General features: G+C 37.6%; 1 protein-coding gene across 5 annotated transcripts; it reads left to right on the plus strand.

Annotated features, from left to right (window-relative positions):
- Positions 1-4,571: 4,571 nt before the first annotated feature.
- HNRNPR (heterogeneous nuclear ribonucleoprotein R) lies at positions 4,572-41,332 on the plus strand. 5 transcript variants are annotated; one of them, XM_081086910.1, is made up of 11 exons: positions 4,596-4,722; positions 7,933-8,098; positions 10,403-10,521; positions 11,355-11,462; positions 16,603-16,716; positions 26,895-27,071; positions 29,044-29,179; positions 32,481-32,686; positions 37,213-37,362; positions 39,779-39,900; positions 40,039-41,332. In XM_081086910.1, the coding sequence occupies exons 2-11, from the start codon at positions 7,942-7,944 to the stop codon at positions 40,649-40,651; spliced, it is 1,902 nt and encodes a 633-aa protein (XP_080943036.1). In that variant the 5' UTR covers positions 4,596-4,722; positions 7,933-7,941; the 3' UTR covers positions 40,652-41,332. The 5 variants fall into 5 exon arrangements, with proteins under 5 accessions (XP_080943038.1, XP_080943040.1, XP_080943036.1 ...); XM_081086911.1 differs by having other exon boundaries at positions 4,598-4,722; positions 7,930-8,098; XM_081086913.1 differs by lacking the exon at positions 7,933-8,098 and adding an exon at positions 11,089-11,246 and having other exon boundaries at positions 4,627-4,722.
- The last annotated feature ends 30,757 nt before the right edge of the window (positions 41,333-72,089 follow it).

Raw genomic sequence — 72,089 nt, forward strand, 5'->3', positions numbered from 1 at the left:
GGCATGTAACCTTGACCAGAATCGAACTTGGGACCCTTCAGTCCACAGGCTGATGCTCTATCCACTGAGCCAAACTGGCTAGGGCTCATTTTTATTATACAGTGGGGCCTTGACTTACGAGTTTAATTCGTTCCGTGACAGAGCTCCTAACTCAAATTACTCGTATGTCAAATCAAAAAGTGAACAAGTGAGACACGTGATGCTGGGCTGATGTGGCGTTCACTGTGAGGTTCACTGCGCCAACTAGCAGTGGGGTATCTGAAGCTGGCTTGTAACCCGAATTTTAGCTCGCAACTCAAAGCAAAAAATCAGCCGAGAGATAGCTCGTATCTCGAAAAACTCGTTAGTTGGGACACTCGTAAGTCAAGGCCCCACTGTATTTATTTGTATACTTTGCTTGCCTTGTCTGCTCAAATGTAAGCTCTTTGAGGGCAGAGATTATGTTTTATTCAGTTTATAGTTCCTATTTTTTTTTGTAAGGTTTTTTTTTTTAAATATATTTTATTGATTTTTTACAGAGAGGAAGGGAGAGAGATAGAGAGTTAGAAACATCGATGAGAGAGAAACATTGATCAGCTGCCTCCTGCACATCTCCTCCTGGGGATGTGCCTGCAATGCAGGTATATGCCCTTGACTGGAATCGAACCTGGGACCTTTCAGTCCGCAGGCCGACGCTCTATCCACTGAGCCAAACCGGTTTCAGCATATAGTTCCCATTTTTAACAGTGATTTGTATGTAGAGGGCATGTGATAAACATTTGTGGAATATTGAATTCATGAACACACACACACACACACACACACACACACAGTTTTCTTTTGGAAATGCAAAGCTCAGGTGACCATGTTTTCCAAATAAAGATATCAAGATATATGGTCTAAAATGGTGGAGTATACTTAGAAGGACTGTATGGCTACATACTCGAAATATTACATCAGAAACTGTTGGATGATAGAATTGCTTTGATTACCAAAGGGTTCTTAGCTTGTGGCCACTGTAGCCTTAAAAGAGCCTTTGAATGAAATTCAACAATCTTTTGACTGAGATGGAAAGAAATAACATCTTTATTTTCACTAACGTCCAACTAAAATTTAGCATTTTCCTCCATTGTGAATGCAGGCAACAAACCACAATAGAATTAGCAGTACCTTTCACTGTCAATAGAAATTCCAGACATTTTCTTTCTTTCTTTCTTTTTTTGTTTTGTTAATCCTCACCAGATGATTTTTTTCATTGACTTTTTTAGAGAGTGGAAGGGAGGGGGTGAGACAGCAAGAAAGAAACATCAATGTGAGAGAGGCACATTGATTGGTCGCCTCATGGGTCTGGGGATCTAACCTGCAACTGAGGTATGTGCCATCCAGCAGAATTGAACCTGAGACTCTTCAGTTCTTGAGCAGATGCTCTAACCACTGAGAAACCAGCCAGGGCGAAATCCAGATATTTTCATATCACATTTTATTATGGATTTCTTGAAATATCTTCTAGTTGCTTTAAAATTTCAGTAGTTATTTGACCCACTGCAAGATCTTGACATTTCATGTGTTAATAAAGAAAAACATTAATATATCACAAGTTTTTTAAAAGTATTTTTATTGATTTCAGAGAGGAAGGGAGAGGGAGAGATAGAAACATCAATGATGAGAGAACCATTAATTGGCTGCCTCCTGCACACCTCCCACTGGGATCGAGTCCACAACCTGGGCATGTGCCCTGACCAGGAATCAAACCCAGAATCCTTCAGTCCGCAGGCTGACGCTCTACCCATTGAGCCAAGCCAACTAGGGCCATAGCTTTTTAAAAATATATATATTTTGCCCTAGCCGGTTTGGCTCAGTAGATAGAGTGTCGGCTTGCGGACTCAAGGTTCCGGGGTTCGATTCCAGTCAAGGGCATGTACCTTTGGTTGCGGGCACATCCCCGGTGGGAGGTGTGCAGGAAGCAACTGATCGATGTTTCTAACTCTATTCCTTTCCCTTCCTCTCTGTAAAAGAGCAATAAAATATATTTAAAAAAAAATAAAAATAAAAAAATACATATTTTATTGATTTTTTTACAGAGAGGAAGGGAGAGGGAGAATCAGAAACATCGATGAGAGAGAAACATCGATCAGCTGCCTCCTGCACACCCCCTACTGGGGATGTGCCCGCAACCAAGGTACATGCCCTTGACCGGAATCGAACCCGGGCTTCTTCAGTCCGCAGGCTGACGCTCTATCCACTGAACCAAACCGGTTAGGGGGGGCCATAGCTTTTTAAAAAATATATTTTTTTATTCACAGAGGAAGAGGGAGAGAGAGGTAGAAACATCAATGATGAGGGAGAATCATTGATCTGCTGCATGCCCCACACTGGGGATGGAGCCCGCAACCCAGGCATATGCCCTGTCCAGGAATCAAACCACAACCTCCTGGTTCATAGGTTGATGCTCAACCACTGAGCCACACAAGCTGGGCGAGATCCACAGCTTTCACCAGACTGGTCAAATAGCAAAAAATAGGTTAAGAATCCTTGAGCTAGAGGCTAATAAATTTTAAGCTTCAAGGTCTTTTCCTTTTACCATGTCTTTCCTAGACTCTGTTTCTAAATTTGTATTCATCATTTTATATCATTTTTCTTAAAGATCCCAGCATTTGTCTGTGTTTCACATCTCACAACACAAAACCTGGATTCACCGAGACAGCTCAGAACTGGGCACATAGTAGATTTTCAATAATTAATTTTTGTTTGGTAGGGTCTGAGAAATTTATTATTTTAAAATATTTTTATTGATTTCAGAGAGGAAGGGAGAGGGAGAGATAGAAACATCAATGGTGAGAGAGAATCATTAATCTGCTGCCTCCTGAAGGCCCCCTACTGGGGATTGAGCCTGCAACCTGGGCATGTGCCCTTGACTGGAATCGAACCTGGGACCTTTCAGTCCGCAGGCCAACACTCTATCCACAGAGCCAAACCAGCTAGGGCAGAAATTTATTTTTTATTATTTATTTTTAAATATATTTTTATTGATTTCAGATTGGAAGGGAGAGGGGAGAGAGAAAGAAATATCAATGATGAGAATCATGGATGGGCTGCCTCCTGCACGCCCCCTACTGGGGACCAAGCCCACAAATCCAGGCATGTGCTCTTGACCAGAATCGGACAGGGACCCTCCAATCAGCAGGCCCAGGCTCTATCCATTGAGCCAAACCAGCTAGGGCGGGTCTGAGACATTTAACTGATACTAGAGAGTGTCTGGAAATGCTGCAGACCCCTGCTGAACCTTCTCCACTCCCTGAGGGCGTGGGGCCTTGGAGGCTGGGCTCAGGATAGGGAAGGAAGGACTGGCTCTCCCTAAGTGAGCTTGGAGGTCTGGGGGATGAACCGGTTTTGGACTAAGGCGAAGCTAGGGAACCAAGCTAGGAGGGCGGGGGAAGGTGAGAAACAGGTTTAGAGATCACGGGAATTAGTCTCCTTTGGGAATCAGCCCTTTTCCCAGCAAGAAAAAGGCTTCACGGAGGCACATATCTGCCCTACTTTATCGATACTAATCGACTCCAAGCCCTGTGGGGAAGAAGTCCCTGCTCTATCATTTGTGGGTAGCATTGCTTTTGAGCGTTGCCCACTTGATTTCTCTCACATTCTGAGCTGCTCCCAACGATGTGTGGAAGGGAGCCAGCAAGACAGAGGGGAGGGGCGGTGTTCCGACCGGCCGACGGCACGATTTTCTACCCTGAATTCCCCACACAACCGGGCAAAATCATCCCCAATCGCGGTCTAACCGGAGTCTCAAAGATGACCCAAAGCAGCGGTTCTCAACCTGTGGGTCGCAACCCCTTTGGGGGTCAAACGACCCTTTCACAGGGGTCACCTAAGACCATCGGAAAACACATATATGATTACGTATTGTTTTTGTGATTAATCACTATGCTTTAACTATGTTCAATTTGTAACAATGAAAATACATCCTGCATATCAGATATTTACATGACGATTCATAACAGTAGCAAAATTACAGTGATGAAGTAGCCACGAAAATAATTTTATGGTTGGGGGTCACCACAACATGAGGAACTGTATGAAAGGGTCGCGGTGTCAGGAAGGTTGAGAACCACTGACCTAAAGGGAGGCCCGACCGCGTGGCGGTGGGCGTGTCTGGTGCGAGCGGTGGCGGCGCCGCTAGCGGGGATTCAGGACGCGGCAGCCCTGGCGAAGGGGCGGGAGGGCCGCGACGGAGCGGGCCCGCGGGGACGGAGGGGGCGGGGTTCCGGAGACGGCCACGAGGCGAGAGGCCTAGGTTTTTGACCTCCGGTCAGCGGCAGGCTGGCTGGCAGGAGCCTCGGCCCTCAGGGCCTGGTGCCCCGCAGACTCGCCTCTAGCCCGGGCTTCACCACAGACCCCTTTGTGTTTCTGCCCCCGCCCCGGAGGCGCCACAGCCGGCGGCGCTGAGTTACCTCATTGGTTCAGCCGAGGGCTCTATCGATTGGCTACCGAGCGGTCCAGCGGGATACTCCTCTTCCTGCTCCCATTGGTCGCCGGAGCTGCTTCTCAGGCCATTGAGCGAGGTGATTGCCCGGCAACTCGGAGTCCCTGGAAGCAGTTCCGGGAAACCCCGCGTGCTGCCGGGATCGCATCTCTGTCCATGACGGGGGGAGGGGGTGGCGCGCGCGCCATTTCTAGTCGTTTTCAAAGCGCCTCGCGCTGATTCTCACGGGCCTGGCCGCCGGCCCCTGCTCTTCCCGGGTGAGTCTCGCCCAGGCCCGTGGGGGGAGGGGCCGGGAGCCCCGATTCGACGCGACCCGGGCTCGGCACCCGGTCCCCAGTTTTCGTTTATCGCACCGAGGCCCCGGGGTGGGGGTGGGGATGGGGATGGGTAGGGGGCGGCTTCTGTTTCGTCCCGCCGCACAGCTGAGGGCCTAGCCCCGCGAGGCGCGTCCTCGCCCTCCCTCATTCTCCCTCGGCCCCTCCGACCTCCCGCCCGCGGTCCGGCCCGCCGGGCGCCCTCCCGCGGCTTGTCGCGGTCGGCCGTGTTTTTCCCGCCTCCGCCCGCCGCTCCACGCGGCCGGGCCGCCTGGCCGGCGGCCTAAGGCGCTCGCAGCCCCGTCGCCTCTCCCTGCCGGAGCCGCCCCGCTCCCTCACCAGCCGCCCTCGCCAGGAGTGGGATGTGTTGATGGTCCGGACGGGCGTGAGGGGGTGGGGTGGGCAGAGGGCGGGATGCAAACCCCGGGCTATTTGAGCCGAGAAAAAACTTTCGTGGGAGTGGACGCCGAAGGCCGACGTGTGTAGGGAACCTCTTCCCCCTCCCCATGCTGCATGCGAGTCGAGATTTGAAGGAAAAAATGACTACTAGGGGCCGTGAAACAGGCGTCAAGCGGCGCCTGAAATATGTAATTCTAAGAATGTTTTAGGCGCCCTTCATAGGCACGGGGGTTCTCTCTCTGAGCATATTGCCAACATTTAAAACTTACAGCCACTGGGTTCTCGAAAGATCCGGTCCTCTCGCGCTGCCTGTTTGAGGTTCTGCCGTCTTCCAGAGGCTGAATGTATGTCTCATGAGTCAGTCGCAGGATAAGGGCTTGAGACTCTTAAACCCTGAGATAACCGTTAGTTTTCCTCTCGTTGGTTCTTTCACGACCCGTCTCTTCATGTGAAGAATGTGCACAGAGATGTTTAGCAAAAGCCAGGGAGGGGCTAGTGCTGACTTCCCAAATCTCCCAGCAGCCCTTTTAAATCTTAATGAAATTTTTGCTTTTTGCAAAAACGCTGAGATCAAATGACTACAGTTACATTAGTATATTTGCTGCATCAGAATTTGGCTGTGTGGCATTGTGTTGAATTGACATTAAGAGTTTTAGGTGTGGTCTCCTGTGACCTAAAAAAGTCTTTTTCTTTTTTTTTTTAATGAGCACATGGTATTTGGTTTGAAGAGAAAGGTGTTTCCGTGATCTGAAAGGTTTTATTTTCTAGAATCTACTTTACATTTTTTGGTTGAAGTTTACAATTTTTTGTTGTTGTCGGAAATTTCAACCATTTCTGGATCAACTTGCAGTGAGCCTTTGCAATAAAATAGTAGCCATAAATATTTCTGTCTTGTCCTTAATATGCAGCTTGTCTTTTTGCTTTACATATACTTTAAAAAACATGCCACCTTAACAGATGTTCATTGAACTTTTCTGTTAAAAATTTGCTTGCTTTCTGTGACTAATAGTATTTCCAGATGCAATACTGTAAGGGTCTTGTGATGCTGATGAGAACGTTTGAGTTCTGATCTTATTATGGTCGTATTTGGGGGTCGGGGAGCATGGGAAAATAGAACTATATATTCACAAAGAGACTTTGGACTTTAGGATGCATCTTCATGGAAATAGGTTGTTACTAATCAGTAAACGTATTCATCTTACACTATAAGTCATTTTGTGTGGTCAAAAGTGTGCCAGTTTTGAGTGTTAACAAAAACATTTAAAAAAGTGTGCCAGTTCATCAGAATTTGAGGCTTGCCTTGAGAAACATTTATCAACCCAGAGTTTAACCACCAAGTCTGTGCCTGTATAAACATTAGTGGGCTCTCAAGTCTTAATAATGATCTGTAATCATAAGTCATGATATTATCTCATTTCATTGTAACCCTTTCTTACTATCTAGTACCTCCTTCCTCTCAATCTTCCTCACTTTTTCTTTAACTTCAACTAAGTATTAGTGAACTTTGAAATGAAAAAGTTGCTTTAAGTCAGAAAACGGGCACCCGGTGCCTTTGCATAGTCTTTGATAAGCAATCTGGAAGTGTGGTTATCTTAGGAGTTTTAGTGCTTTTAGGAAAATTGTATTTTCTTTATAGATGACTAGGTATCTTGAGTTTCATCAGTAAAAGTAGGTTTTTTTTCTTGAGATCCACCTTCATGCCCTTTATTTCAGTATTTGTTGCAATTTCTATATTCTGATGCTTATTATCTTCATTACATTGTAATTTCACCACAGACAAACTTTAATTTTCTGTCTTGAGGCAGTATAGAGGCTGGCTTTGTATGGTTTTACGATTTAATCTCTCTCTTAGGGAGTTGGTTCATTTCAACATTACATACAGGTTGAATATGCAAAATGATTTGGGTAGGTTAATCTGAGACAGCTGACCTAAGTTTATCCTAGTGAAGTAATGTTTTTTGAAATTATTTGGAAGAAATTAGTTGTCCATTCTTTATTATGTTTTTGCAGCTTTATTTTACTGATGTGAAAAATTCAATATGTACTCATGATTTTTTTAATATGAAGCAACCTCAATTACAGCTCACTTTTATTTTATGTGGCCTTAAACAATCTTTTAGCTTTTAAACTTGGTCATTTTTTCTTTTAAATCTGTGAATGGGAATAGTAAATTAATTTTAGAACAAAAAATAATGTCAAGTTGTGTGTTTTTTTGTTTTGTTTTATGTGAGGCGGAGAAACCAAACTACCAGTGTGTTGAATCAGAGACAGCAGGGCATTTATTTCATACTATCTTGGATTTGAAGTAGAGCTAGGAAAATTTGAATGTTCTTAAACCTTGCTAAAGTGGTGTGTGGGTGTTCATTATGTTTTTAAACCAAACTTTAAAAAACGGTATAAGAATTGAGTGCTGAGGGGCTTTTTAGGATTTTCTGGTGATTTGTTGATATACTCGTCAGGACACAACAGCTGCTTTTGTTAATCAGCGATTCTACCTAAGTAAATGTAAGCCTTTATTTAACTTAGTGTACATGAAGTTCCTTAAAGATCTAATGCTTCCATGTACATTTTCTATGGTTTTACAGGATTGTTATTGCAAATTTAGGTCAGATACATCACAAAAGGCATAAAATATTATTTTGATAGAGGTTATTAGCAGCATGTATACAAATTAGTTTAGATAAATCATGCATTGTCCTACAAACTAGTTATTTTTGGCTTAATGTAATATAGCTCCTGAATTTTTTCCAGCAGCATAATAAAATGGCTAATCAGGTGAATGGTAATGCGGTACAGTTAAAAGAAGAGGAAGAACCAATGGATACTTCCAGTGTAACTCACACAGAACACTACAAGACACTGATAGAGGCAGGCCTCCCACAGAAGGTGGCAGAAAGACTTGATGAAATATTTCAGACAGGTATAATATGCATTTCTTGTTTCTGACTGGTTATGAAAGTGAGGGCAACCACTTTGAATTTATAGATTTTGTTAAGGTTAAATAATACTTATTGTTTCTGATCTATGTAGAGCTGAATGTTTGTTACTTTCCCTTCATTGAGGGCATATTGGGTTTGACTTTGATATTCTTATCTCATTATTTTGAAGCCTTCTTAGTGTTGAATATGCAGTCTTAGTTGTTTCAGAACAGTGCATCAATTTGTCTTAGATTTACCACCAAGTAAAATGTATGTTTCAGCATATCAAATTTTACTTTTTCCCTTAATTTAAATCAGTCATCATTTTGCTTTTACTTTTCTACTTTTAGCTTCTTAAAGTGATTGTTAAATCAGCTTAGGTCTGATTAGGTGGCATAATAAGAGGATTGGTTAGACTGTATTGTCTGAAATGATAATAAATGTCAGATTCCTTGAGAGTTTGTGCTTGTCTAGTTTCTATTAAATAGAAACACACATCTCTCAGTAATATGGAAGTGTTTGGTTTGTAACAGCTGCTTTTTTAAATCTAGAAGTCCCCTGGTTAAGTACTTAAGCAAATTTGAACATCTTAATATGGTTGGTTGTAAGTGGTTTGAAGTTCTAAAGAGGGAGAGAAATATTTACCCTTAGAGAGTGTTGTTCAAAATAAACGTATCTTCCCCCTTTGAGGCCATGGATGGAAACTTCCTTCCTCAGTGTTTTGTGTGCCTATCCAGATTTTGGGAGAGAGAATTGAATTGTCTCAATAATGTGTCTTAAGTACCATAGTAACTTGTAGTGGTGTGGGGTTTTTTTGTCCTTAAAATTTATTTTAAATATGAAAAGCTAAGGATAATTTCAGACATTAAAATGACATCTAAAAATTATTCCTGAGTGATGGTCCCATTTGAAAATCAGTCCTCAGGAACTTTCTGTGACGTTCTGCCATAGAGAATTGGCAGTGGTCTGCTTAGAGATGCTCTCTTGGCAGAGTGCTTTGTTATTGATAAAAGGCTGATTGTTTTAAGTGTAGGGTTGGATTGATAGAATGGATTGCTGGGTGTCCTGAGGTGTGGCTCTGGGTGGTGATATGGAATATTTAAGTAAGGAAACTCCAATTATTTAGAGTTGCTCATTTTGAGCTTTTAAAATAAATCCTGGCAACGTTTTCTAAAGGTACCTTTGCAAGTGGCATTACATTTATTTAAAATATATTTGCTGTATGGAATAAAGTTCTTTTTGGTTTTACCAAATGGAGTCACTTCTGATGTTAGTTCATATGGACTTAGGGTTTTAATCTGCCAAATATTTCTATTTTACATAGGATCAATTCTGAAATATATTCCTTATACATATATGGAGAGGAAATATAACACTTAACAGGCTTAAGTGATTATATTTGAAACTTAGTGGATGTTCTGTGTGCAGTTAAATATACTACATATACAGAATGCAGTGTATATTTTCTGTATAGTTTACTTGTAAGTCCTTAATGCCATTTGAAAAAAATTGTCATTGTTGACAGTGTTGTGAATGCCACAGCATCTTTTAAATCTCAGCTTGACACTTCAGAAGAAAAAAAAAATGCCTTAAAATGCGACTTTCAGATTTGACTGATCAAGCTGCACTTGAATTCGTAGAAGAGTTTAAAATTATGCCTTTCCACATTCTGACTGCAGCAAAGTAGATGCTTAGATAAACGAATGTGTTTCATGTTATCTTTGGTGCTGAGGAGGAAAAGCCTTTGATACTTTTTGGAGAGCGGAATAAATTATTTAGTAAAAGTGGTTCTTTCTTATCCCCCTCCCCTCACCCCCCCACCTCTTGTGTGGTTAGCAACAACTACAACAGTCCATATAAGTTGAAGATTGATCCTTGGGAAATACAGTATGTTGTTACCACTCTTAACATAAACCAGAATTTGTTATATTAATGCTTAATCTGTATGTGTGTACATCAGATTTAACTTCCAAGACTTAAACCTCTGACCAGTGGGAAATGGGGTTAAGATTTTTATGTTTTTTATGGGATATATTTACACCCCTATATGAAAAGCTAAGGATAATTTCAGACATGATTAAAATTCATGTTTGTAGTTACTGACATTTTATCTTTTATTTTCATATTTGAACTCTTGACCTTTCTATATAGTATTTGTATAGCTGCCCGTATGCATATAGTTAAATGAAAATGTAGTGTGTTAGTGATAGTATTGAATAGAACTGTTCTTGATTAAACATTGATAGCACAGATTAGAGTATCCCTTTTGTTGCAATAATGTTACCCCCTTTCAATTTGATTTATAGGATTGGTAGCTTATGTGGATCTTGATGAAAGAGCAATTGATGCTCTCAGGGAATTTAATGAAGAAGGAGCTCTGTCTGTACTACAACAGTTCAAGGAAAGCGACTTATCACATGTTCAGGTAAGGCTATTACTCAGAAACGTCTTTGAATAACTAATAACCTGAAGTTATTTTACTATTACGTTTTTCCTGTGGAGTAGTAGTATTTTTTTGTTTGTGATTACCTTTGCTTTTATTTATTTATTTATTTATTTATTTTAAATTGATTTCAGAGAAGAAGGGAGAGAGAGATAGAAACATCAGTGATGAGAGAGAATCATTTGATTAATTGGCTGCCGTCTGCACACTCCACAGTGGGGATGGAGCCTACAAACCCGACATGTCCCCTGACCCAGAATCAAACCGTGACCTCCTGGTTCATAGGTGATACTCCATCACTAAGCCATGCCAGTTAGGCTGCCTTTGCTTCTTTTAAAAAATCAGTTTAAGGGAGGAAAAATCTGTTTATGGTAAAGAGTTTTCAGAAACAGTATAAAGTAAAAAAATGTCCCTCCTCTCCTTTATTTGTAGTAAGTTACTTTAAAAACTTAAAATCAAAGTTTGCTAATTGTTACTGGTTTTTTATTGTTTACATTGCTCAGATTTTAAACATTTTGGATCATTTGATCCTGTTTTATTTTCTTCAAGGGAAGTAATGAAGGTGGGAGAAATAGTTTTCGAACATGTGGCAAAGATAGTCCAGATGCATTTAAATATCAACAAATGAAAGACTGTCTTGCTGTTTTCTGCACCATTCGCTGGCACATAATAACCACTCAGCAAATACTTATTGAGTGAATAAATGAGTAAATATTTTGTTTAACTTCTGGTCTTCTGAAATTAAATTTCATATGTATTTGACCCTTCAACGATTCCTGGTAATTCTTTTTCATTGAATTACTTGCCTGTTCTAGAACAAAAGTGCATTTTTATGTGGAGTTATGAAGACCTACAGGCAAAGGGAGAAACAAGGAAGCAAGGTGCAAGAGTCTACAAAGGGACCTGATGAAGCAAAGATCAAGGTAAAACTTGACTTGATAATGAAATCAAATTAATGATGAGATTGAATACTTAAAAAAATATATATATTCTACACTAATAAAAGAGAAAGATGCAAATTGACTGTCACTTCACAATGCCCACCAGCCAACAGGAGTGAGCATGCAAATTAACCCAACAAAGATGGTGGGTTAATTTGCATACACAGGCACTGAGCGGCTGACGGTGGGGCAGCTGCTTGCCGGCACACCGGCGCCAAGTGGCCTGCATCCCGGGAACAGGTGTCCTCGGGAGCCAGGTTGCTCTGAGCCTGTAGGCCTGGAGCAACTGGGGTCCCAGAATGCCTCCAGCCACTCTGGGCCTACACACGCAGGCGCTGAGCGGCCGGGGGCGTGGCAGGAACATCCTGGGGACTCAGGCACTTTGAGCCGGCGTGCGTGCGCAAGCAGCTGGGGATGGGGTGGGAATGTCCTCCGCAGCGAGCAAGCAGACAGCAGACTGCGGGGGAGCAGACAGCAGGGCCCTGCTTGCCCCTGGCCCCAGTGGCGAAGGGCAAGCAGGCCCCCATAGAGAGCAGACACCAGGGCCTGCGGTGGCATCAAGCAGGCAGGTCCGCAGAGATCAGAGAACCACAGGGAGCAGGCCTAAGCTGTCAGTAGGACATCCCCTGAGGGCTCCCACATTGGAAAGGGTGCAGGTCAGGTTGAGGGATCCACTCCTCCCCCTCTGTCCCCCCCCAAAACCCCCCCCCCCCCATGCATGAATTTCATGCACCGGGCCCCTAGTATATATATTTTTATTGATTTCAGAGAGGGAGAGGGAGATAGAAACATCAGTGACAAGAGAGAATCATCCATCAGCTGCCTCTTGCTCACCCCCTGTTGGGGATCGAGCTTGCAACCCAGGCATGTGCTTTGACTGGGAATCAAACCGTGACCTCCTGGTTCATAGGTCAGTGCTCAACCGCTGAGCCATGCTGGTTGACATTACTGTTCCAGTTTTTAAAAATATTAGTGTTTAGAAATGAAATAACTTAGGGAAAATTACATAAGAATTTTGGAGGCGAAGATTAATCGTATGTTTGGTGAAGAACTCTGATTCAAGACTCTCCCTCATTCCTTGTTCTTTGGGCTATGAGTGATATATATTTATTGATGTTTCCTATAACAGTTTTTTGGATTGATCCAGTCATGTTTCTGGTTCATTTTATTTCCAAGCACTTTGTTTGTTTCTTTTAAAAAACATACATTTTTATTGATTTCAGAGAGGAAGGGAGAAGGAGAGAGAGATAAAAACATCATTGATGAGAGAGAATCACCGGTTGGCTGCCTCCTGCACGCCCCCTACTGGGGATCGAGACCGCAACCTGAGCATGTATGGTTGACCAGAATTGAACCCAGGACCCTTCAGTCAGCAGGCCGATGCTCTATCCACTGAGCCAAATCAGCTAGAGCCACTTTGTTTCTTTTCTCTTGGTAAAAGTGTTTTTATAACTGCTTTTCTCATTTTTGAGTTTTATTTACCTCAGTTTACTTATAAACTGGGAATAGTAATCATGCCTACCTCACAGAGTTGTAAGAATTAAAGGAATTAAGATATTGAAACTGCTTAGAATAATACCTGGAATGTAGCAAAAACATATAACTATGAGTCATTTTTTTTATATATATATATTTTATTGATTCTTCACAGAGAGGAAGAGAGAGGGATAAAGAGCTAGAAACATCGATGAGAGAGAAACATCGATCAGCCGCTTCCTGCACACTCCCCACTGGGGATGCGCCCGCAACCAAGACACATGCCCTTGACCGGAATCGAACCCGGGACCCTTGAGTCGGCAGGCCAACACTCCATCCACCAAGCCAAACTGGTCAGGGCTATGAGTCATTTTTTAAAAATATATTTTTATTGATTTCAGAGAGGAAGGGAGAGGGAGAGAGAGAGAAACATCGATGAGCGAGAATCATTGAATGATTGCCTCTTGCACGCCCTCTAATGGGAATCAAGCCCGAAACCTGGGCATGTGCCCTTGACCGGAATTGAACCTGGAACTTTTAGTCTGCAGGCCAACGCTCTATCCACTGAGCCAAACTTGCTATGGCTATGTTATTACTATTATTTTATTTTTTAAATATTTTATTGATTTTTTACAGAGAGGAAAGGAGAGGGATAGAGAGTTAGAAACATTGATGAGAAATATTGATCAGCTGCCTTCTGCACACCCCCAACTGGGGATGTGCCTGCAACCCAGGTACATGCCCTTGACTGGATTCGAACCTGGGACCTTTCAGTCCACAGGCCGACGCTCTATCCACTGAGCCAAACCAGTTAGGGCTATTACTATTATTTTATATACTAGTAGATGAACTGCTATGAAAGCTAAATATAGGGCATTTAGTGAAAGACCAGTGAACCTTAAACAAATGGATGTTGTTTAGTTATTTAATGTTGAAGTTGTTTGTACAGTTTTAGGTAGGTAGGAAATATAAATTGTAGTTTCTGCCATATAATTAGCTTACCTAAGTGCTCCTTTGTACCTCTTTTCCCTCATCTGTAAAAGGGCATAACCCCATTTTTCTTTTTAAAAAAATATATTTTTATTAATTGCAGAGAGAAGAAGGGAGAGAGAGAGAGAGAGAGAGAATATCAATGATGAGAGAGAATCATTGATTGGCTGCCTCCTGCATACCCCTACGGGGGATTGAACTGGCATCCTTGGCATGAGTCCCAACCTGAATTTGAATCAGCACCTCTTGGTAACTCAGCCAACTGAGCCACACCAGCCAAGCTTAATATTTTAAAAATAATTATGTGAAAACTAGAGGCACAGTGCCTGGATTTGTGCAGTGGGGTCCCTCAGCCTGGCCTGCGGGGATTGGACCAAAATCGCCTGGTGCATGGATTCGTCCAAGGCGTGTCCTGCCTGTCTCACCCAGTACCTATTCGCCAGACCACAGCAGCAAGCTAACCTACTAGTTGGAGCGTCTGCCCCCTGGTGGTCAGTGCACATCATAGCTACTGGTCGGGTGGTTGCTTAGGCTTTTATATATATAGATTTGATGTAATAATTGTTTTTTTAAAACTTACTACTGTTCATTGAATAAGCCTATATTATTTCCCTAAAGCTATTTGCTCTTGATAAGTTGTATGTTTTATATATATAATGTGTATATTACATTATGCAAGTACCATCATGTGTTAATATGTAATATACATATTATGCATGTATTATGTAATATATTTCATGTATTTCTATGTTTAAAAGTAGAGCAGCTCTATTTGAGTCAAAGGTAAAAGAATGGAAGGTCTAAGGAAACTGGTATCCTAGGGTTTTTCCAAAGGTATTTTTGAAAACCACTGAACTTGTTGATGTCTAATATCTCTTATTGCCCTGACATTGTATAATTTTAAAACCATGAAGTGTAAAACTCCCCTTTCTAGATAGATTGCATTTCTTTTTTTCTCATTGTGTCTTCGTTCTGTAGGCCTTTCATATAAGCACAACCTTTAGGGCACGGACATTATTTTCTTTTTTATGATTTCCCTTAAATACCTAATATAATGTTGTGAGGAAGGTTGGGAATTAGGAAACATGAGGTTTCCTTTGTTTTTTGAAACCTGAGTATATTCATTTGGTAATTGCCAAATATTTTGAATCTATGCTCTATGAGAAATTGCCTGGTTCTTCTTTTTTTTTTTTTTTTAAATATATTTGATTGATTTTTTACAGAGAGGAAGGGAGAGGGATAGAGAGTTAGAAACATTGATGAGAGAGAAACATCGACCGGCTACCTCCTGCACACCTACTGGGGATGTGCCCGCAACCAGGGTACATGCCCTTGACCGGAATCGAACCTGGGACCTTTCAGTCCGCAGGCCGACGCTGTATCCACTGAGCCAAACCGGTTTGGCACTTTTTTTTTTTTTTGGTACAGTGAGCTTTATTGATGGTGCACAACAAGGTAGGGCTACCTAAGCCCCTCCCCTTCTTCAGGGGGTCTGGGATGGAAACTCTGGTCAGGAGATTCTCAGTGTATTGGAAGATTGATCTGGGGCAAGGGCTCCCCAGCAGCTGACGGCCTCTTCCTCTTGCTGGGGCTGGTAGTCCAGGGGGCTCTTATTCCTTGGAGACCATAAGGCCCACCACCCTGGAGAAATTGTCTGGTTCTTAAAGAGCTTGTGGTGTAACAGGAATACAAAACAAAAGACCAAATAAAACAGGTTAAATTATTTGAGTACAATAGAAAGAGTGAAGATGTCAGAAATAGTAAATGGGATAAGCTGCATGGTAGGACTTTTGATTTTCAATATATATATATTTATATTTATTGATTTTTGGAGAGGAGGGGAGAGGGAGAGAGATATGGGATCATTGGTTGGCTGCCTCCTACACGTCCCTACTGGGAATTGAGTCTGCAACCTGGCATGTGCCCTGACTGGGAATCGAACCGTGAGCTCCTGGTTCCTAGGTCGGCACTCATCCACTGCGCCACACCAGTTGGACAGGACTTTTGATTTTTTTAAGGATAGAGAACACGTTATTTGAAAAGAATCACTGGTGGAGGGAACAAGTAAGGAAGTCTAATTGAAGTAGAGGGGGTGCAAAATGAGAAATACTGTGGTATGAAGTACGAATTGGTAGTCTCAGGTCAGCTTACATAGAATTTTTAATAATCCTTTCCCCCTATTTCTAGTCTCCTAACAAAAAAGTGGCGAGTCCTTAGAGCAGGGGTGGGCAAACTTTTTGACTGGGTTCTTAAACTGGACCGGAGGGCCGGAACAAAAGCATGGATGGAGTGTTTGTGTGAACTAATATAAATTCAAAGTAAACATCATTACATAAAAGGGTACGGTCTTTTTTTTCAATAGTTTTATTCATTTCAAATGGGCCAGATCCGGCCCGCGGGCCGTAGTTTGCCCACGGCTGCCTTAGAGACTTAATTTGCCTATAACTTTCCATAAATGTATGGAAAGGAGAAGTAAAATAAAGTGGGAGCAGCATGTATGAGAGGAACCAATGTGAATTTAGTCTCTTTTATTTTTATTTTTTCCTAATTATAAAATACATAGTCTAACAGGTTGGAGTACCTTTTGGGAAATAATATACTGATTTATGTGTGATATTTAATATTCAAGTATAAACAGATGTATAATTACCTTTAGGCCTTGCTTGAGAGGACTGGTTATACTCTGGATGTAACCACAGGACAGAGGAAGTATGGTGGTCCTCCACCAGACAGTGTGTACTCTGGCATGCAACCTGGAATTGGAACAGAAGTAAGTGTTCTTCAGCTGTTTGCCAAAATCTTTATAGTTTATAGATTATTCTATCTATTGTGCACGTAGGAAAAATACTTGATTCTTTTCAAGGTTAGCTATTGTTTCTTCGGATGTTCATCTGTATTTTGCTGCCATCATAAGCAAAATAATTGTAACTATTAGATACCCAGATACTTTGTAAAGGAATGTAGAATTCTTGGATCCAGTTGCTAAAACTATGTAACTAGCAACACACCATTTTAGGTGCTTGGGTGAGGTTATTAAGGAGAAATAATTGCTATATTCTGTTTTTGGTTTTGCTTTATGTCTAATTTTGAACAGTGTTTGTCCTCCCTCCTTGACCCTTTTTCTCTCCATCACATAGACAGTATTTAATATTTACTGAGAGATTTATTGATGGGAATGGTTGCACAAGTGAAGGATGTGGAAAGGTTGAGCACATTGTTTATACTTGAACAAAGAAGTAATTTGTCCTCCATCTGTGCCTTGCTAAAAGTTTCTTCATATTGGTTTATGCTAATTCTTTAAAAGGAGAAAAAAATGGAAAAAATATCCTCTGGTGAGGATTAACAAAAACAAAAAACCCTAAATTACTCCCCTGGCTGGGTAGTTCAGTTGACTGGAGTGTCATCCTGATGCAGCAAGGTTGCAGGCTTGATTCCTGATTGAGATCCATATAGGAATCAACCAATGAATGTATGAGGAGGTGGAACAAAGAATTGATGTCTCTCTCTCTCCCTCTCTCCCCCTCTCCCCCTTCCCTCCTTCCCTCCTTCCCTCCCTCCCTCCCTCCCTCTCTTCCCCCCTCTCTGCCTTCCCTCTCCCTCCTACTCTCTTTCTCTCTCAAAAATCAATAATAAAATTTAAAAAAACTAAATAACTTAATGTTATATAATTATTGATAGAATTGGAATTGGTACTCAACCATCTACATTCCTTATAGGAGCAAGTGTCGTTGAAACATAGTGTACAACTAAATAGTAATTTGGCCTTTTTTTCACTTTTGTACTCCCATAACCCCTTTGGTATCCTTTATCTTTAATGTGCTACTTATGTAGTAGACCCTTTCAAATTTAAATTTTATTTTATTTTATTTTTTTAATATATTTTATTGATTTTTTACAGAGAGGAAGGGAGAGAGATAGAGAGTTAGAAACATCGATGAGAGAGAAACATCGATCAGCTGCCTCCTGCACATCTCCCACTGGGGATATGCCCGCAACCCAGATACATGCCCCTGACCGGAATCGAACCCGGGACCCTTCAGTCCGCAGGCCGACGCTCCATCCACTGAGCCAAACCGGTTTCGGCTAAATTTTATTTTTAAACAATATAGAAATACAGTTCAACTTTCTTACTTGGACTTCTGCATTGTATGTATTTTTTTTCTAATGGTTTTTTAATTTTGTTCTTTTATCAGGGTATTTTTTTATTACCTTAGTCACTCATAAAATTGTTAAGTGGCTTCTTTGTCTTTTCTTTGTTCTTGAGGCAGCCTGGAACACCTCCAAGAGGGGAATATAGCTTGAAAAAGTTATCTATAGTATATGCCATTCAGCATGTGATACCTATGTTAGTATTTACCAACTACATTTTACTTTGATCTTAGTCATATTTTTTAGGAATAAAATCCTTAGGAATAAAAATTAAGTCTATATAATACTGTTATGTTTTTCACAGCACACAATACAGCCTGATATAAATTTAATTGGTTGTATATATTTCATAATTATAGTAATGAACTTTTTTGCCCATTAGATTGGTTTCATTCATGGAGACTTGTTTTTTTTTGTTTTTTTTTTTAATATATTTTATTGATTTTTTACAGAGAGGAAGGGAGAGAGATAGAGAGTTAGAAACATCAATGAGAGAGAAACATCGATCAGCTGTCTCCTGCACATCTCCTACTGGGGATGTGCCCGCAACCCAGGTATATGCCCTTGACCGGAATCGAACCTAAGACCTTTCAGTCCGCAGGCCGACGCTCTATCCACTGAGCCAAACCGGTTTTGGCCATGGAGACTTGTTTTATCTTTGCTTTACATAGATAAGGATTTTACTAGTACTCTAAGATTTCACTCAAAGCATTTGAATAATTTAATAGGAAACTATTTTAAGTATCCAATTACAAACAAATAATTGGTGTGCTAATTGAAAACATGTTTCATTCTCTTATATAGGAGAAATGCATTTTCCTACATGTTAGATATCATTACATACAGTAGATATTGTAGCAAAATCCCTATATGAGATCACCAGCCTGAACCCTTCCTGTCAAGGAATTTGTTACAACAAAATGGCAGTGTAAAATTTTGGATTCCTCCCATAAATTTAGATTTCATGAGATCTGACCTATACTTGTTCAAAATTAAAGTTTTGGAAAATTAGGAAAAGTGGTTTGTTTTTTCAATTACAGTTGACAGTCAATATTTTATATTAGTTTAGGTGTGCAGCAAGAAAAGTAAGTTTTTAATATAGATTTAATACATTGGTTTCAATTGGTCTCCCTGACGGGGCCGGGATGGAACCTGCAACTGGGATGGAGCCTATAATCTCGACCTTGACCAGAAATCAAACCCTCGACCCTTTAGTCCTCAAGCCAATGCTCTAACCTGGCCAGGGCTAATTGGTCTCATTTTTGATGCTGTGAGGGTTTCATGTTTTTGTTCTTTTATGTTTCATTAGAATCGTATTTTTAGCTCTTGATTGAGGAAGTTGAAATTAGGGTCAGTGCCTGAGATCGACAATATTAAAATTAAGTTATTCAAAGACTGTGAGGTTTTATCTTTGGATAAAGTCTGTAAATTAATCCTATAAATGAGCACTCATTAACAGACATTGTTACTAAGCATTTCCTGCGTTGAGAAATATACAAGAATGATAGGTATTCATTTCATAATGTATTTTTTAGTGTGCCTTGGCTCTCGGACCTAGTCTGGTTATGATATCTTTATATTCTTCAGTTGGTATTGTAAAACTTGGGAAGCAAGTTTTGTTTTAATTTGTTTCTATTGATAAAAATGTAATATCCATGGAGATTATGGCTATTTCTAATAATAAAAGCATAATATGCTAATTAGACCCAATGTCCTTCTGGATGAAGCCACTGCGGCGGGGGGGCCAAGGCAGAGGCAGCCGCCACTGCAGTGGGGAACAGAGCCCCTTGCACGAATTTTATGCATCAGGCCTCTAGTATATAATAAACTCTTACTTGTTTAAAGTGCATAAGCACTGATGTTCTATTTAGGAATTCAGAGGAAATGGCAGATTGAGATATAACTCTTTGATTTCTTACTAATGGAAATGTTACAGAACCAGTGACAGAGACCTAAAAGTATATGACTTTGTAGCACCTGAATTGAATTATATATGAAGAAAAGCTGCTGTGTTTGCAAAAGAGCAAATAGGAACTGGATAATGAATGAACTCCAGTAGATACTCAAAAGACTTTGTTGAGCTGCCTGTTTGCTTCTGTTGATTGTTTCCGGATCCTCAAAGGACTTCCTCTATTATTGTTGAAGTATTTGATGGATAGATAATAGACAGCCAGAGTTTTTTCCAAGCCTTGATGCCAAGTGAGTAAAGGAATAATTGTTATGGTGTTTGTCAGATTCTGTTGGTTCTGGATTGGGGTGGAGAATAACTTACACACAACTGAGTGATTACTCTGAACAGTTCATAGGGAGCCCAACCATTTAATAAAGGGAAAACATTTCTATTTCATTTTAGTTAATGAAAAATTGGAGTTTAAAAAACTTTAAAAGGTGTGATGCTTAATTTATTGTGTTTTTAAAAAATCCTCACCCAAGAGCCCTTGCCGGTTTGACTCAGTGGTAGAATTTCCACTTGGAGACCAAAGGGTCCTGGGTTTGATTCCAGTCAAGGGCACTTATCTTGGTTGCGGGCTCCTTCCAGGCCCGGGCCCTGGTCAAGGCTCATGTATGTGGGAGGCGACCAAGCAATGTGTTTCTCTCTTTTCTTTCCCTCTCTCTAAAAATCAATGGAAAAATATACTTGGGTGAGGAGTGACCAAAAAAATAAATTAATTAATTAATAAATTAATAAAATTATAATGAATCCTCACCCAAGGATACATTTTTATTGATTTTTAAAAGTGTTATTTTTTAAATATATTTTTGTTGATTTCAGAGAAGGGGGGAGAGCTAGAAACATCAATGATGAGAAAGAATCATTGATCAGCTGCCTTCTGCACGGCCCCTACTGGGGATTGAGCCCGCAACCTGGGTATGTGCCCTTGACCGGAATCGAACCCGGGACTCTTCAGTCCACAGGCCAGCCCTGCATCCACTGAGCCAAACCAGCTGGGGTTGTTTTTATTGATTTTAGAGAGGAAAGGAAAGAGAGAAAAAGAAAGATCATGCCTCCTGTATGGGCCCTGACTGGGGATAGAACCCGAAACCTAGGTTTGTGCCCTGACCGGGAATCGAACCTGCAACCCTTTGTTGTACAAGATGACACTCCAACCAGCAGAGCCACCCAACCAGAGCATGTTTTTGAATACTGTTTAGTTTTAGACTTTTTAAGTTCTTTTAATGTTCTAAGCTAAACTGATCTCGAAATGAAGCTACCTCCTATTTCTAAGATAAATCAGTATTTTTGGCCCCCAGTAAATATTATTATATTTATAATATTGGGTGCTTCGTTGATCACAGATTTGGAGATGTTTCTTCTAAAATAAATCAATATTCTCTTGGAAAATCTAACATTCAAATGATAGAGTACAATGAGCTCATTCTTTTGAATCTTTTCTGTAAAGTGATTAGATTACTTTTACTGAAAATACAGGTTTTTCTTTTTAATATATTATTATTGATTTCAGAGAGGGAGGGAGAGAGATAGAAACATCATCCATGAGAGAGAATCATGGATCTGCCGCCTCCTGCACGTCCCCTAGTGAGGATCAAGCCTGCGACCCAGGCATGTGCCTTTGATCAGAATCGAACCCGGGACCCTTTGGTCCACAGGCCAACACTCTATCCACTGAGCCAAACTGGCCAGGGCTGAAAATACAGATTTTTCATTTTAGGTATGCTTAATGAGGCAAACCCGTCTGGTTCTAAAAATATAGGCACATGTGTTACATAAGTAGTAGGATAGTCTGACATTTAGCTTCCTTCCTTAGTTGTGTGTCAGATATATTTTCATAGTGCCACTCCATGTGCTCTTTCTTTTCCATGTATTTGTAATGGGTAGGTGAAAAATTTGGATGATGAACAATGTAATTATGAAGCACCATTGCATTATGTTAATAGAAACAATATAAAGTAGAATTTACTAAGGACAGTTTTAAAATATTCAAATACAAATATTCTGGAATATAAAAATACTCTAACCAGAGTAGGCTAGAGAGCCTAGCCACATTAAACAATTGCATTTCAGCCTAGGCCAGATGACTCGGTTGGTTTTTGTGTTGTCCCATACACTAAAAGGTTGCGGGTTTGATTCCCGGTCAGGGCACATACCTAGGTTTCGGGTTCAATCCTCAGTTAACCTATATTTCTCTCACAAAAATGTTTCTCTTTCCCTTCCTCTCTCTCTAAAAATCAATAAAATAGATGAGAACTTTGTCAGTATAAGTTTTTTAATGCATTTCAAAATTAATATCAATCATCCTTATGTATTTCTTTTTTCCTTAATCCTCACCTGAGGATGTTTTCCCATTGATTTTTAGAGAGAGTGGAAGAGAGAGAGAGAGGGGGAAAGACAGAGAAACACATTGATTGGTTGCTTCCTGAACTCCCCCCAACCAGGGCCCAGGCCAGGGAGGAGCCTACAACCAAGGTACATGTCCTTGAATGGAATTGAACCCGGGACCCTTCAGTCTGCAGGCCGACACTATGCACTTATCTTAGGACACCTTTTATCACTAGCTTTTTTTTAGTGCTGTGCCCTGTTAATATTTATAGAGTTGATAATGCAGGTTGGTATAGCTGAAGTGGTCAGATTCTGGATATTTTGAAGGCAGATCTAACATTATTTATTGATAGGATGGATATGGGGATAGAGAAAGCAGGCAAGAATGACTTCAAGGCTTCTTACCTGAGCACCTGGAAGGATGGAATTGCCATTATTGAAATGAGAGGAAGGATGTATTGAAGAGCAAATTAGTAGGAGTGAAAGGTAGTAGTTCAATTCTGGGTATGTTATGAGTTAGATATCTCTTAGACCTCCAAGTATAGCTGTTGTTTGATCTGTTGCTTATATGAGTCTGGTGTTCAGGGGAGAAGTTTGGTTGCAGATTGTAAATGTGGGGAGACATAAGCATCTGTATGGTATTTAGAAACCATAAGTTTGGATGCAGTCACCAAGGAAATCATTTGTAGCTTAGAAGGTCTAAGATCTGATCTATGCAGCCCTTCAACATGTAGAGTTTGAGGAGATGAGGGGGAACTAACAAGGGACTGAGAAGAGCGAGCCAATGAGGTAAGAAGAACCAAGAGAGTGGTGTCTCAGAAGTAAAGTTTTCACAGAAGGAAGGTTGGTTAATTATATCAAACTTTCCAGGTAAGGTGAGGACTGTGAATCGACACTTGATTGTAGCAACGTGGATGTCATTAGTTGACTTTGACAGGAATCTGGTGGTAAAAGCCAGATTAGGAGAAGATTCAAGGGAGTGGAAGATGAGGAATTTGAGATAGCAAGAACTTACAGGCTTTTGTTGTTGTTTTGTTTGTTTTAGCAGTTTTGCTACAAAGGTAGCAAGAAATGGGACAATAACTGGAAGGTATTATAGTCAAGATATATTTTTGTTTAAATTTTAAGGAAGAAATTAAAATATATTTGTGTGCTGATGGAAATGATCCATTTATAAAAGGGGAAATTGATAAAATTGTTGCTGATCCATGCGTCCTTGAGTAGGAAAGGGGATGGGATCTATCCAGTTAGTGCAGAAGTTAACAGTATGAGGTAGATGCTCATTCATACGTCTATTCAAAGATGAGCAGCCACTGTGTCCAATGCTGGGAATAAAATGAGGAACAAGTTGTGAACTCTCCACTCACATGGAAATTGAACCCTCTTACTGGTGTTACTCCCAGATGGGGAAATGGAGATTCACTAATTAAGAAACTTGCTCAAGGTAACAAAAATGTAGATTTGAATTCCATATAATTTGAAACTCACTATTTTTTACATTTTTTCTACCTTCATAGCTTTACTTTACTTTGCCAAGCCACATCATCCCTTTGTGGGATTGCCCTGTTAACCTGACCAGTTAGCCTGTGTCTCTGTACACTCCATTTTCAACCCAGTTACCCAAATACGCCTTTTAGAACTTAAGTCATACCTAGTCAGTTGTCTGTTCAAAGTTCTCTGATGTCTTCCCAGCACAATTGGAATAAAATTCAAACTCCTAACCATGATTTAACTTAACCTGTTGTCTCATTCTCAATACTGTCTCCTGTGTAGATGTTGTATTCTAGTAACTGGCCTATTTTCTGTTCTTCAACCATGTCAGTTGTACTTTCATCTTTTTGTACTTGTTCCCTCATTTTGGAATGTTCTTTCCTCAGATTATTTACGTAATTTTCTCTCTTAGGTCTCAATTCAGATTTAACCTCGCTAAGGAGGCCCTCTAATTAAAATAGTCTCTTCCTCATAATTTTTATTCCTTTCTTGCCTTTATTTTTGTTAGCCTTTAACACCTCCTAAAATAATATTGTTTATATTTATATCTCTATAAGTAATATAAGCTTCATGAATACCTAGACCTTGTCTGGTGTTCAGTATATCCCTAGAACTTAGAAAAATACATGGCACATTAGTCCAAGGTATATGCATATGCATTTCCATGTCTCATGAAAGGTTTGTTTCATGAGAAGGAACCAGTTGTCTGTATAGGCTAGGCATTATGCATTGGAGCAACTTTAAGCTGATACTTAAAAGATTAATTGGACATAGATGAGAATGGGAGGGATTCAAAATATTTGAGTTTTTTTGTTTTGTTTATGGGAGTAATACTTCCTCAGTCATCTTGTTGGAGGAGCAGCAGAAATTATGTTCTTCCAAGAGAAATGATGAAAATTCAGAGGAGCTAGTTGGCAAGGGTGGGTTTTAGTCATTTTGACTTTTGAAAAAGGAAACATTTGTTACAAATGTATTCTATCTTTATTGTAGAATATTTAGAAATGTAATAAGGAAAAATACAATTAGAAAAGTTTTTTATGTATTATAACTACTATTATTCTGATAGTCATTCTTATCTATACATACATCTATATTCAAAAAACAAGTTGGCACTGCTAGACTTATTGATGACAATCAAGAGGAAATGTGTTTAATAGGCATTTGGAGACACAGAATTAGGTCTTGGGATGGGGAACTGGAAGATGACTATATAGTTGTAGGCTTTGGGCTTTAGTCTTTTATAAGTGAAGAAAATACAGTGAAGTATAGTAGAACCATAACTTTGGGAAACGTGGGTAGATTGAAGGATCACCTTGGAAAGGATAGAGAAATAATTAAAGGTAAGAAGACCAGGTTAGTGTAGGATTCCGAAGATTTAAGAGGATTTTCAGAAAGTAGTATCGCCAGTGTTGATGCTTGTTGAAGAGGCAAGAATGGTGAGTCTGAGGAAAGAAAATTTGGTCATTAGAAGTTCATTAGTGACATTTGGGCGTACAGTTTAGTGTTAGAGGAAGAAGTCAATTTTGGAGAGTTAAAGAGAGCATAGATGCCAAGTGCTTTTCAGACTGGATTTTTCATTAGAAAGATACTTCTGTAGGGATACCATTAAAATGATGCCTTAAATGTCTTTTTTTTTTTTTTATTTCTCTGTAGCTGCACCAGTACTAAGCATATAGTAGATATATTGAAAAGAAAAACTGTATGAGTAAAATAAAACATGGGGGATGTGTTCTAAGCATATAAAAGTAAAAGGAAAGATATATAAGCTAAAGTATTATTTGTTTATATTTTGTTTAGCTGTGGGAGATTTAGCATGTTTAAAGACAGGAAAGAACCAGTTGACAGGAGAGGAGGGTGTATTAAGCAAAAAATAGGAGAGTTGAAGAAATAAAGGCTTGTAATTATTTCCACAAGATGGTGAAAAGAAATGTGCTGTTTTATTAAGGTTAAGAAGTTAACCTTTGAAAGGAAGTAAATCTCTTTCTCTGAGGTATAAAGGAAAGAAGTGAAAATAGATGCTGAGAAAAGTTTTTAAGGTTGAGAGGAAAGAATATGAGGAACTTTCCCAGAAGACCTTAAAGTGACTGTGAACAGGGATTGGAGACTTTAAGAAGACAGAATTGGAATAGCTGTTGTATGAGAATCATGCTAGATTTTTCAGTAGAAGACCTCAGGTTTTACCCAACAGCAGTGAAGATGAATCCATTTTTTGGAAAGGATTGTGTTAGATTGCACAACTGTTATGGAGCTTAACATCAGAAATTTAATATCCAGTATAATTTTGACACCTTTTGGATTGCTGTTATTCATTAATCAGGTTATTTTTCAGAATATGATATGTTGATGTAGAAGTTTCACTAGAAAATTTATCTCATGCAAACACTGATTTACTCGTTAAGACTGGATTGCAAATACTTTAACATAAAGGATTATTTTTGATGTTACTGACATAGAAACTTGAAGACAATTGTGGTATGATTATTTAATTCTAATTTACCATTGTATATTATAATTTAATCCTATATAATTTTTTTAAAGATAGAATACTAAATCTTTATATGGTGAAGAATTTTTTATGGACCTTAAAATATAATATTCTGATAGAGAAAGGGATTGATTGAAGAAGCCCTGGAGCTTTAAATAATAAAAATTTTAGATTGAAAAAGCTTGAAGAAGACCACATTAATTTTTTATTCAATTTTGTTTTTATAAAAACACAGACATATTTCCATGAACATATGTGCTCTTTATTCATTTTTATGAGGAAAATAAATTATATTCAAATTTTAGTACTAATTTTGCACACTCTTATTAATCAGTTTCCATTTTTCAGTATAGAATACTGTTCTACGTTGATGACCCTAAAGTCATTATAATAAAAATTAGGGTCAGTATCACAAAATTCAAATTATCCCATTGCTCCTTAACCATCTTCCTGTCTCCACCCCCTTAAAGAAAAGACAGTTAGGCTTTATAGATCTAAAATCAAATGCTTACATTGGGATTCTAATACAGAGATTTTATTTCAGGTCTTTGTAGGTAAAATACCAAGAGATTTATATGAGGATGAGTTGGTACCCCTTTTTGAAAAGGCTGGTCCCATTTGGGATCTACGTCTTATGATGGATCCACTGTCTGGTCAGAACAGAGGGTATGCATTTATCACCTTCTGTGGAAAGGAAGCTGCACAGGAAGCTGTTAAACTGGTATGTGATTACAAAACAGATACCTACTATCTAGCAAGTCATTATTTGAGAGAATTACTTCAGTTTAAAATGTTTGCAGTTAACATTATTTTACTTTCTTTAGTTTTTGCTTTGAATGTTTTTATGTTGACTGAGTTGGTATGTGGCCTTTGCTCTCTGTTTTCTGATTATAAAAATAAAAAAGAAATGAGGATACCCAAGAATTAATGTGTTGGAGAAAGTGTCCCATAATTTTAAAAAGTTATTAATAGAGCACGGCTGGTGTGCCTCAATGGTTGAGTGTTGACCTGTGAACCAGGAGATCACAGTTCAATTCCCGGGCACATGCCCAGGTTGCAGGCTCAGTCCCCAGTGGGGAGCATGCAGGAAGCAGCCAATCAATGATTCTCTCTCATCATTGATGTTTCTGTCTCTCCCTCTCCTTTCCTCTCTGAAATCAATAAATATAAATATATTTTAAAAGTTATTAATTAGAGTGATTAGTATCTAAAATTCCATTTGAATATTGATAGAAAGGGTGTCAATTCTTGCTGTTAAACTTTATGATAGGATTCTTAAAGGGTAATGAAGGCTTAGGACACTGTAGCCAATTCAGGAAATGGTTCTGAATCTGTTTTGTTTTATTTTTGTCACAGCCTAATCATATAATTTATTTTCTAAGTATATTCTTCTTTTCTATATTTTCGTTTCCAGGTCGTTCAGTCTTCTCTGTCTTTAATCCAGCGGTTCTCAACCTGTGGGTCGCGACCCCTTTGGGGGTCGAACGACCCTTTCACAGGGGTCGCCTAAGACCATCCTGCATATCAGATATTTACATTACGATTCATAACAGTAACAACATTACAGTTATGAAGTAGCAACAAAAATAATTTTATGGTTGGGTCACAACATGAGGAACTGTATTTAAAGGGCCAGAAGGTTGAGAACCACTGCTTTAATCCTTCTCTTTTTTGCTATTTTATAACCAGTCTTCTATTAATTCCTTTTTATAGGGCCTTTTACTCTTTGTACTTACTTATGAGTAGCAGTAGTAACTAAGTTTTGCAAATTAAGTATATCTTCATTCCTACTGTATTAAAATACAACCATCTCAGTAACTTAACAATGTCATTATATTTTGGCATAATCTTTTGCCAGATATCTAAAGCCCTCAACCTAGTCTAGTCCTTCTAGAACAGTAATCTCTTTAACAAAGGCTTTTGTTTCATAAGTTTTCTCTAAATTAGTTCTACTTCTAGTTTGACCCAGATTTTAGTCTTTGTTATGGATTTTTTTTTTACAGTTTGTTTATTTAATATTAAGTTTTTAAATCTTTATTTCCATGTTTTGGCAATATATGGATGATTTAATTTATAATAACATGTCTTTTAGTAAATAAATGGGTAAGTAATGTTAAAACAAGCTAAAGTTAATCAAGGAATAAACTTTAGTGATTTAAATAACATTTTTTATATCTATCATTTTATATACTTTTGAAAATATTGTGTTTGATACACAGTTTAAAACTTTATATATTTAGAATTCTGTGGTTTGTGTAGAATATGAAGTTCTTCTAAATTTCTCTTGCATTGATTAAACATAGTTGTTACTCTTTATATATTATTATCTTGCCAATGGCTTGTCTGTATCTGATTTCATCTCCAAAGTACTTTTTCTGAAAAATCCATGGAAAAAAGTTTTTAGATAGATAAAATCTTAAATATGAAATAAGATAGTTTTAAAAATGAAATGTTAATAACTTTGAGTTATTTATAATATGGAGGAATAGTGAAAGTTAACAAAAGCAGATTAAATGAAAGACTGGCTGTAACAAGTTTAAAATACACATTTATATTATGGCAAGCCTGAGGGAACTTGGTGAGTTCCTGAAGCAGGGAGTGTTTGACCTTAAATTAATGAATATTTTAGATTGAGATCAGTTGTCCTGAGTTTGGGGTGGTTGTGGGGTGTCTGGTTCTTTTCTTCCTTGCAGTGTGACAGCTATGAAATTCGCCCTGGTAAACACCTTGGAGTGTGCATTTCCGTGGCAAACAACAGGCTTTTTGTTGGATCAATTCCAAAGAATAAGACTAAAGAAAACATTCTGGAAGAATTCAGTAAAGTCACAGGTAAAACAAAAATGTATTTAGAAGTTAATTTTGGGAAATCTGTGGTACTGTTTATAAGTGCAAAAAAAGGATGTGTGTATGAATCTAAGAGTTTAAATGTCTGTTCAGGTCTAAATTGCATCCCTTCTACTTTCATTATTTTATGGATTTTGCCAATATCATTTGAGTTTTTTTATGTTTATAGTGGTTTGGACTAAGCACATTTCCTCATATCCTTAATATCTTGGAATGTCCCCTTCACTTTACCTTAATTGAACCTTGGCTTTTGCCAGAGCTTTTGCCCTGTGGTCTTCAAGTGAAGGCTTTCCCCTTCTGACATTCAGTGTACTTTAGGTGCAAAGGGATTAGTATTCTTGTCTTCTTCCTGTTAGCTCATCTAGATCATATTTTTCAAAATTTGCAATTCTAAATGCATGGAATTGATTGAGAAGTACGTTTTATATTACAATGTATATGTTTATACATTGGTCTGTATACATTTATATGTAACTGAAACAAAATTTAATGAAACCAAATACTTTTACTATTTTACATGACTTAGTCTGATATTTCCTTTTCCATTTCCATTTTTTTTAAAATATATTTTATTGATTTTTTACAGAGAGGAAGGGAGAGAGATAGAGAGTTAGAAACATCGATGAGAGAGAAACATCGATCAGCTGCCTCCTGCACATCTCCTACTGGGGATGTGCCCGCAACCCAGGTACATGCCCTTGACCGGAATCGAACCTGGGACTCTTCAGTCCGCAGGCCGACACTCTATCCACCGAGCCAAACTGGTTTTGGCTTCCATTTCCATTTTTAAAATGCTAATAGAGAGCTACTAAATACTAGTTGTGGTTTAAAAACGCTTTTTTAGACGATTACCTTCCCTTTTAAAGAAAACCCCACTATTCCTTTACATTTTTGTCATCCAGATATACTATCCTTTCCCCTTCCTTCAAGCGGTCATCTATTGCTCTTCTGGTTTCAATTTGTCTTATTAATTGAAGGTTGCTTCTGGCTCACAGTCTTCCTCTTCTGTCCTAAATTGACTTACTCTTAGTACTTTTGCCGTAGAGGCATCATCCAGTACCCTAGCCTCCTAGTTTTGCGACCATCTCATCTTCAGTCCTTTACTTCAGCTCCCCCACATGCAGATCACATTCTGGATCTTGTTGCCACAAAATCTAGCCACTCTGGAATTTTTTACTTCTAGCATCCCACATTGTAACCACTGCCACTATCCTCCTACGTAATAAAGGCCTAATATGCAAATCGACTGAACGGTGGAATGACTGGTCGCTATGATGTGCACTGACCACCAGGGGGCAGATGCTCAACACAGGAGCTGTGGTCAGTGTGCTCCCATGGGGAGTGCCGCTCAGCCAGAAGCCAGGCTCACAGCTGGTGAGCGCAGCAGAGGTGGCAGGAGTGTCTCCCGCCTCTATGGTGGAACTAAGGATGTCCGACTGATGGCTTAGGGCCCCTTCCCAAGAGCTCCCGGATAGCAAGAGAGTACAGGCCAGGCTGAAGGACACATACACAGACACACACTGCATGATTTTCATGCACTGGGCCTCTAGTTTATCATAATTGTGTTGGTCAGATACCTCTAACTGTTGGCACAGTTCTTTAACCTCATTAGTTTATATTAGTTTATTACCTACCAAGTCCTTTCTGGCTTTATGTCCATGTATTCATTTTTTTTTCAGCAAGTGTTTATTCAGTGCCTATTAAGTGCTGGTATTGTACTATCTGCTGGGATACAGTGGTGAATAAGAGAGATCTAGTCTCTGCCCTGTAGAGCTTACATTCTGGGAAAGGATAGAAGATCCCCCCCCCCCCCCCAATTAAGGAAATATTTACACATTGTGGTAAGCACTGTAAAGAAGGAAATAAGGGATATTTAGGTAGAGAATAGCTACTATTGGGGATTTTATGGTTATGGAAGTCTTTTCTGATAAGGTGACATTTCATCCAAGACATGAAGAATGAGAAGAATGTAGCATACAAAGAGGCATTCCAAGAGAGCAACACATGTCTGTGTTCTAAGGCAAGAAAGAACTTGGTATATTAAAGTTAATAGAAGGCCAGCGTTTTTAAAAGGTAGAATTATATAAAATGAAGTAGGTAGGTCTTTTGAAGACCACGTAAGGAGTTTGGATTTTAGTGTATGTATAATGAGATGGTATTTGAAGGTCTTAAACAGGGAATGACATCTGTTTTATGTTTTCAGAATATTATTTTTATTGCTATATAGATAATGGCTTAGAAAGGGGTAAAGAGTAGAAGCTTTCATAATGTTCAAATAGAAGATTGAGCAGTGGAGATGCAAAAAGTAGATTGGCTTGGAATTGGATAGGGAAGATGAAGTAAAGGAGGAAATCAAGAATGAGTCTTTAATTTCTGGCTTGAGAAACCCAGGAGATAATACTGTTTATTAAGTAGGAAAGTCTAGAGAAGACAGATTTGGGGAGTGGTGGTGCAGTTTTGGACTGTTAAATTTGAAATGTCTAAGTCTGGGGTAGAAATAAAATCTAAGCATTCTTAAGGATATAGATAGTATTTAAGAGTAGGAACTAGCTGGTTTTTACCTAGAAAGAAGATTTATGGAAAGATGAGGGCACAGGACCAACCAGAGGGACACCAGTATTTAGCAATTATTTTTATTCTTAGTAAAAACTTTTTTAAAAAATATATTTTATTGATTTTTTACAGAGAGGAAGGGAGAGGGATAGAGAGTCAGAAACATCGATGAGAGAGAAACATCGATCAGCTGCCTCCTGCACACCTCCTACTGGGGATGTGCCCGCAACTAAGGTACATGCCCTTGACTGGAATCGAACCTGGGACCCTTCAGTCCTCAGGCCGACGCTCTATCCACTGAGCCAAACCGGTTAGGGCAAAACTAACTTTTAAGTTAGACCCGAGGATGGTTAGTTGTTGAATCTTAGTTCTCTTGGATTTATATCAATAATTTGATGTTTAAGTTCTTTGGTGTAGTATTTTTATAAATTGTAAGGTCATGTTACATCAAATCTTTAAAACATTGTAGAATGTTATATGTCAAAATGCAGTAGTTGTACCTGTTGTTTATGGCTGTATCTTTATGACCCCTAAAATTAAAAGGGCACATAAAAATATTGTCCCAAACCTCATATCTAATAATGCTGATTAAATTGTCTGTTAGGTAATTAGTGAATCATTTTGAGGCTTCTTCAGTTATTTTTTGCTTTTAGGCAAGTGGATTTAGGTCTGCCTAATCAGTAGATGTGTGGTGGATGCTTTTGGCTTATATATCTGGCTGTTGGTTTAACAGAGGGTTTGGTGGACGTTATTCTCTATCATCAACCCGATGACAAAAAGAAGAATCGGGGGTTCTGCTTCCTTGAATATGAGGATCACAAGTCAGCAGCACAAGCCAGACGCCGGCTGATGAGTGGAAAAGTAAAAGTATGGGGAAATGTAGTTACAGTTGAATGGGCTGACCCTGTGGAAGAACCAGATCCAGAAGTCATGGCTAAGGTAAATGCAATTTCTTGGGATGGAGGTGTGGTCATCATTTAAATTTTATACTCAGAATGAAACTCAAAATTTTTTGAGTTTAATATTATAGCTCTTGATTTTAACTATTTAGGCAAGAACCTGTTTTAACACCAAACTTAGCCTTTCTTGATATTCAGGAATTTCCAGTAACCATTCCTTTTCCTGCTGATTAAACGTGTAAAAGGAACTGAAATGAAATCCCTTCCATTAAGTATTTTTATACACACTGAGAATTTGTTTAGTGCTAGGCATTATAAGGAATACAGAGGTTTAAAAAGAAAAAAAGACAAGGTCTTACTCAGTAAAGAAAGAGGTAAAGTTTGAATTATAATCTTCATTGACCATATTATGACTTTTATTAAATGGCCAGGAATAATTTTGTTTATATTTATATCTAATTTTTTTCTCTTATTTTAAAAAGTTTTTCTTTTTTTAATTATCAAGCTTCATTTAGGGTATTGTCCCTGTGAAGAAAGGCAGAAGGTTTTCATGTTTGCTGTTATATGATAGTGGCAAAATATGCATGGCAAGTCCTGTAGAGGGACCTCATTTTTCTCTGTCCTGTCCGTGCCTTGCCAAGATCTCTGTCTGGTAACAGATGGTACCATGAATCCTCATTCTCAGGCTTTCTTTTGGCTGAGTCCTGGGATTGAAGGGACACATTAGAGTTGCATCTCTGTCCCTTTTAGTGACTTTTTGAGTATTTTGGTAAATGTCTTTTTCCTTCTCAGGGAGGCAGCAACTTTATGGATGGTCATAAATTAGTGATTAGATTCTTCTGTATGAGAAGTCTGCCTCTAGATTCTGAGAAGGCAGTCCTCACTCTGATTAGTTAAGAGAGCCCCAGTTTATATTAACATGATAAAATTTTTGTAGGCAAAAACATCTTTGTGTTAAACAGAAGATCCACTGAGAATGAACCAGAGGCTCTCAGATGTGCTGTTCAGTATCTTTTTAACATATTCCTTGAATAGATAATGTCAAGGAAAGGGACTGAGAATTTAAATGGCCCTGCTTTCTTTCCCTTTCCTTCCTTCCTTCCTTCCTTCCTTCCTTCCTTCCTTCCTTCCTTCCTTCCTTCCTTCCTTCCTTCCTTCCTTTTTTTTCTAGTTTGATTTCAATTTCACTTGTTCTCCCAATTGTGACTTGGGGCAAACTTACAGAATTTGGATGTGACCTACTTTATTAGCATTGGATAAATATCTTCAAATCTCTGATAACTTTGAATCTACCTTGTAGAAGCTAAGTGTAGCCTGTATTGCTTATCCTATAAAAACATTTTAAAAATAGTATTATAGGTATATTATATGAGGGGAATCAAATCCCCCAAAATTCTAAAGTATAGCTACTAATTTTCTCATCAATCACTTTTCATATACTTCTTATAACCTTTCAGATTGAAATTTTATAAATCTTTTTATAGGGTTAGAAAACTTCAAATTTTATTATAGTAACTATTCTTTCTGCATCTGAAACAGTTTTGGAATGAATAGGTGGCCTCTATAAACTTGAATAATACTGGTTGAATAAACTTGAATATTACTGACTCTGTTTTCTAATGAGGGGGAATTTACACAGTAGAGTAAAGCTTTTGCTGTTACTTCACTCTATCAGTGTTACAATTTATTGAAGATCTTTTGCCAAGTTGGGTCAGTTTTAAAATCAAACAGTACCTAAGCACCTAAATAAATGTATCTTTCTTAATACAGTTTTAACAAGTAATTTTTAAAAAAATATTTTTATTGATTTCAGAGAAGGAAAGAGAGAAACATCAGTGTTGAGAGAGAATCATTGATCGGCTGCCTCCTGCACACCCCCCACCGGGGACTGAGCATGCAACCCGGGCATGTGCCCTTGCTGGAATCGAACCCGGGACCCTTCAGTCTGCAGGCCGACGCTCTATCCACTGAGCCAAACCAGTTAGGGCAACAAGTAATTTTTATATAGTATGTAATGGTTTCACTTCAGAAAAAGATAAGGGATCCATGTTTAGTTAAAAAAGAAATCAGTGGAGGCCTGTCTGATGTAGGTATACTTCAGTATTACAACATTTAGAAAAATAAAGGAGATAGAAAGAGGTGGAAACTGTTCCATTTTTTTCACCCATTGAATTAAGATTTTTCTCCCCCATCCTTTCTATTCATAGAGCAACACTTTCTTCAGTGGATATGTTTGGTGTTTTTTTTTTGTTTGAATAGTTAATATATTTCCTTAGCTTAGAAATCAAAATTTTATAGAAAGATAGAGAAATCCCAATTCCACCCCTATCCCCATCTACCATATCTGTATCATACCCCTTGGTTCCCTATAGGCATTCAGTTTTAGTATTCTCTTATTATCTTTTCGTGTTTTCTTGGGCAAATACAAATATTGAGGATGTATTATTTCACTGCTTCTTATACAAGTGGTTGCTGGTAACTTACTGTTTTCACTGATTCATATTTGTTTTATTTGCCACTCTATTTCATCAGCTCTAAGGAAGGTATACCATTATTATAAGTACCACTAAGAAATTATAAACATTGCCAATTAAACTATGACACAGTGCTTATCTGTCACATTGACTATAAGTTGGAACCCTGTTTCAGAAATGGGGGGGAAAAAGTCTTACCCAACAATGTATCCTAGCAATCTCTCCATGTGAGCTCTTAGAGCTCTTCCTCGTTTTTTGTGTGTGTGTTTTTGAAATATAATTTTATTGATTTCAGAGAGGAAAGGAGAGGGAGAGAGAGATAGAAACATCAATGATGAGAGAGAATCATTGATTGGCTGCCTCCTGCACACCCCCTACTAGGGTTCAAGCCTGCAACCCAGGCATGTGCCCTTGACTGAAATCAAACCCAGGACCCGTCAGTCCACAGGCCAATGCTCTATCCACTGACCCAAACCAGCTAGAACTCTTCCTCTTTTTTTTTTTTCTTCTTCATTTTTTGTATGGTTACATAGTGTTCCATTCGGTGGATGTACCACGGTATATTCAACCAGCTGGACGTTCTTGGGTTGTTCGAGTCTTTTAGGTTGTTTCTGTAGTGAATAAGCTTTTGTCATGTCAGTTGATACAAGTATGGATATACCTGTAGGATAGATTCTCAGGGGTAGAATTGTGGGCCAACAGGTAAATGCATCTGTTATTACTAAGATTACTATATTCCCCTCTTTGGGAAGTGGACCAGATCGTTTTACCCTCCTACCAGTGAAATACAAGAGGCCTATTCTCATCCTTGTCAAAATTAGTATATGGTTAAACTTTTGGATTTTGCCAGTTTGATAACAAACGGTATTTCAAAGCCGTTAAGAGTTTTCTTTTCTTACTATGCATGAGTTTAAGTTTTTACTATGTTTTCCGGTCATTTGTGTGTTGCTGGTTGTTTTTTTGTTGTTGTTGTTGTTTTTGTATGAACCATATAATCATGAATTTTTGCCTGTTTTTCTATTCAGTTTTTCTGTTGAGTTTTTTTTATTATTATTATTTTCTGGATCTCTGATATAAAAGAAAGATTAACTCTTTGTTATATAAGTCATTTGGTTTTTTACTTTGCTTGTATTTTTGCTATGTAGAAGCCATTTATTTATTTATTTTTACACATATTTTTATTGATTTCAGAGAGGAAGGAAGAGGGAGAGAGAGATAGAAATATCAATGATGAGAGAGAATCACTGATCGGCTGCCTTCTGCACGTCCCACACTGGGGAATTGAGCCTGCAACCCAGGCATGTGCCCTGATGGGGAATGGAACCGTGGCCTCCTGATTCATAGGTTGACGCTCAACCACTGAGCCACGCCGGCCAGGTGAAGCTATTTATTTTTAGTAGTTGAATCCATCACTCTTTTATAGTTTATAGACTTATAGTTAATAAATTTTGAGTCGCAAAGCCTTCCCCAATGTGTGTTATAAAAACATTTTCTTCTAGCACTTCCATTTCCTCCCTTCCCCATCATCCTTGTGTGTGTGTGTGTGTGTGTGTGTGTTTGGAGTTTTTCCTGGCATACAGTGTGAGATATGGATCTGACTTTTATTTTTATCCAGATTAACACTACACTGATCGAATGATTTAAGCATTATGGTTGTTATATCTGGTAAGGTTAGTCTCTAAATTTTTTTCTTGTCTTTTTCCTGGCTATATTTGCTTATTTTTTCCAATGAACTTTAGAATCAGCTTATCCAGTTCTAATAGGGGGAAAAAAACCCTGGAAAAACTTGTTTAAGGGAGACTTAGGGACCATGCAAAATTTGTAAGTTAACTTAGTAATAATTATGTGTTGTTGTTTTTTGAAGGTCCTATTTACAATGTTAGGCACTTTAATTATAGGACATGAGAAGGAACCAATATTTATATAAATCGGTAAAATCTGAATTATTTTGGCAATTTTTATACCTTCTATCATAGCACTTAATGTTTTAGAGGAAAAAAGCCTATGCCATGAAGATAGGAAGAAATACTTTAATATAAGACCAGCTAAAATTAAGTAGCCAATGCCAATTTTTTTCTATTTGTTGTATTAGGTGAAAGTTTTATTTGTGAGAAACTTGGCTACTACAGTGACGGAAGAAATACTGGAAAAGTCATTTTCTGAATTTGGAAAACTCGAAAGGGTGAAGAAGTTGAAAGATTATGCATTTGTTCATTTTGAAGACAGAGGAGCAGCTGTTAAGGTAGAAATTTTGTTTCTTGATATTTGAATTCTACTATTGAAACTTGTTAAACATATGTAGTGCCTTTAAAAATTAAAATAAAATTGTTTTTCAACTTCTCCGAACTCTGGAACTTATTTTTTTTAACATATTTTTATTGATTTCAGAGAGGAAGGGAGAGGGAGATAGAAACATCAGTGATGAGGACAGTATTACCGATGTCTCCCATTTTTCCCTCCTTTGCCCCCCTCCACCCAGCTTTTCTCCACCCCAGGCCTTAGCCCAGGGTACTGATTTTAACCCTTTGAATGCCAACCAGTATCCTAGGAACTATGCTAAAATTGCCAAGGCATTTTTGCTGATTTTACAGCAGTTTAGGAAAAAAATTATGAATCGCAAGTAAATGAAGTTACATATTCAAAAACTTAAGGAAACCTTTACTACATTTGTTTTTATCTTTGACATGTATTGTTTGCTGATTGTATTATAAAATACTAGTAGGAAAAAAAATTTGAACAAAACATAATGTTAAAATAGAGGGACACCCTTCTCCAATATCTTCCACAAAGTCATCATCTTTACAGCAAGAATTGACATATTTAGCAATATCATCATCACTAATAAAAGCAGACTTAGAACTGGACGCGATTTCGAAGCTTTAGGGCTACAAAATCTGAGTAAACTTCATAAAATCGTAGTACCTGTAAAAAAATAGGCAGATAAATGCCAGTGGTCAATTTTAGAACTACAAACATTCGGCATCATAAGTAATCTGCACTTAGGTGCCATCTGTCAATAAAGAATGAACTACTAGCATCTAATAGTGACACTGCAGGAGGAGCGCGATAGCGCTCCTGGCACTTTTGGGGAAAGACAGGAAGAGCGCGATTGCGCTCCCTGGCACTCTAGGGGTTAAATGTGCCTTGTAGAAAATCTTTGACTAGTTAGAATTGATTGGTTTGCTTTTTCATGGCAACTAATTAATTAGACCTTATTGCTTATAAAATTCACAACTCGGTACAGAATTTAATGTATGCCTTAAATTGCCAATGGTATGAAACACTGATAACTAATAAGTTTATACCTTCTAAATAGTCCTTCGATTCAATTGGTATTAAATAACAGGTGCATAAAAACTGGCAGGGTGGTTTGCCAAAGAAGTCTGTAAAATTACAAAATTTTTACCTCAGCGACTGGGAATCACATTCATCGATATGGCCAGGTGAGCGAGTAGATGCTCTCTTTTCCAGCGGTTGCCAGCCTTTCAGACCTCATGGACCACCAGTGGTCTGTGGGTCACTAGTTGGCGACCGCTGCTCTATTCTGTTGTTTAGACCAGAAAGCTTCAGCCTCATTTAGTTTTAGCTGAAATAGCCAAAACCTAAGGTGGTAAAAGGAGAAAATTAGTATCTAGAGAAAGATGGATTTGAATGGATATTTGTAAATCACTAAATGCTCTTTATGGATAGAGCATTTATGTATGTCTGAAGAAGAAATGGTTGTATAGGGAAATAGAAAAACTGTGGTGAGGTGATATTTTGTTAGAGTCACCTGAACCTTGAAGCATGGCAGAGGCTATTAGGTGGAACAACATGAATAAAGGACTAGAGCATAGAATGCTTTTGATTAATGTCCTCCAGGTGAGTACTTCATTAGGTCGGACTTTTTCTGGGCTCTGTGCTTTTGTTTAGTCAAAGTATGTTCCAGGTTAAGTGTTGTGAGGGAAACCTAGACTGTGTTTGTGTCAATTTCTTGTTGAATTCCACTGCTGATCTTATCAGTGAACTCATTTGTGTTCACATTCTTAAAATTTTTTTTCTTAAAATCTTTAAAAAAAATTCTTTATTGTTTAAAGTATTACATATAGTATTACATATGTCTCCTTTTCCCCCCATTGACCTCTCCCTTGTCACCCCCACCCCCCAGCACATGCCCTCACCCCCCTAGTGTCTGAGACCATTGTTTATGCTTATATGCATGCATACAAGTCCTTTGGTTGATCTCTTATCTTCTCCCCCCTTAAAATTTTTATGGAAGAACAATGTAAGACCACGTACATATTGAATGCTATTATATTTATTTAAAACTGAATCTTGAAAAGTTTGTGATACTGGCATCTTCCCCGTGTGTGGATTTGCCTCTTTAGTATGGTTAGACATTGAAGAGTTAGTTATTTGGAATTAAGGAACAGCAATAGGTAACCCGTTTACTTATTAAGAGTAGGGCATCAGTTTTGTGCTCAATATTGTTTACATATAAGAGGGTGAGATTGAGGGAAACAGGTACTTCCGTTTTTTTATTTTGTGGCTGGATTCATCTTTTGCAAATTAAAATATTTAAATTGTTTATTAGTGTATTAACTGGCACAGTTACGCTTATGTTGTTATGTTTTAAAGTATTACTTCTAAAATAAATTTATTTTTCTATTTCTGTATAGGCCATGGATGAAATGAATGGCAAAGAAATAGAAGGGGAAGAAATTGAAATAGTCTTAGCCAAGCCACCAGACAAGAAAAGGAAAGAACGCCAAGCTGCTAGACAGGCCTCCAGAAGCACTGCGTGAGTCTGCATTTTAGTAAATACATCTTTGAACAGAGAATAACTTGATAGCGGAGATCAGGTTAATAAAACAAAATCAGGAAGAGTCTTGAAGTAAGCTAATTTGTTTTTTCTTTTCTCCCTTCCCTCCATTGTTAGGTATGAAGATTATTACTATCACCCTCCTCCTCGCATGCCACCTCCAATTAGAGGTCGGGGTCGTGGTGGGGGGAGAGGTGGATATGGCTACCCTCCAGATTACTATGGCTATGAAGATTACTATGATGATTACTATGGTTATGATTATCACGACTACCGTGGAGGCTATGAAGATCCCTACTACGGCTATGATGATGGCTATGCAGTAAGAGGAAGAGGAGGAGGAAGGGGAGGGCGAGGTGCTCCACCACCACCAAGGGGGCGGGGAGCACCACCTCCAAGAGGTAGAGCTGGCTATTCACAGAGGGGGGCACCTTTGGGACCACCAAGAGGCTCTAGGGGTGGCAGAGGGGGTCCTGCCCAACAGCAGAGAGGCCGTGGTTCCCGTGGCTCTCGGGGCAATCGTGGGGGCAATGTAGGTGGCAAGAGAAAGGCAGATGGGTACAACCAACCTGATTCCAAGCGCCGTCAGACCAACAACCAACAGAACTGGGGTTCCCAGCCCATCGCTCAGCAGCCGCTTCAACAAGGTGGTGACTATTCTGGTAACTATGGTTACAATAATGACAACCAGGAATTTTATCAGGATACTTATGGGCAACAGTGGAAATAGACAAGTGAGGGCTTGAAAATGATATTGGCAAGACACGATTGGCTCTAGATCTACTACATTCTTCAAAAAAACAAAAATTGGCTTAACTGTTTCATCTTTAAGTAGCAATTTGCTGCCATTTGTATTGGGCTGAAGAAATCATTATTGTGTATATACTCAAGTCTTTTTATTTTTTCCTCTTTTCATAAATGCTCTTGGACATTATTGGGCTTGCAGAGTTCCCTTATTCCGGGGATTACAATGCTTTTATTGTTTCAGGCTTCATTTTTAGCTTCAAAACAAGCTGAGCACACTGTTAAATCATGATTTTGCAGAACCTTTGGTTTTGGACAGTTTCTTTTTTTTTTGCATTTGAGATAGATTACATAGGAGTATGGAGTATGCTGTAAATAAAAATACAAGCTAGTACTTTGTCTTAGTAGTTTTAAGAAATTAAAGCAGACAAAAATTTAAGTTTTCTTGTATTGAAAATAACCTATGATTGTATGTTTTGCATTCCTAGAAGTAGGTTAACTGTGTTTTTAAATTGTTATTACTTCACACCTTTTTGAAATCTGCCCTACAAAATTTGTTTGGCTTAAACGTCAAAGCCGTGACAATTTGTTCTTTGATGTGATTGTATTTCCAATTTCTTGTTCATGTAAGATTTCAATAAAACTCAAAAATCTATTCAAAACATTACCTATTTCAAATTCAATTGTGTCCTAAAACATTATTTTATTCGTAATCCTTGCAAGGAATATTGTTTTCAAACTATAACTGCCTATGTGAGTGATCAAATTCATGCAAAATTTCTTATCTATTTCAATATGTATCGTGGCTATCAGACTGAGGATTAGTCTAAATTCTAGTACTTTTTCCAAATAGCACTACATTGATTGGTGTTCTCTCATAGTCTCTTAAATTTTGAAATTTTATCCTTATTTTTATAAAACAGGTTCAATGACTTTTGAACATTCTTGCAGGCATTGTATAATTTATGTTAAATAAAGTGGAATTAGGGAAGCAGACTGCAATTTATTTTGACCCACATTATTTCTATAAAGGATAATTTGTTGTCTGAAGACCTTATTTGCTGAATAAGTGAATATATGTAACAGGAAAAAATGTTAGTATTGTGGTGTCAATTGCACTACGGATGAAACTCAGTTTTAGTATACATGATCGGGACTGCCACTTCAGTTCAGGAATATGATTTTCTATTGCTATGTAAATTTGTTTTGAGAAACACAAGCCTCACAAGAGAGGCTTAAAAATATCTAGTAAACATACTGCTGACTTTCGGTTAACACCTTTTTTTTTAACTATCCCTAATGGCCAAAGTTTTTGTTGGCCAAGTCATAACGTCTCTTTCCCTGTTTCCTTTAGAAATTCTGATTTATTGTAATGGCCTTTTTGCTTGAGAATAAGAGGAACAAAAAAGTCCAAACTTTACAGTGCAGGAAAGGCTGGATCACTTTCAAATTACTGCAAAATTTTCCCTTCCGTTTTGTTCTTAGGTGGATCTGTTTTTAAATTATAAAAACAAGCCATTGGGGAATAATTAAAAACAATATACCTTATTTTGTGTTTTGTTTCTATTTGGTGTCTATTATAACAGTAGCACTAGATTTCAAAATTATAAGCCACTTAATTTTTTACAAGTTTGATTAGATTATATTTTGGGTTTCAAATAAAATATTTCTTGATGAAAGTTAGTATATCTTATTTCTCTTTAAACGTGTACTTATTACATAGTACAGTAAGTAAACTGGCCTTATTAATGTTCCTATTTTTTTTTTATAAACTGATAAAGGAATTATATATGTGGTCTATTTTAGAGTAGTTTCAGGTCAACATGGGTATGTATTTGATAAAGCTATGTAGAGATCCAGTTGTGTTGATGTATTTTAATGCCCATGTATAAAAGTAAAGACACCGAAAATCCTTTAACTACTGCTTTTAAACTTTGAAAAATACAACTTGAAGCTCATTATAAATCTAAATTAGACTTGAATAAAACCCTGATTTTCCTAAAGAAGAAAGGGTCTAAAAGTAAAATTTGAGTTGTTTGTATTTCTTAAAAATTAGATGGTACCAGCCACAAAGTTACCATGAAGGGAATTAGGATTTGGAATAAAGTGATGCTTCCCCCACCCATCCTAAAATATAAAGCCCCAGCAAAAACATAAGAACAAAACTTGGGTTCTATAACAAATCCTTTCTTTGATTGCAAATTACATTTTATTCTCACCAATTAAAATATATATCTATAGAAATGTTCCTCTACTATTGTTTTATAGGATTTTTATGTCCGTTTATTTAGCAGTAAAATGAAACTTTATAAACATTAAGTCTCACTTTAGAGCTTTTACCTTGTCTTTGTAAACTATAGCTGTAGCAGCATTCAGAAAAAGAGATTCAGAGCTTAACTTTTCACAGAAATCTAATAATCTAATATCTAAATCTGAAAAATATCCATTGAGGAAGGTCTTTATTCTAGATTTGCTTTCATTGTTGTTTTTAATAGGCACAAATGATGAGTTCTGGGAAATTTGATTTTCTATACTCCTGTCATCTTTTTGTTACCCAACCTAATTCATTTGGTTTTATTTATGAGCCTGCTATATTAATGTGTGTTAGGAAGTTTTTACTTTATAATGAGATAGACGTCTTTGTAGTTACCCTCCTGAGATTGGCATAAATATACCCCTTCCCCATAATGGAATGCTAATTTTTATTTGATCACTCATTTATAGCAGTTGCTTAAATGTATGTATATGACATTGTTTTAATTTTTTAAAAGCAAAAATGTTCTAATAAGTTGCCAGATTTTTAATAAATCCACATTTGGTCAATTAATATGGAAATTAAGTTACTATGGTTCTGAAGTTAGTTTTTTTAAACAAAAGAGTTCATAATTTTTCAGTTTTTTTTAGTTTCTGTGGTTATTCTGCATAAGAAAGCCCAATGCTTTCTATTAATAAATAATTTTTCTCTCACTTGACTTTGAAATCTGACTTAGGTGAACCCTCTTTTTTAAAAAGGTCAGAATGCATCAACATAAATTATATATTTTAAATTCCAAAAGAGAAGGGATATAAAATTCTATTCCTAGCGAAAAGCCATATAATATTCTTGAAACTCATTACATCATTTGCCTCCTGCCCATTTGGATAATCATACCTATGTTTTATTAATTGTGTATTATTTGTAAAACCAAACCCTTCCAGTAAATACTTGCTATAAGGCTATTGTCAATTTTAAAGACTCCTAATTATGTTAAAATTTGCTTTTTGATTTTCCAAAGATAATTTTATTATACTGAGCTATCCATTATAATCAATCAAAGTAATGTGGAAGAAATAGTAATACTAGTGATGTCGTTTATTATGTGGATCTCTTAACTGAGGAGCTATGAGAAAGCCTTATAGAAAGAGTGCACTGGATTTATAAGTGTGTTTATGTTCCTCTAAGAATGAGAGCTTCTGTTAACTTAGTTGTTCAGAGTAAGCAAGTGGAGTGGATAACTGACTAGAGAATCCAGATTGACAAATCCGTTAACCAGTCATGTTTACTTTTGCATAGAAGTTTGTTGATTAGTTCTTATCTTTGAGATGCAAACACGAAGTTTTAAAAATATTGCATACCTAGGGTATGGGCCGGTAATTTAAATATAATTTTTAATTTGAAGTAGTTACTGTTAATCTTTATAGAAAAGTTTTCTTTTACAATGTGTATACATATATATTTTTTTTATTTAGAGGTTACCAGAAGCTCTGGGCTTTTTGTTTTGTTTTTGTTTTTTAATCATTTTCAGATGTTATCCAGAAATCTGCAAGTATACTTTTCCTGTTTTAACTCCTTCCTTTTATCACCTGACTATCAGGGAAGCGAGGTTGAGGCTGCCCTGACCTGACATGTCATGATGTCGACTTGCTAGGTGGGGTTCGCTGGGGACGATAACCAGTGGAATTATTGGTAAGAACTTTTTTTTTTCCTATTTTTTTTTATTAGTAGTGGGGCATTAAGTGTGGGAGAATGCCCATATCCTATAAGTGGGCATTTATGTTGGCCTTATAGAAAAATAAGACTTTAAATAATTTTGTTCTTAATAGGAACATATAATAAGTACTTCATGCTCTTTATTCTCAAATTGGTAGATGAGCAGGAAAGGCCTACAGTATGAATAAATGAAATACTCAGGGTATTATTTTAAGTGATCAGAATAGACACTTTGTAAGATGGATTCTAAATAATGTCTCTTGGTGAGACAATAAATTTGCTTTATTTTACTGTGATTTCAAACAATCCAATATCTTCATTACATTTACATTTATATTTGGTATATTAGCATATAATGCATCTTAAGGGATGTTTATTGCAAACTAATATTAGTAAAAATAGGACGATGTTGATAGAATGGAGGTGTTAAACACTAAGAGAAATAATTTTTTTTAAATCCTCCAGAAGAAACCTTAATATTGTCAAATGAAACTTAAAAGTTTTAGCAATTTGAAAAACAGTAGTTGATTCAGTATAAAGATACATTTGATATAACAACTTTTTGTCAAGAGGAAAATACATAGGTAAATTATTAGGTCATTGAACATAGCAAAACACAAATTAATCAGCAACTTGTGTTTCATCTGAAACTCAGGAAAGCTGGTAGGATTAGTAGGTGTTGGTAGAATTAAGAGTCAATTTTTAGATTAGTGCTAAAGATTAAAATCTTTCATACTATTTAGAGGATTCCATGAAGGTAAAGTATAAATTGAGGAAATTAAATTGAATAGGCATTTCTGACCATACCATCTAAAAATGTAATATAACATAAACACTGATTGAAAATAATTTTGGATTTTCATGCCTGAAGAACCTCCTCACTATTCTTACGCCTTCTTTGTTGGTTGGGTGTATCAGTCCAGGAAGAATCTCCTAGGTGTTAAACATGTGCTAGTTGGTGTCATGAATGTAAACCCCTATCTCTAAGCTTGTTGTAGACTAGCTGAACATCACTGCAGTGGAATACTTGAAGAATTTTAGTGATTGTGTCATTATGTTAAGGTACTTGTTCTCTTCTGACACATTTTATACATTATCAGTGGTAGAAAAGATCAGAGTATAAAACTTTAAGATTGCACTTAATGTGCTCTTGGGAAGTTTTACAGTAAGTAGTAGGAACACTCAAGTAGTTCTGAGCAGTTCATAGAAGTTAACGAAAATGCAGTGCAAATTTTTGTGCTTTATACACTAACAACAAAATACATTTCATAGGACCAGAACAGAATGAAGCATTATGGGGGAAAACATACATTCCTCAAATATAAATAAGGGCTTTCATTTTATGTAGTAACTTTGTCAGGATCCCATGAACATCCTATCTTGATTTGTCATTTGGACGAAAGGGACTTCTATAGCCTATTCATCTGTACTTGAATGATGCCTATTACGATGTTTAGCACTATATTACAAGGCTATTTCTATAATTGAGCTGAAAGCTCCTGCAAACATTACAGTACCACAAGAATATTAAAATAGAAACATTTATAAGAACATTTAATCAGCAGCTTAATAAAAATTATGCTTTTGGTACAGCGTTCAGGTACCATAACTGTATTGGAATATTTGTACAATGTTAAATATTTTTAATAAAATTTAACATGTTCAAAATGTTGTGTTGGTGATTTTGGGTGGTGTGTGATGGGTTTCATTATACAAATCAAATTCAGTAGTTCTGTAATTGAGACATTTGAAGTCAAATGGATTTCCTCTCTTCAGATTTAGTACTCATTTGGGCACCTGTTCCATGAAAGGCAGTAAAGAAATAGGTCTAAAAGGACTGACATCAAGTGGGTTTATTAAAGTGTCAGGAAATAGCTTTATTGGAGTTTAGAGCTGGGTCTACCGATAGGGATGTTGGCTTTGGCATGACAGGCTGCCAATAACATTTTTCTGATGCAATTGTGGCATTTCCACATTAGAAATGAGCCTAGAAAACATACAGAGGTGGGCAGAGGGAAACATTTGTATGATGCTTTCAGTAAGCATTTTATTGCCCCAGTGTTCTTGACCAATTGACATGACATGCCAGCAAGTGAAGGAGGTGATAAAGGAATATTTGAGGAAGGCTGTGTTTGAATGCACTAGGCAGTAATAACTTCAGTGTATAAGAAGTACCATATAGAGAGAGCCCCCTCTTTGTTTCTTAGAGTAAATTTTATGAAGGTTTCTTTTTTCATTCTGATTCCCATTCTCCTGAAGATAGACCTAATACAGTAGCTTTTGTTTTTACTTCTTTTCCTTGGGGTGTTCTTAGTTCTTTTAGTCCTGTGGTCAGCAAACCGTGGCTCACAAGCCACGTGTGGCTCTCAGGCCCCTTGAGTGTGGCTCTTCCACAAAATACCACTTGCGGGCGCGCATGTACAGTGCGATTGAAACTTCGTGGCCCATGCGCAGAAGTCTGTATTTTGTGGAAGAGCCACACTCAAGGGCCCTTGCCAGCGAGCCGCATGTGGCTCGCGAGCCGCAGTTTGCTGACCACTGCTTACTCTAAAGAGTAGAAGTCCTGCAATTTAAAATGGAAATCTACTTGAAGTAATGTGCTCATTTCTTTGCAGACTGTACCAAATAACAACAAAGATTAAGGAGGAAAGTAATAGGAACCTAATGATTTATAAGCAAATTAAAGGAACTCTTCATAAGGGGTAATAACATAGTCTACTTGTTTTTTTGAATGAAGACTGTTAAATAAAAGAGAGCTATGGAGAAGAAAAAGGGATTATTGTTTTAAAATAAGAGTAGACAGAATACTTGCATAGGCCAGTATTTTCCAGAAAGAGTTTACTGTTTTTGTTATTTTCCTGTTGTCCCCAAATCAAAGGTCACTCACTGAGACAGGAAGAAATATTCTAACAGAAATCTAAACTTGGGCATCTTTAGGTGTTGGTAGAGCTGGAGATGGAGCAGCTCAAATTTGTGGGGGCTTGCTTCTGACAAAGATTTTAAACTTGGGCTCTATTGGTGTGTTTTTGCTTTACCTAAAGCCCTGAATTTACTTAGTTAATTTTTAGAAGTTAATTTTTAGAAGTAAGATTTTATTAGGTATTTTCCTGTGAGGTGCATTATATTCACATAAGGGAATATCTTTTGCCTATAGCTATGAAAATCACATTTCTATTAATTTAGACTTGAAATTTATGACTGAAATCATGATCATGTATAGACATTTTCTTAAAAAACTGTAATATAAACAAGAAGAGTTGGGGGGTGGGGTGGGGTTGTTTGTTTCTTTAATCTTCACCTGAGGATATTTTTTCCATTGATCTTTAGAGAGAGTGGAAGGGGTGGGGTGGAGCTGGGGTGGAGGGTGGAGAGAAACATCAATGTGTCTACACATGGACTGGTTGCCTCCCGGATACTCTCAACCCAGGCTGGGATCGAACCTGCAACCGAGGTATGTGCCCTTTACTGATAAGCGAACCCCCGACCCTTGGGTCCACATTCCAAATTGGCCAGGGCAAGAACAGTTTTTTATTCAACTACATGGTTAATATTGTCTTGTCATACTGAAACTTTTCATGCTTCCTGTTAAGTATAACCTTACCAGATTAATCGTATTTGACTATAAGTTACATACAATTTGATCTACAACCAACAATAAATATTGTTATTGAACTTCTTAAATCATGAAGAGTAATGTAGGTATTATGTTTGTTAGTTATAATGTCATTTCTATTTGACTTTCCAAAATAAGGGTGGCGGATCCAAAATAATTTTGAAATAACTTCTGGGAGATTCTGTTTAAAAAAAAAAGATTCTGATTCAAATAATTTGAGGTGAGGCAAGAGCCTGCATTTCCCACAAGCTCCTAGTGATACCAATGTTCATGACTAGGTTATAGGTTGATTATTTCATGTTTGGGGGGAATTTCACAAAGTAGACCTTGGTAGAAAAGGTACAGATCAAGGTAGTCTAGTTGGATCTAGAAGGTTTTTAAAATTTTGGTAAAGGCCACCTCAAAGGTTACTAGTGTTTAGGATCCCAAGGAAAGGGTAGAAGCATAATCTGCAAGAAAATGAAATTTAGAAAAACAGGCTTTAACAGTTTCAGGGAATTGGTGGAAAATAACAGTAAGAAGGAAAAAGCCCAAATTCAGGTCACTGAAGAAACGTCACGGCATGTTTACTTAGGCATTGGATCAGAAAACAAATTACAACAAAAGTCATAAAAGATAAAAATAGCTACTGCAAGCCCCAAAAGTTAATAGATTACTAAAAATACCCATGTGGGTTTTTTGAAATCTCTTTGCAAAAAAAAGTTAATATTCATTAATTAGAGCACATTAAGGAAGAATATCATTAAATAACTTAAAAATAAAAGATAAAAAGATGGGAAATGTTGAAGAATAGAAATAGCAGGTATATCCATTTTTATATAAAAGAGCTAGAAGGTAGTCCCTGATAACTGATAAACTATCTGATTTCCCATTCTAAAACTTTAAATTTGAAAAATAAAAATATAGATGAAGTATGGAAAACGTATACTCTGCTGTTTGCCAATGGTAGGTTAATACATATACTAACTATGCTGTGAGTCCTCTGTACCAGGCACTGTGATAAGGAACTGCTTTACATTCTGTGTATTGTGTAATCATCAACCCTGTAAGGTAGGTGATATTGTCCCTATTTTACATATGAAGAACTCAGAAATTGAGTTAAGTCATTTGTTATATAATATCTATAAAGTGGCAAAACCAGACTTTTTAAAACCTGTTCTGCCTCAAGTATATGTACACTCTCAATTATTGGATTAGAAATAGACCTAATTAATATGAGGTTAGAATTAAATGTTAAATTTTATGTTTACTTTAAAGCTCTTTGTTATGCCTGACATAAAGCCAACCTAATTTGAATTTAGAGTAGAATAGTTTTGTTCTAAATTAAAGTGTTTTTGTGTGTGTTACATTGATAGTTCAATTGTCATTTGTTTTTCTTTCATTGTTCGTTTATAAAAATGTAGGCCCAAATATTGAATTTTGGTCTCTTAAGACAGCCTTTTTTTTTTTTTTTTTTTTTTTAATATATTTCTTTATTGATTTCAGAGAGGAAGGGAGAAGAAGAGAGATAGAAACATCAATGATGAGAGAGAATCATTGATTGGCTGCCTCCTGCACACCCCACATTGGGGATGAAGCCCGCAACCCAGGCATGTGCCCTTGGCCAGAATCGAACCTGGGACCCTTCAGTCCGCAGGCCGATGCTCTATCCACTGAGCCAAGTCGGCTAGGGCTTTTTTTTTTTTTTTAACCAAGTAAACCTATACTTGATTTGGAAAGGGGTGCCACGTCCAAATGACTTAAAAATTTAAAAATTTTAATTTCACATATTTTATTCACAAAACTCAAATTTATCTTCATTTCTGAGTTCTGTCTATATTAGTGTTGAAGCATTTTTTAAAGTGTTGGTTTGTTAAGCCTTCTCATTTAATATTTGATTTCAGCTCTTCTACATGTTTCAAGGATATAGTAGAAGAGTTTCACTTATCAGACCTGAGTGAGTGTGTGTGTGTGTGTGTGTGTGTATACGTGCGCAAGATGCAGAATTACACATAAAGAAGCCATTATGTTTAGCCATAAACTTGGGGGTGTGAAGAACCCACTCTCCTTATGCACTCTTAGAGAAAGTGTTATTTCCCCTGAGACAGAAAGAAAGGTGGTCTTGAGACATTCTTTAAAAATAAAATAATGCTTTAGATTACTCAAGGTATTTTCAATAGTGGGCATTTCAAAGTAGAATCAGGAATTCTCATTACTCACCAGTTCTGAATTTAAGGTCACTGTGACAATAATGTGACACATATTAGGGAGAAGCTGAAGGCTTACTATTTACCGTGCCTAAGCTCTCAAGTCATTTCTTTGGTTCTATAACTGATCAGTTAGTCTGGCTCTAAGAAAACTAGGCTATCTCCTTAATAAACTTTTCACAAGGTTGGTTTTGTTCTGTGTGGACTAAATGTTTGCCAGATAGAGATTATTTTTTAAGGAAACCACATATTTTAAAATATATTTTTATTGGTTTCAGAGAGGAAAGGAGAGGGAGAAAGAGAGAAACATCAATGATGAGACAGAATCATCGATTAGCTGCCTCCCACACACCCCACACTGGAGATCAAGCCCACAGTCCCGGCATATGCCATGACCGGGAATTGAACCTTGACCTCATGGTTCATAGGTTGACGCGCAATCACACTGGCCAGGCTAAAAATATACTTTTATTTATTTCAGAGAGTAAGGGAGAGAGAGAGAGAGAAACATCAGTGATGAGAGAAAATCATTGATCAGCTGCCTCCTGTGTGACCTCTACTGGGGATTGAGCCCGCAACCCAGGCATGTGCTGTTAGCGGGAATCAAACCGTGACCTAATTGGAGATTATTAATGATGTGAAATATTACATTAATATGACTAGCCAATACTTCCTAAAAAGTCACTATTGCTCTTTTAAACAACATTTGTATAGCAGTTTTGGTATTTATATTGTAATTTGGAAAAGCAGTGATAAATGTTTATGACAGTTGCTAGTTGATTTGTCCAGTGTGAGCTTTCAGTATGAGAGTAAGAATTACAGAAAACTCCCATCCTGGATTTTGTCCTTGAGAAGTGTTATAAAAGCAGTTAACTTTGTTTCTTTTCAGAAAGTACAGTAATATCTTGATCAACCTGTTAATACTTAGGAAGGAATATCATTAAAATTATTGATCTTGTACATCATTAACCAAATGTAGATAGCTAAAAGCCAGCTACTTATTTTCTTTTTTAAATATATTTTTTATTGATTTTTTACAGAGAGGAAGGGAGAGAGATAGTTAGAAACATCGATGAGAGAGAAACATCGATCAACTGCCTCCTGCACATCTCCTATTGGGGATATGCCCGCAACCCAGGTATCCCCTTGACCGGAATCGAACCTCGGACCTTTCAGTCCGCAGGCCGACGCTCTATCCACTGAGCCAAACCGGTTTCGGCAACCAACTACTTATTGAAAAGGTTACATTTAGTCCATACCTAACACCAAGGATTTATATGTCATTTCTTAATTTCACAACCATGGAGTGATTTATGTTTCAGGAGTTAGAAATACAAAATTAGTAAATTATGATCATTATCCTTAAAGATTTATAAATAGTAATGATAAGCACCAAAACCAACTTCTAGAAACACCATTGGGAGTTTGAAAAGTGTTCTGGCTCCTAATAAAATACTGTTATAATCAGAACACATGACTAATAAGTATGATTTAGATTACTTCTAGAAAGCAAACGAGTTTATAAAATATAAACTTTATGATTTTCTTAACTAAAATTAAGTTTAGTGTACACTGGATGGGTATATATGTATATCTTGATTTTGATAATTTTCACCTATGCAGTTCAAATTTAAGTTAAAGAAAATATTTAAAAATGAAGGTTGAGTGACTATGCATCTAAAAGAACAAATGTCAAGGTAGGTTTCCTTATATTTTTGTCTATTTTTTCATTACTGAAAACTTTAAGCCTTTACTGAGAAACCCCCAGGGAAGGTTGGATTAATGAGCAGTTTTTTAAAACATTTTTTCCCTCTCTGACATACACATGTTGCTTTATTCAAATGGAATAGGTTTACTAAACATAACTTTTTTCTCCATTCCCTATACCTCAAAAATTTCTTATGAGTCCAAGCCATTTCATTTTCCATTATGTCTTACAAAACTGGTTAGTGTCTGATACTACATTTTTTGTCAGTAGTGTCATAGGACATTAATATTTTTGATAGGAGTAAACTGCCGGTATAATTTAGAAAGGAAAGATGGATAGTAATAGCTCTTCAAAAAAACCCCCACAAATCCCAGGACTACGTGTCTCACAAGAATACATGTTTTGCCGTAACCGGTTTGGCTTTGTGGATAGAGCGTCAGCCTGAGGACTGAAAGGTCCCAGGTTCGATTCCGGTCAAGGGCATGTACCTTGGTTGCGGGCACATCCCCAGAGGGGGTGTGCAGGAGGCAGCTGGTTGATGTTTCTAACTCTATACCTCTCCCTTCCTCTCTGTAAAAAATCAATAAAATATATTTTTTTAAAAAGAATACATGTTTTAACCAAGTGGCTAGCCTTTCATGCCTTCATCTGTATTGTTTTATATCCATGAACATTTTCTTTTTAAAAAAGTTTTAAGATGTGAGGGCCATCTAGCTGCAGCATCTGTCACCCCATTGATCGCCAGGGTTGATTTGGCTGATCCGGCTGGCTAGGCGTGTGTCCCTTTACCAATCCAGATGCCTCTCTCCCAAAGCTGCGCCCTCAGTCAAAGAGGACAGCCTTCCCTCCAGAGGATAGGTCTTCCATCAAGGGTATACGAGTGGCTGCGCTCCTCTGCTAGAACCTCCAAACAAGCTCTCATGGTCCATTTGTAGGAGAATGTAGTCAAGCTTCCAAGACGAGGCACATCCAAATGAGGTGCTGCACCTGACAGTCTGCTTTCCTAAAAAAAGTTCGAAGGCCTATAACTGCCAGCTGGAACTTTTGGTCAGCAAGAGAAGAACTGAGGTTAACATGTTGAGCTGGTTTTAATTTCAGTCTAATTTGATGGGAGAACTAATAGTATTTCCAATGGGATGTCATTGCCTTAAGTTATTTAAACGTATTTACTAACTCCGTGGAATACATGCAAATGTGGAAACCAAGATAGAGATATTTGGTTCAAGGCCTCCTAACTAGAAGTGGCAAATCTGGTATTAAACCTGGGTTGGTGTGATACCAGAGCTCATATTTAGCCACCCCTCTACTGCCTTCTGGATTTTACTTGCTCTATGCCATCTTATCAGGTACATGACATTAGGCATCTTTGAAATACTGGATAACTGGTTTATTACTGTTTGGTTAGACTAGTAGTTTCCGAGCTTACAACTATTGGTGGGGCTAAGAACTAGTTTTAGAGAAATAAGAGCAGAAGGATCGTTTGTAATAGGAAGATTAATGATAACCTCTGAATAGCTTAGACTTTCCTTTTGTATAGAAATGTGCTATCAGTGTAGCCTCTGTTAATTGAACAATGTCCTTCTTAAACCTGTTTATACTTCTTCAAATAACTCTTTTTTGTACTTGTGATATTTGTCACAAGTTTACATGTTGTGATTTGAGATTTCCTTTTACTGGTCTTAAAACATCTAGTTAGTGTGTTTTAGGAATTCTTTTAAATGACTTAATAAAATGGAGCCAGGCTGTGGTAGTTTACCTGCAACCATTATGATTTTACCGGAATTCAGTTTTATTGTCTAATTTTCTTTCCAGATTGGAGTTCTTACTCTTTAAAGGTAAAAACCAATTTATTTTTGTAAATACTTCTTAGTTGCCTTGTTTTGTACCTTCACTGGCTTTGTTTTATGTCTTTGAAGTAGCTAATGGAAGGTCTTGAAATATGCTGGATGCAGATATAACCCTGGCTTTGTGTAGTGTTGATTTATCTCTTTTTTACACTTTTATGATTACTCTTTATTATCTTTGTATATGTTTTAGAAGTGGAGTGTTGCTGTTTCTATCTTATTTCATTACTCACATGTTTTACATAGGCTAGGGTCATAGAATAAAGATAGAGCAGAACCAGAACTTATTAGTATTTCCTGATAGTTTTTCACTCAACTTGAATTCCTGGAGAAAGAAACATAGTATGCATAAGCAAACCTGAATGGCATACTGATTGCCTGTTAACTCTGTGCACACACGCATACACACACACAGTTGGTGAATGAACAGTTGGACAATATCAGAACTGGGCCTGCCTTAGTGGCCTGGAAGGTATTAATCAAAGTCAGGCTGGCTCTGGTTATACTCAGCACCAAGACCAATTTCAGAATTCCAAACCAAGATGTCCTCAGTAGCTTTGGGGTTCCATCTAACTGTTTTTCTGCCTAGAAGATTCTTAATTGGAAAGCATTTTAATTGTTGTTCAGTATGCTAGTGGTTGCAATGATCTTTAAGTCATTTGATTGCCTTTTTTCTCCTGATGTCCTTGATCTTTTTGTTATTTTTGACACAACTGAGTAAACCTTCAAAACTTCTAGCTTTTCTGGCTCTGTTTGATTTACAATTCTGTGTATTTCCTAGTCCCCTGTGACACCCCTTTCCCAAGTCTTTTATCCCTCTAGGAATTTCAACCACTATTAGGGTTACTGGGTTTTATATCCTCCCAAATCATATTTCTGACTCTAGTATTTTGCTCTAATTTTATGGGCCTCCAGATCACATGAAACTTCATAATATTAAAAATCAGTTACCAGCATGTGTTCATTTAACAAAGGTTTAGTGCATACATCTATTCCTGGCACTGGGGAGAAATAGGGGGAACATCTGGCAAAGGGAACAAAACCTTATAGACACAGCTATGAAAAAATTAGGTGTTTTGGGAGCATCTCTTAATCCTACAGGTTGCAGTCTTAGTATTTCTGTTGGATTTTCTGTTAATTAAGTCATACGATTTTTTTCTATGTCGTTTCCTCCTTAATTTCTCTAGTCATTAATCTATTTTAGGGTGGCAATTCCTAATCTTAATGAATGACTTGGTACCAGTATAAAACTGCTGAACTTTAGTACTTTAATTGATTGAAAAACTTACATTAAAAGATGTTAGAAATTCAACAATACTTTTTAAGTGAATTATATCTTTTTTTATATATATATATATTTTATTGATTTTCCACAGAGAGGAAGGGAGAGAGATAGAGAGCCAGAAACATCGATGAGAGAGAAACATCGATCAGCTGCCTCCTGCACATCCCCCACCGGGGAAGTGCCCGCAACCCAGGTACATGCCCTTGACCGGAATCGAACCCAGGACCCTTCAGTCCGCAGGCCGACGCTCTATCCACTGAGCCAAACCGGTTTTGGCTGAATTATATCTTATTACAATAGCATTAACATTCAGATTTAGAGTTTTAGCCACCTTTATGCTAGATGATGTTCTAGGTACTGAAATTAGCTTGATGTGTCTCCTAATCCAAGATGTACAGGTTAGGAAATGTTGCTGTATGCCTTACAAGTCAACTCTTAGATTATTACAACTCCTTCCAATTTTCCTACTTAATCTCTTTTATATTTGTCCTACACAATTGCTATAATAATTATCACACAGACACCAACGTTATTACATCTTAATGTCAAATCTAGATTCTTGAAATTTGAGATTTCATATACTTGCCTGGTATCTTCCACACCTTTTCTTTCTTTTCCCAATCTGACTGTGATTGTATTTAAACCTTAATTGTGAGGCTTTGGAAAGTTATACTGCCTTTATTCACCTTGCTTTAACCCATTACTTCCTAGCTGTTACTTTGGAAGATTAGTCCATTTTCCTAATAGACATGATTGGAATGTGACATCATGAAATAACAGGAATGTATGCGTGCTAAAATTGCTATGTATAAAATGATTTCTAGACTTTAATCAGTGGCCCACCTCAAGGAGTGTTTGGAATTACTTAAGTGGCAGTTTGACACAAAATTGTACTGAACCATATTTCAGATGCTGTGGCTAATAAAATCTGTAAGTAGAAAATGCAGGAGGGTCAGAATTACTCATTTGGATATGAGAGTTTGCAGTCAGATTTTGAGGCTGCAGCTAGTGACACAAAGGGAACTTGAGAAGATTCTCTGCTTTGGACTGTTGCAGAGCAGTCTCTTGTTTCTCAGTTGTCAAAAGCCCACTTAATGAGAGTACACAAACTAAACAGAAAAAAACAACCTACTTGGCCAGTTCTGGTGGATACATGCTGTCCTATTTTTGAAAACAAAGGTACCACTATAATGTTTGTGTGGTGTATGTCTGTCCATGTTACTGATATGAAAGTCCAATTCATACTGTGGGTGAAATTGTTTCAAAAGTTCTTTTACTGTAATTATGGTGGTAAACTCCCTTAGTCAGAGCCTGTTAGACCTTCCTTGTGAATTCTGTGTTCTAGCTTTCTCTTCCAGGGGAAGTTAAAATACAAAAGAAAGGCTTCTTGATACATATTTTTAAATTGATTTTTTTTTGGGGGGGAGAGGGGAGAAACATCAGTTGACTGCCTCATACTACATGCCCCCTACCCAGGATTGATCCCGAAACCCGGAATTGAACTGACAACCTTTCAGTGTACAGGATGATTCCCAGCCAACTGAGCCACACTGGCCAGGGCAAAAGGCTTGATTTGACATGATGTCGTCCAAGCCCCCATGTATTGAGCTTCTACTGTGTGCCAGCCACATGAAGCTAGGTGTTTTATATTCTTTAATATTCATAGTAACCACTTAGGTAGTAGAAATCCTATTTTACCAAAGGAAAAACAGACCCAGAAAGGTTGAGTGACAGCCAAGGTTGTACAACAGGTTTGTAATAAAACAGACATTAGAACTAACTACTTTTCTCCATTTTTATCCTTATCTAGGAATACATATTTAGCTTTTTGAGCTAGAGTCAAAGCATTTTCTTAAGGGAAATTCTGGGTTACAAGCTAAACAGGACAAAAGGTTGATTTTAGAATATGAGGCTTAAATTTGTATATATAATTTGCTATTGTATGCTTCTTTTGCTCTACTCTTAGCATCATAGACTATTTTTCACATTTTTTGGTTATGTTTGCTTCTTTAGATATATAAAAGCTTTAGTTTTGTGGGTGAAAGGGATAAAAGAAGTTGGTTTTATACTTGTTAAACATAACCTGGTCACTTTTTAAAATGTTTTTATTGATTTTAGAGAGAAGGAAGGGGGAAAGAGAGAAAGAAACATTGCTAGGAGAAACCAATTGGTTGCCTCCCAAATGGGATCAAACCCATAACCTAGGCATATGCCTTGACCGGGAATCCAACCAGCAGCCTTCTGGTGCAACAGGACGATACTCCAACCATCTGAGCCACACCAGCCAGAGCTAACCTGGTCATTTTGTACAGCAAACTCGAGGCACCCATCATTTAGCATGCAGATGCACTTTATACAGGGTGGGACAAAAGTAGGTTTACAGTTGTGTGTATGCAAAACACAGAGTTCATTCTTGCATTGTTGTATTAGTTTCCATTCAAACAACTGTAAACCTACTTTTGTCCCTCCCTGTATATAATGGCATACGTACTGCTTTCCATCTCTTTCTAATATTAATAGTAATATTTCTGCCCTGGCCAGCATCAGTCAGTGGTTAGAGCATTGGCCTGCACAGTCAAGGGTTAGTGGGTTTGATTTCCGGTCAAGTGCACCTACCTAGGTTGCAGTTCGCTCTCCACCTGTAGTCTGGGCACATGCCAGAGGCAACCAGTAGATGCGTCTCTCACATTGATGTTTTGTTTTGTTTTTTTTTCTCTCTCTCTGCCTCCCTTCCAATGGGGAAAAATATCCTCTGGTGAAGATTAACCAAAAAACAAGTAATATTCTAGGCATGCAGAGAAGTACCACCTTACATTTGGGTCAGTTACTTCTATGTAAAGGCAGCATATCAAAGAATTTACCTTAAGCTGTTCTGAAAGTTAAGTATCATTAGATGTAATGTCGTAATCTGGACTCAAATTTCAGCCATTCAGCTTGCCCTTGAGAAAGATCCCTGCTTTTGCCCTTGCAAAAGTAAAAGTAATAGCCAATAAAAAATAAATTTAACTCAATATATGCTCTGTGTTTAATGCTTATAGCATTTGTTAAGTGTTTTCTATGTCGAGTGCTGTTTAAAATGCTACAACTTCATTGTATAGATGAAGAGACAGATGCAGGAATGCTTTATAAATCCTTCTATTAAAAAATAGAGCCCGAGTATTGTAGAAAAGAGATTTTTGTTTTGTTTTTGTTTTTGTGTTTTCCCTCTTTCCTCAACCTCCCGCTATGCCACGTTATGTGTTGAATTTCTCCTCCCATACTTCTGTGTGTGTTTCTTTCTTGTCTTTTTGTTTTTCATTTTTTTACTATTCCTTTGTTGTTGTTTTGTTAACCCTCATCTGAGGATATTTTTCCCATTGCTTCTCAGAGAGAGAAACATCAATGTGAGAGAGACACATCAACTGGTTGCCTCCTGTATGCACTCCGACCTGGGGCATGGAGCCAGGAATCTAATCCCCAACCTTTCCTTAGTGTTGGCCCTCAATGGTAAGGGCCAACCCCAACTACCGAGAACACTGGCCTGAGCTCGACTCTTCCTTTTTAAAGGATTTTCGTATCCTTAGGAGCAGAAAATGGGAGATTTAGTCATCAGTTTAGAAATTTTATAAAAGATGTCAAAATAATTATACTTCATTGACTATATATATATCATGTCAAAATTTGATTTTGAATTACATCAATAAGGCGGAGGGCTATTAAAGTGTTCTGTCTCTGCTCATTTATGATACATTTTAGATCTCCCACGTTTTTTTTCTGGATATTTATTAGGAGATGGTATAGAGGTTTGGTAAGTAATACAGTTTGGTTTTGTATGTCTCAAGGGTTTCTCATTCAGTCACATTTTTGAGGTTTTTTATTCTGGCCTTTTTTCCTGGTGGTTCTATTTGTAGTATTAACTAAAAATCCTTGTGCTAATGCTAATTTTGATTTTTTTTCTCTCACTAGCATATATTGGAGTATTCAGACTTGAAGAAGGATATAGGTAAAAATATAATATGAAACATTTTCTAACATTAAGTTTATCAAATCTCTTTAGTTGCATACTTGCCATATTCACTCTGAAAATTATTTACAAAACAAATTAAGTGGTATAGGTTTTGCCAAAACAATTGTGAATATTTTGCTTCTATTTAAGTTTATAAGCATAGCATTAATTCTCTTAATCCTTAAAGTCAAAAAACTTGGTTTTATGTTATTGTTTTAGGAAATACTGAGGACTTGTATTTTCCCTCTGTGTGAAATTTTATGTAGGATTTGAATTACTTAATTGTAAAGTGAATTGCAAATACTAACCTAAAGCACACTTTACTTATTTAAAATTGATTTATTTTAAAATATTTTTATTGATTTTTTTTTTTTTTTTTATAGAGGAAAGGAGAGGGAGAGAAACATCGATGTGATAGGAAACATTGATTGGCTGCCTCCTATACGCCCTCTACTGGTGGTTGAGCCCACAGCTGGGAACCAAACTGGCAGCCTTTTGGTATACAGGATGATGCCCAACCAACTGAACCACTGGCCAGGGCTAAAACACATTTTACATTTATCAGAATCAGGCCTTACTACTGCTTTGTCCCAAATGTTTTCTCACCCTCATTGGATATAAACCCCATATCATGTCTATCACATATCTGAGTCTGCCACGTATCAGCTTGGTGTGCCAAGTTAAGTATTGCATGTCCTTATAAATTCTTTTCTATGACTAGAAGCTGTAGAAGACCAGAAAACCTTGGAGGTGATGTATTCCTTTATTTGCTTCATAAAGTTGCTTTAAAAAGTCTTCATTTTAATAGAGAAGCAAGATATGCCACTCATTTTTAATTTTTAAAGTTAATTTAGTGACATCAAAAATGTTAACACTAATTTTTCTGTCAAACAAACATTCTCTGCAAACTAGATTTTGCAGTTTTTTTTTTTTTTACTTGGAGCTAAAGTTTGCTTAAACTTCATTTACTTGGAGTAGAACTTGGTAGTGAATGACTGAAAAAGACTAGGTTCTTTTCTGCAGAGTGAGTGAGAACACACGTTTCTGCATATACATAATATATGTTCTCTCTTTTTACTTTGTTTTGATAGTCAGTCTTTAAAAACAGGCTCTGATGGCAATTTAGAAAAAGAATATATTTTTAAAAATTCTACTTTTACGTCTCCTTTGTAGTAAACTAATTTAGCCAAGATCAGATTGGTAATTTACCCAAGGTATCAGGTAGAACCATTAATCCACTGAATAATTTAATAATGAAAAAATCTCATGGTACATTTGGGATATATTTTTTCTTTGATGTTGAGTTAGAAGTTTATCTCCTTTGGCTCATGAAACCACAGCAGCTCTCGTTACTGTGCCACATCTACCTAAGAGGAAGGTGGAGTCACCTTCTCAAAAGTAAACTCCATTCATTGTCCCTCACAATCTGCCAGTGACCATGGATTCTAAGGTTCACTCTTGGAACCAAAGGCAAGAAGGTAAGGAACAGGATGCTAATCAAATAAACCGTTTGCAGCCTCTCTAATAACACCCTTTAGATCAGTGGTTCTCAACCTTCCTAACGCCGCGACCCTTTCATACAGTTCCTCATGTGTGGTGACCCCCAACTATAATGTTAATTTCGTTGCTACTTCATAACTGTAATTTTGCTACTGTTATGAATCGTCATGTAAATATCTGATATGCAGGGTGTATTTTCATTGTTACAAATTGAACATAATTAAAGCATAGTGATTAATCACAAAAACAATATGTTATATACTATATATTATATATGTGTTTTCCGATGGACTTAGGTGACCCCTGTGAAAGGGTCGTTCGACCCCCGAAAGGGTCGTTCGACCCCTAAAGGGGTCGCGACCCACAGGTTGAGAGCCGCTGCTTTAGATGATCATTTATATGAAAAGTAATATTTACTTTTACTACAGATCTGCCTCTAGATACTGATTTTTACCAAAAAAATTTCCAGGAGCTTTGCTCAATGTCTTTTCCTAAGGAAGTGAGCCGGCCCGGTTGGTGTTGCTCAATGTTTGAGTGTCAACCCATGAACCAAGAGTTTCCCGATTTAATTCCCTTTAGGGCACATGCCCAGGTTGCAGGCTCAATCCCAGTGTGGGGTGTACAGGAGGCAGCTGATCAATGTGTCTTTCTCATTGATGTTTTTATCCCTCTCCCTTTCTCCCCCCTCTAAAATCATATATATGAGCAGGGAAAGCTCACAAATACTGGGAGAAGAGAATTACACAGGGAAGGTACTTTTCTCAAAAAAAAAAAGAAAGAAAGAAAGAAAGAAAATAGAGAAGAGGTTGCAGGGAATTTAGTGGGGTCGGCATTAGGGAGGCAGGAGGTGATGTAAAGAAGTAATTTGCGGTGTGATTTGTTTCCTGTGTGGCTCAGTTACAACTAACATGAAATAAGTGTTTCATTTCTTAGCATGAAGTTGGAGAAGAATGGGAAGCCAGCCTGGAGGGAGGTGCAAATTTGCAGCAGATGCTCTGTATCCAGGTGGCAGAAATGGCATTCAGTCTGAGGGCAAGAGCATCTTCAAAAGAAAAATAATCTATAAATAAAAATGAATCTTATCACCTTCACCATCTTCAGCCAATGGAGAGGATAAGGCTTCAAGACGGGCATTTGAATGGCTTTTAGGTTGTCATGAAAGTATATGTTAAAAAAAAAAATTGGAATTATATACTCAAGAATTTTTTTCTGGCTCCTTATTCTCCTGATACACATTTCACAACTAAAATACTCCTAACACTTCATTATAATCTTTTAAATGCATTAGCACAGTGGTTCTCAACCTTCTGGCCCTTTAAATACAGTTCCTCGTGCTGTGACCCAACCGTAAAATTATTTTCGTTGCTACATCATAACTGTAATGTTGCTACTGTTATGAATTGTAATGTAAATATCTGATATGCAGATGGTCTTAGGCGACCCCTGTGAAAGGGTCGTTTGACCGCCAAAGGGGTCGCGACCCATAGGCTGAGAACCACTGCATTAGCATGAGCTGAGGCTGCAGAAATCTTAATTTTGTGAACACAGTTTACATCTGACCCTTTAACTACTATGTCCACAGTATCACCAAATTGGGAGAGATTGCAATCTCTTTGAAGTTGGTGACTATTTTGCCTCAGTGTTAAGGCTTGGCCTACAGGTTCAGGTTTTCTTTTGGCTTTGTCCCTAAGTTCCGAACTGAGCAGAAGTATTGGGACAAAGCCAGAGGCTGCACTCAAAATGTGAGTCAAGTGTGAATTTTTTTTTTTTTTCAAAGGTGGGTTATTGAGCCCACCTCAGTCAGGGACCCTGAATATTGGGTTTAAATAATGTGACACTCACTTTATACATTTGAAATTATATTTTAGAAAACCTTGCAAATACTTTTAAATGTACCTGAATTTGTTGTAGGCCAGAGGAATATCACTATTATCATGTTGTCCTTGATTATTTTTACACCATGAGAGAACACATGAATAGCTCAAAGTAATTTAACTTTGGAATGAGAGATTATATATGGGATAGCTGATACTCTTCAAGTTTACTTCAAATGAATGATGAAAATAGCTATGAGAACTAGCTCTAGGACCTTCGCTTTTTCTCATTTTCAGTGGTCAACTTTTTATAAACCAGGTATAAAAAGAAGCAAAAAGTAATTCTCCAGATCATGAGGTTAGTCTCTTCAACTGGTATAATAGAACAGGTATAATGATTACATTTCTCAGAATTTCGTCGCTACATCCCCCTCCCCCCATCCACTTTGAGCCCATAGGGGCAGTTGAGATAGCAGTGAAGCTGTGATTCGATTAGATTAGATTAGATTAGATTAGATTAGATTACAAGATTTGAAGTACCAACATTAAAAGTACAAGAGTTACAACTGACCTTGAAGGTAAGATTTACCATGAAAATTCATAACAAGACTGGAGAACGATCAGTTTCAAAATACAAACCTTGAAACTTAAGAATTGTTGGCTGTTAAAACAACAAAATGCTAAGAACCTTTTTGCTATTGGCAAAAGTCTGTTGTTGGAAACTCCTGTCTCAGTTTAGCAAATCTAATCCATAATGCATATCAACTCAATGACAAACTATTTTATTTTTGCCTGATTTACAGATACCAGTTTAACACAAGTGCTCTTGCTACATTGATTAGCTTTAAGCAGTGTCGGTTTGAAAAGAAAATTAACTAAACATGTTGTCTTCCCTTTCGATGTTGTTTTTTTCTTTTTACTGCAAACTACAGCACTGAGCACAATATTCACACAGCTTGTTCTCAGTCTCAGTTTACTTAATTTCTCAGGTGTGGTGGTATTTTGTTTTGTTTTTCCAGGTCATCCTAAAAAGTAATTCTGTTTCTTTCTTAAACTGGATTTTGCTTTGATTTTCTTTATAAAGTAAAGAGTAGGGAACATAAGTCCCTTTTACCTTTTGCTATTAGAATCGAATTAGGAACAGTTGCTTTGTCTGATTTTCATCCGTGGATTTTCCTGGAATGGAAGGCATATCTAGCTCAATGTTATTTATTTGGGCTGTATAAGTAGGGTCACTGCCTCTCCTTCCTCTTTACTGAACACCTAATTTTGTTTTGTATTCCTTACACTTATGGAATGTCTGTCAATCAAAAAAATATAAGTTTTGGAGAGGAAAGAGGGTACTTTGACCATACTTTGAAAAACAGACATTTTGAGATTTTTTAAAAATATATATTTTATTGATTTTTTTACAGAGAGGGAGAGGAATAGAGAGTTCGAAACATCGACGAGAGAGAAACATCGACCAGCTGCCTCCTGCACACTCCCTACTGGGTATGTGCCCACAACCAAGGTACATGCCCTTGACCGGAATCGAACCTGGGACCCTTGAGTCCGCAGGCCGACTGAGTTATGAGTCCACTGAGCCAAACCAGTTAGGGCGACATTTTGAGATTTAAAAAATTTTTAATTTATTGATGTTATGGGGAGAGAGAAACATTGATTTGCTGTTCTACTTATTTATGCATTCATTAGTTGGTTCTTGTATGTGCCCTGATTGGGTATTGAATCTGCAATCTTGGTGTACCAGGACGATGCTCTAACCAACTGAGCTAGGGTGAGATGTGAGTGTGTGTATGTGTGTGTTTTTAAAAACACCTCAGGACTGGATGTGTTCATTATACTTTCTAAAAACTTGTGTATAGTCATTGGGTTCATCATTCATAAATTAGTATTCTTCCCTAGTTCCTAAAGGTAGTTTTATACGCTAACGTTTGTTTTGCCTTTCTAGCTGCTAAAAATAGGTAATGATTATTGCAAAGAGCACGTTTTTAAATGGTCTCCAGTGTGGACTGCTGAGCCCAGTGATGGAGTGGGTACATTGAGGAAGAATGTGTCATTTGGAATCCAGGACCATTCAACAAAGATAATTGCTTGATAACATGGTCAGAATGCTCAAACTCTTATGGCATACCGATGGTTTTTTCTTCTATTCCCCTAAAAAGAAAATTTTCACAGCCTCAGAGTTCCCCTCATCTAGCTACTTTCATTTCCATTCTCAAAGTTGTACTCTGCTTCTGTCACATTTGGGTGTCAAAAGGTGTTGAAGTGTCAGTGTCTGAGCACAGCAAACCTATTTAATGATTTATAGGAAGCAAATAATTTTGTTTGCTAACTATTTGAAATGTAGGAAACTTTGGCTTTAAGTGTATGATTTTGCAGAGCATAAAGACATTTCCTGGTTCTTAATTTCATCTGAATCCATGTTTTTCTTCTCTCTTACTAAGTTAATTTTAATGCTGATTTCCTATAAGAAAGCAATTGAAGGGAATAAGCCCTATTTTTTTTAACTTTTTTTACCCAAGGATATATTTTTATTGTGTGTTTTTTTGTTTTTGTTTTTAGAGAGAGAAACATCAATTGGTTGCCTCCTGAATGTGCCCTGACTGGGATTTGAAACCCAAACCTAGGTATGTGCCCTGACCAGGAATCGGACCTGCAACCTTTTTGGTGTGAGACAATGCTCCAACCATTTGGCCAGGGCAAGCCTTATCTTTTAATTTATAGTTTATACTAATGCTAGTCAGACCAGTTCACTTCCTTTTTGCTTTTTTTTTTTTTTAATATATTTTATTGATTTTTTACAGAGAGGAAGGGAGAGAGATAGAGAGTTAGAAACATCGATGAGAGAGAAACATCGATGAGAGAGAAACATCGATCAGCTGCCTCCTGCACATCTCCTACTGGGGATATGCCTGCAACCCAGGTACATGCCCTTGACCGGAATCGAACCTGGGACCTTTCAGTCCGCAGGCCGACGCTCTATCCACTGAGCCAAACCGGTTTCGGCCACTTCCTTTTTTCTTGATTTAAGTAATATGTATTTCAAATTTGACAAATTAGAAAATCACTTTTTAAAATTTGCCATTATATTGTATTTCCTTTATTAGAATTGTTTTTTCTTTTACACACTATACTGCAAATAAATCAAAGGTGCAGACTCATACTTTATTTATCAACCTCTGCCTGGCTTTTATGTAAATTACATTATTTTTCACTCAACGTTTATTAAAGAAACAAACAAAATTTTAGGCTATAGCAAACTAATACCTTTAGCCTTAACTAAGCTAAATTTCACTAAGGGACAGAACATGCAATTTCCACATACTTTAAGGTATGACTCATCCCTATTAAAGTTATGAGACTCAAAGCTGCACCCATATCACTTAATTTTATGTCCTTCCCTGTTTACTGTGTCTGACCTTCAAGATTTCGTGACTGATGCTGAAATGGAAGCCAACCATTGCAGAAATTTTGGGGAAAATGAATATGAAGAATGCAAGGGCAAGTAGGAATTCATTTCTAGCATTCCTAAACCTGCTTTGTCGTGTCAACTCCACTACAGTCAGAGGAAAAGAACTGAGTTCATGGAAATTACCAGCTAAGCCTTACATCTCTCTTTAATGTTTTTAGGAAATTTCAGGTAAGTGAGATGTCTTTTTTGAAGAAAGACTATTATGTGTATTAAAACGAATTGTTCCATATTAGTAATGGTGGGAAGCTTGTTTATTCTGCACTTCAGAAAGTCTTGCCCCCATTAGGTGTGGTTTTCAATACTGTGGAGTTCCAACCAACATGGAGCTTTCCCTCTATTCAGAATCATTCAGAACCTTCATTGCAGTGTATGAAGTGCCAATTTTTGTTGGTTTGTGCTCAACTCCTTTGTTAAAAAATACTTTAGTTGAGTTTTAATTTTGTCCCTCATTATATCCATAGAAAAACTTTTAAAAAGCTTCAAAGTTTCTGCCAGGTTACATTTGCATTCTACACAGTCAAGTAAGAGGAAAATTATGAGATATATAGGTCTCAATATCACCTTGATTGGGTTGGTAGGTAATTTTTAAGTTATAGGATTAAGTTGTTTTATGTTTATTACATACTGATGTAATAAATATTGTGCCAGACCCTGGAATACAAAGATGCACTAGCATACAATACAGATGAGATTCTAGGTGTGGGAATGAAAATGGAATAAAACGAGGCTATTTCATTTCTCCATCACAAATGGAGAATTAGCATGTTAATCTGAACATGACATTCTATTTCAAAGATCTCTGCGCATGTGTACTTGTGTGTGAGAGACAATTACAAAACACTTCCTATGTGGCAGCTACTGTTGTAAGCTCTTTTACACACATTTTTTAAAAATCCTTATAACTGTTCTATAAGTGCTAGCCCATTTTTTTACGTCATTGAGGCAGAGAAGCTAATTATCTTGCCTAGATTTGTGCAACCATGGTCTAGGACCAGTATTTGAACCAAGACAAGCTGATTGCAGAGCCTGCACTCTATATGTAGTACCTGGCTGAGTACCCATAAAACATCCCAAATTCTCAATAAAATTTGCCTACTTTTTAAAAAGGAAAGTTTAAATAGCACAGAAAGATTAAAGGTGTAGTAATAAATTTTTTAGAGAATCAAAAATTCCCTTTCTCACACTGGCTCTAAGCCAGTCATTTTGTGTCATGACTTCCTCTCCCACATTCCACACTCCTAACCCCCAGCAGAGTACATGCACAGAAAAATTAAAAAACCAGAACAGAAGCGGAGCTTATTGGTTATATTTTATACTCAGAACCTATTGTGCCTTTGGTTCACCCTCTTTCTTTTTGGAATGTGTACATTTTATTTATCTTCTAAATGATGAGAAAATATGACTGCTGAAAGTTTTTCTAGGATTCTTTAAAAAAAATAGGTAAGACTACAGAAGTAAAAAAAAAAAACCTGCTCTGAGAACCTCAGGTAGGTAATTTAATTTCTGTTGTATGTGTAGTTTAAGGCTCCTGCCACCCCATCCTGTTATGTACTGTAAACCCATTTGGCCTTTAATAAACTGTTTTATGAATTGAGTGGTTTTGTTGGTCTCATTTCCCATCTGGTTGTGTATCTTCTTTGTTCATCTTCTATATGTTATTACTGCCCCTTCAAAACTGGTTTAATTAAAATAACATCTATTATATATCTAATACTATTGAGGATTAAAAATATATATGTATACACACACACACACACACACTTATACATACATATTAGAGGCCTGGTGCACGAATTTGCACGAGTGGGGTCCGGCCAGCCCGCCCTGATGGGGGCTGGCCAGGAGGAGGGGCCACGGGTAGTTGGCTGGCCGGTCCCATCCCCTGATCGAACTCCAGGTCAAGGGGAAAATTTGCATATTAGCCCTTTATTATATAGGATATTAGATGCATGCCATGGCTTTGCTCTTAAGCTTAATGAAGGTGCCACCCAGTACTAAAACTGCAAATTTTTAAAGGAAAAATAAGATGTTATAAAATCAATATGAACAGTGGTTGATTGTATATCTTAAGCAATTGTGATGAAAAATCTGGTGAAATCAAGGTATTCTATGAATAATGAAATTAATGGGAGAAACAATTTTGACCATATTTCTTCTAGATCAGTGCTTCTCAATGTTTCTGAATCACCTGATGATTTTGTTATAATGCAGATTTTCATTCAGTAGGTCTGGGGTCACCCTGAGAATCTGCATTTCCTTTTTAAAAAATAAATTTTATTGCCAGCCAGGCTCAGTTGTTGACCATCCATCTGTGAACCAGGAAGTCATGGTTTGATTCCCAGTCAGGGCACATGCCCAGGTTGTGGGCTCAATCCCCAGTGTGGGACATGCAGGAGACAGCCAATCAATGATCCTTATTAATGTTTCTATCTCCCTCTCCCTTCTCTCTGAAACTAATAAAATGATCTATTTTTTAAAAAGTTTTATTGAAATATAATTCACATAAAATACACTACTTAAAAGTGTACAATTAGATGGGGTTTTTTGTTTTGTTTTTTTAAGCATGCAGCTGTCATTACTTAATCAGGAAATTTTCATCTTGCTGAAAAACCCTGTACCCATAAACAATCCCCCCCATTCATTACCACCATCACTATCCTCAAAGTCTCTGGCAACCACGAATCTATTTTTTGACTCTAGATTTACCTAGTCTGGATATTAACATATAAATGAAATCATACATTATGTGGGTTCCTGTAGCTGGCTTATGATATTTTCAGGGTTCGTTCATGTAACATGTATCGGGTACTTCATTCCTTTTTATGGCTGAATAATATTTTTTAGTATTGCATGGACATGCCACATTTTATTTCTTCATCAGTTGATGGACATTTGGGTTTTTTACCTTTTGACCATGAATACTGCTGCTATGAACATTTGTGTACAAGATTTTGTGTGGACATGTTTTTGTTTCTATAATGAATATACTTAAGAGTAGAATTGTTATAGCTCTTTTAAAAAAATTGTGGCAAGAACAACATGAGATCTACCTTCTTAAAATTTTAAGTGCACAGCACAGTATTGGTTATCAGCATAATGTTGTACAATGGATCTAGGTCATGTGTTAACATGAACATTTTGAGGAACTGCTAAACTTCTAAAGTGGCTGTACTGTTTGAAAGTCTGCATTTCTAATATTCTCCCAGGTAATGCTGAGTATTACATTTGGGTACCTATAAAGTAAACAATTAAGAACATGAACTTTAACTTAGTTCAAAGGTTAATGTCTGGCCAACAACAAAGAAGGTGTTTTGGCTTTCGCAGGCCTTGGTGCCTCGTTTCTTCTAACATTAGTCTTACTGTACATTAGTTGAAAAGCATTTCTACTTTGAGAATGCCCATATAATTGGCAGAATATTAATAAAGATCTTTGATAGTGTACAAAATTCTGGGTGGCTCTTCAATTTGCTGATGATAGCATCTGGAGGGGAATAGATGAATGAATGAACAGCAGAATCCAAAGATGTGTGCGTAAGCAAGAATTTTAGAAATATGGGTATAAGAAGGAAATATTCTAAGACGATGAACCAAAATATTGAGGTCATAAATGGTGGCATATTTGCCAACTATCTTTTACTGAACAGCTACCATGTGTCCAGGTTCTATGCTTTGGGTATGTATGCAAAAAGGCACAAAACTGGACCTCTGCTCATGATTAGTAATGGAGAAAGAGTTCTGCATAAAAATATAGTAAGAGGTGCAGAAGTCGTTTTAGGAAAGCACAATTCTATGGACTGGCCATTGGTTCTGTTTAGCTTGACTCAATAGGACCCAAAAGTGGAAGGAGTCGGAAATATGGGTAAAGGTAAATTGGGGTGTTATCTATTGCTCTCTACTTTGGCAGAAATGGTCTAAACACCTACGCGTGTGGCTGGTAGTCAGGAAAGAGCAGGAGTCTGAATTTTTACTTCTTCCTTTAGTGTCTGTCTGACTCACCTGTTACGATAAATTGATGCCTTTAGTAGAGGTGCAGGGTACTTGGTCTGGTCCTCAGTTTTTACAAAATGTATTACCTAATGTACTCTAGGGCCTAACTTGTGCATCGCATAGTTGGAAATTGTCAAATGCCTGGGTGTTCTCATGACATGCAGCTACCTCCCCAACCCCAACCTGAGTGAATAATGTAGCAAACTTCCATTTCCACAGTATCCCATTGATCACACAGGTCAACCCCATTCAGTGTGGGAGGAGAACTACAACAAAAGCAAAAACACCAGGAGGTAGGAGTCATTGGGACCATTTTGGGATCTGGCTCCCACAATGTGGGGTGAATTTAAGGCCATTTGCTATTCTATTAAGCCAGGTTTGTAAAGTTGGTCCTTTATATGCAAACCTGAGAATGCTTATGATTCCTAGTCAATTTCAATACTCTGATTTCTCTCAAAGTATTTTGACCTAAGTGTAAGTAGTATGTGTATAACATTTTTTTTTTAATTTAAAATATATTTTATTGATTTTTTACAGAGAGGAAGGGAGAGAGATAGAGAGTTAGAAACATCGATGAGAGAGAAACATCGATCAGCTGCCTCCTACACATCTCCTACTGGGGATGTGCCCGCAACCCAGGTACATGCCCTTGACCGGAATCGAACCTGGGACCTTTCAGTCCGCAGGCTGATGCTCTATCCACTGAGCCAAACCGGTTTCGGCAGTGTATAACATTTTTGACAATGGGGTTGGTAGACATTTTTCTAAGATTCATAGGCTGCTTAATGTCTACCCTAAGGTGAGTTCAAATATGTTTTAAATGTGCATAAGGTGCTAATATTTGCTCAATAAGTGAATTCTCTCCCTCTTTTGGGTTTATTTGATAAGGTAATGGCAGGAATTGGGGATTGATTTAGAGGCAGGGGAAAGCTCAGGCATGACCACTAGGTTTCTAGTTAGATTATCTGTTAGATGGTATCTATTTACTGAGATAAGGAAGGCAGGAATAGGCTTGGGATCAAGAGGGTGACAAATCACAATTAGTTTGATGTGTCGCTGGAGATGCCAAAAACTTAAATTCAGCTCTCTCTCTACATGTAGTCTGAAGCCCAAGCCTATAATGGATAAGCCTCTAGAAGAATCAGGAAGCAAGAGCAACACTAAACCCAAGAGAGGAGTTTCATGAAGGGGAATAATCAACAGTGTCAAATACAGCAGAGTGTGAGAAAGATGATTAAGATGTGTCCACAGAAATTAGTAATGTATGCCTGGCCAGTGTGGTTCAGTGGTTGACCTATGAACCAGGAGGTCATGGTTTTTTTTGTGTTGTTTTTTTTTAAATTTATTGGTGTTTTACAGAGAGGAAGGGTGAGGGATAGAGTGTTAGAAACATCGATCAGATGCCTCCTGCACACTCCCCACTGGGGATGTGCTCATAACCAAGGTACATGTCCTTGACCGGAATCGAACCTGGGACCCTTGAGTCCGCAGGCTGATGCTCTGTCCACTGAGCCAAACCGGTTAGGGCAAGGAGGTCATGGTTTAATTCCCGGTCTGCACATGTCCAGGTTGTGGGCTCCATCCCCAGTAGGGGGTGTGCCAGAGGCAGCCGATCAATGTTAGAAACATCTTCCTTCCTCCCTCTTCCTTCCTCTCTGAAATAACAAAAAATATTTTTTTTAAATATATTTTATTGATTTTTTACAGAGAGAAAGGGAGAGAGAGAGTCAGAAACATCGATGAGAGAGAAACATCGATCAGCCGCCTCCTGCACATCCCCCACCGGGGACGTGCCCGCAACCCAGGTACATGCCCTTGACCGGAATCGAACCTGGGACCCTTCAGTCCGCAGGCTGACGCTCCATCCACTGAGCCAAACCGGCTTTGGCCAAAAATATTTTTTAAAAGAAAAATTGGTAATGTGATGTCAGAGGAACAATGAGGGGAAAATAAATTATGTGTCGAGTAAGTGGAAAGTGAGAATGTGGGATGCCAGTTGAAAACGGGAAGATTAGATGAGGGGATGGTGACTGCTGAACCAAGGCCTCGGAGAAGAT

This window comes from Myotis nattereri (genome assembly GCF_964212035.1).
Source record: "Myotis nattereri genome assembly, chromosome: 3".
Classification (NCBI taxonomy): domain Eukaryota; kingdom Metazoa; phylum Chordata; class Mammalia; order Chiroptera; family Vespertilionidae; genus Myotis; species Myotis nattereri.

Bases quoted from the DNA above. Each gene is read 5' to 3' on its own strand.
- HNRNPR (XM_081086910.1), top strand. From the start codon at position 7,942: ATGGCTAATCAGGTGAATGGTAATGCGGTACAGTTAAAAGAAGAGGAA. The intron at 11,463-16,602 runs GTAAAACTTGAC...AATTACCTTTAG, and splicing joins CTGATGAAGCAAAGATCAAG to GCCTTGCTTGAGAGGACTGG. The intron at 16,717-26,894 runs GTAAGTGTTCTT...ATTTTATTTCAG, and splicing joins AACCTGGAATTGGAACAGAA to GTCTTTGTAGGTAAAATACC.